This window comes from Phragmites australis, chromosome 4 (genome assembly GCF_958298935.1).
Source record: "Phragmites australis chromosome 4, lpPhrAust1.1, whole genome shotgun sequence".
In the NCBI taxonomy this organism is placed as follows: domain Eukaryota; kingdom Viridiplantae; phylum Streptophyta; class Magnoliopsida; order Poales; family Poaceae; genus Phragmites; species Phragmites australis.
The window spans coordinates 5145975-5218063 of NC_084924.1; the positions used below are offsets into that span (position 1 = coordinate 5145975).

Consider the following 72089-nt stretch of genomic DNA (forward strand, 5'->3'; position numbering starts at 1 on the left):
GTTCAATGTGTTTACTTTATGCAATCCCTATAGTATGTAGTCGTATTAACGACTGTGTTAATTTTGCAATTGAGATTAATTTTCTTGCAAAATTATATATTAATTCACCTTAATTAAATCCTAAGTGCTTAATTCAAGCAGAATTAAAATGCAAAATCAAATTAAGTGATTAACTCAATTTAATATTTGAGAAACATAAGGTAATAAAACTATAGAATCTACTACATATTTGTAGATTATCTATTATTACTGTGAGGTCTACAATTTGTCATCTTGACTTAATGATTATCTTCAATGTGTTCTTTCAAATATTCTACTTAGCATAACACAAGGCAAAATTATATATTAATTCACCTTAATTAAAACCCTAAGTGCTTAATTCAAGTAGAATTAAAATGCAAAATCAAATTAAGTGATTAGCTCAATTTAATATTTGAGAAACATAAGGTAATAAAATTATAGAATCTACTACATATTTGTAGATTATCCATTATTACTGTGAGGTCTACAATTTGTCATTTTGACTTAATGATTATCTTCAATGTGTTCTTTCAAATATTCTACTTAGCATAACACAAGGTAATAGAAATATAGACATCTACTAACAAATATCAGATTATGTCTCCTACTACTATGAGATCTACATCACATTTAGTGAATATCTTCAATATGTTATCTACGTAATTTGAGATCTACAATATGTAATTCAAATCTCCACTTGACTTTACAAAATTTGCATCATTATTACAGTATTACCATAATAATTTTTAATTTAATCATAAGTAAATTAATCAAATCTATGGTCTGATTTCATGTAGGTCGAGATGACCGAAAAAGAATTCGATGAGCTCGCTTTCGATGGTCACAACTACTCCACATGGGCTATGGATGTCAAAGTCAACCTTGCATCTCGTGAAATTATAGCGGGACTTCAATCTCCCCAGGAGGGAGACCCACCGCTACCAGATCAAGTTAAATACGATGCATTATACATAGAAAGGCATCATATCCATCCGGATCCCAAATTCGAGTATCTGATGGAAGAGAATCCAATCACCTTGTGGCTAGCGCTTAAAACAAGATATGAATAGCATAAGACAATCATTTTGTCCAATGCAAGTTATGAATGAACACATCTCTGATTACATTATTTTAAGTCTGTCGGAGATTATAATCATATTGTTCATAAGATATGTTTCAAGTTGCGTTTCTGCGAAAAAGAATCTACTGATACGGAGAAGATAGACAACTTTATCTACTATGCTTCCCACAGATAGGATTTTACACTAATAATATCATTCAAGAGAATATCTAATTTATTATGACTCAATACATGTATTACTTCAGTCCGAGAATCATAATGAACTCCTTCTAAAAAATCATCATTAGCGCCCAATAGGCACTGCTCTTTTACTTGAAATACATGCTAATATCCAAAATAACAAAAAGGTCGATGACTCTTTTAGATGCCAACCAACAAACTTTGAAGGTAAACACAGATGTAACAGAAAGCAGAAGCAATATGCACTGGAGCAGGGGAAAGGCATTTCTAAATCCAAACTTGACAAAGCTAATGTTTGTCGCAAGTGTGGATGCTACAAGCACTTCAATAAGAAATGTCGCACCTTGAAATATTTAATTGATTTATATTTATAACCTATGGGACGTAAACAACTTGTTCAAGGGCAAAGATATGAAGCACACGTTAATCTTCAATTGGTCAATAACAAGAAGTCTAGTTGTTCACAATAAATTTCACAAGAAACAAGTAACAACCAGACTCTCTGGTAGCCAAAAGACACCATAAGCATGGATAACATGATCGTCGAATATGCTTCGAATGACATATTTGGAGACTTTAACTAGTCTCCTAACTCCCTAGATATTAGCTTATATGCATCTATCAATTGTTGTAATACATACGCTATCATCATTATATATTGTATATCACAATATTGTATAAACACTTATGATACTAAATAAAGTTTGTATGTATTCTATATATCTAATAAAGAATTTCATACTAAATTCTTCATTTCTATATATGGATTTTTATGGGAGTCAATTCAATGGAGGAAGAAATGTGCCTAACGGATAATTACACCACAAATTCTATACTTAGGGAAATAAAATATTTTCAAACTCTTACTAAGAGATAAGGAAATGTTTTGACAATTGTTAGACGCGATGCAGTGATTGTTGGCTTCGGTCATGCCATAATTACTCTCCTTATGAGTACACAATTCATAATCGATGATGCTCTATTATATCCCGATTCAACTCATACCATACTAAGTTATGGAGATATCCAATCCATGATGAAAAAAATGAGAAATTTCTCCTCTTAATCAAAAAATGAACATGGCAAGCTTTTCTACATACCGTCTGGATTGTACTACACATACATCAAACCGTACCGCATATTGTGTATAAATTAATTTTTCTATTTTGATCAAATCAAAACTTGGCATGATTGCCTTGGTCATTCTACTTGAGAGATTATGAGAAAACTTATTAATAGTTCTATTGGTGTACATGCATGTGTCATGAAAAAATTTAATTTTAACGCTCTCTTACCTTAAAATTCATAATGTGCCACCTAATTTCTTGAACGCATTCAAGAACATAAATGTGGCTCTATTCATCAATTTTATGTATCATCTAGGTACTCTATAATACTTATTGATGCATCTCCAAAATAGTCTCACATGTGTCCCTTATACATAAGGCACCACACTTATGTTAAACTTATTGTCCTAATTATCAAAATTAGAGCAAATAATCCTGAACACAGGATCCAATCCATTTACATGGAATAGTTTAGTTTTGAACACTACATCATTAAGTATCTTATATCCATACTCATAATTGTATCTTATGTCCATACTCATAATAATTCTCTCATCAAGAGAATCAAATCATTTGTATGATCAACCATAGAATTGTAATTTGCCAATATCTTGTTAGTGATATGCGGCTTTACACACCGTATCATTAAAGTAAATTCATCCAACTGCAACCATACGGTTATGGATGAAACAGATGGGAACGGTCAGGAAAATTTTCTAATCGTTTTTACTTTCACATTTTCTCAACCGGTGGAAATGAGAACAAGAAAGCTGGAAACGAAAACGAACATAGGATTGCTGGTTATACGAAAATGAACTAATCCGAACAAAAATATGTCAGTACCAGACGAAAAATGGTGCTTAAAATAGGAAAGACCGAACCTCAGAACAATAAGTCCATGACTTGAAGCATTGAAATGAATCTATACATGAATATGATAGTGATATACATATGAGTACATGACAGTCCCACATATATACATGCTCACTCAAAAGACAAGTCTAAAACTCAAAGTCCACACAAATAAGTATATGACATACCAACTCCAAGACTCAAAGTCGATTTGAAATATGATACATAGTAGTTTGATTGCCATCCAACATAAACTCTTTGCTTCTCTCTGCATAACATGATTTTACATCAACTTAACATGAAATGACACACATCTTCAGAAGCATAACTGAAATGGATTCAACAGAAGCTTAACATGATTGAGAGGAATCAACTACATTTGTTTCTCTCTACACGCAGACTGCTTCTCTTCCACAGAAATGACACACATCTTCAGAAGGATTTCACTTGGGTAACTCAGGAAAGAAAAGCTTGATGCAGATCAAGCTTTCAGAAATGGAGTAAAGCAGACCATTGTGGAAACCATAAAGTTATTTCTACATATCGCTTGCTATTCACAACCTGAAGTTATTTCACTTGCGGAAGGCAAGCAAATTGTCCTCTGAAAACAATAACTGCCTATACTAAATATTCCTTCACCGATCTTGCTACAACAAATCCATATGATTTAAACCATAAAACCAGCGCAAAAATTCGCATCAGGGCGCATTCCATATGCCAAACAAAATAAAATCTAAGGAAAAACAAGAAGGGGATAAGAAGGAGCGGACCTTGGCGTCGTTGTGGACGAATTGGATGTCGTGGCTGAGGTAAATGGAGGAGTAGTACCATCACTTCTCCAACCTCATCACACCACCTCCTTCCTTGCCATAGCACTACCGGACCAAATTGGCAGCGACGGGAATCTAACGTGCTTGAAGCCGTCGACCAAGAGGAGAGGGAAGCAAACTCGCAGGCCTAATTCGATCGTAGCTGCAAGATCTACACCAAAATATTTCTCAGCATCGTGGGGGCAGCTCATAGATGGGCAAGACGAGCGGTGCTGAGCAACGTCGTGGGGGCAGTCAGGCAGGACGGGCGAATCGATGAGGGCCTGTACAAAGTGTGAATCGGGATAAAAATGTGATTTTCCCGAATAAAAATAGGATTTCGTGGAAATGGACAGGATGAGACCTCAACCGTTTTCGGCCCTTTTCCGGACCTCACCATCATGTTTCCGTCCTGTTCTTGTGTAAGAACCAGAAAAACGAAAACGATCGGAAAAAAATGGGAAACGGTCATGGGATGGGACGGGATATTCCCGTATCGCTTTCATCCCTACATACGGCTCTCTTTGTTGTAGTTAGTACGTAAAAATTTGGTCTTAGTCAGGTATTTTCCATCTGCGAATCATTTATATTCTGCATGTACCGATATCGTCACCCTATAACATACATCAACAAGGAGAGTGTTAGAAAACAATAATAACTAACATCAACAACCGTTGGGTAATAAACCCCTATTCGAAAGAGATATCTCTATAACACGCACATTTTCATCGTATATAGAACATCACATCTATCAATAAAAGTTCGAATCATTGTTCTCTTTTACACGTCTCACTAGTTTACATTGCAATCGTTGTAATAGCGAGAAGGAAAAAACGGCAGATTGAACGACAGAAAGGAAGCCGTTTACAGTGTACGTGATATGTGTGCACCGGAGGCATTGACTCGCTAGACTTGTTTCCCCAAAGCCGCGTGGCACCCGATAGGCTCCCCACAAAAACAACCAACCAACCCCGACTCTCGAGAGAAACTAGAAAGGCCCATATGGCGGGGGCAGGTCGTCGTCGCCCCTCCCACGGATCACCTCCACCCGCGACGCCATTTCCGCCACTACATGATCACTAGGGTTTCGCACCCCCCCTAAGCCCTCCTCCCTCGCGCTTTACCGATGCGCTGGTGGAAGCGCTCCGTCTCCCCCTCCCACTCCGCCTCCGCATCCACGCCCGCGTCCCCCGCGCGCGCCTCCACCTCCCGCATCATCGGCGTTGGCGGCGGCGCCAGCACCCGTCGCGATGGAGGCGGGGGGAGCGAACTGCAGCCTCGGCTGGTCAGGGCGCGGCCGATGCGCTACGTCGTCGGCGACCTCGAGGTCGGTGTCTCCGCGCTCGGGCTGGACGCTCCGGCGGGGAGGGGAGCTTCGGCGAGGTTTGGGCTCGCGACCGCGAGCTCGACGCCGATCTCGAGGTCGCCGAGTAACATGGAGGTGGCGCCGACGAGATCGTCATCTACGCCCGTGCTGCTGCCGCACCCGCTGCCGCTGCCCGGTGAGGGGGACTCGTCGTATCGCAGGCCTGGGAGGCCGCTTCCGTCGCCGAGGCTGGTCGACGGGGACTGGAACGTGTCGGAGGCAGAGCCACCGGGGGTTTCAGAGACTGGGAGTGAAAGGATGCCGCCTTTGCTCTCGCCGAGGTGATTCATTCTTACTTTTTAGTATGTTTTATCATCGCTAATCAAGTTCCTGGAAATTGTTAATTTGTTTGATTGTAAACCGTGAAGAGATTAAAGGGGTTTGCTAGGATGCCACCTTCACAACTTTAGGATTTCAGAATCAGTTGAATTACTAGCAATCTGTGCATCTCAAAGGGATAACACTATCTACTCATGCTGTGGCACCAGTGAGATTTGAACACTTAGGAGGGCAGACTATCTTGCAGTGAATGAGAACAGTTTTAGAGAACCATGAAATGCCCAGGGTTTAGAGACCATGGAAAGTATCCTGGCTGCCGAGTATAGTGGGTTTGACAATATGGATGTCAGAGATTAGGGCTTTCGGATATACATGTCTGTAAGAGTTGTGTTGTAATTTTAGTAACTTCTTTACTTTACAGGAGTGGCGGTATGTTGCTAGCTTATGGTCTACTGGGATATCATGGCATTTTAATGATACTAGGATGATATGCCACAAAGTTATATTTCTTTTAGACTTATTGTGTATTTTGAGTTGTGATGATTTGTACGCGTGATGCTCTAGTTATTGATCTGGACATATAACATTTGCACATGATGATTGTCTAAGCTCCTAGTGAATTTATTAGATCTTGACATGATAGGAAAAAGTTAGGTAGGATGGGGTTTTAAGGTTGTTTCAGTGATATAGTGTGATTTCACTTGGATTAGCTGGACTCCTGTGCAGCTTCTATAATAGATTCAACAAGTTTAGTAATTGTTAAATCAAAGTTACTGTTGAAATATTTTAGTCCAATTGTGCTGTTAAAAATTGTACCGCAAACAATGAAAACATCCAATACTGCATTTATATATTTTAGTTGTTTCTCTTTGAATATGGGAACTCTGCACGACTCATTGTTTAGTTTATTTCCATTTTGCTAAAATGTTCTTTGTTCCCTGGGAGCACTGCAATTCTGCATCACCGGTGATCCTGATGTTCATATGTCTCTGTTAATAGAGTGATAGCCCAAACTGTACAAAAGACTCATGAGCACAGTGACTTATGGTTAAATGGGACTATCTGCGGTCAACGGAGAAAGGTTTTTAAGAAGTTCCAGGATAAGAGCTCTGCTGAAACTTTGAACTTCAGATTGAACATTCCTGCTAAAAGTGCTCCTAGCAGTCCTGTACAAAGTCCTCGAAGATTGAGTAATGTGGACTTCTCATCTACTGCAATCTCCGCACGGTCAGTCTGGTCTTCTGATCTCTTGGGATCTTCACCTCCTTGTGCCTCACCTGAAAATTTTGGGGGTGGTCAGGAGCGTTCTCCTTGCTCTAGTCCACCGAGAAGTCCGATTCTAAGACCAAGAAACCCAAGTGCACCTCCATCACCGATGCATCCAAAGTTGTTCCCGGAGAACCACGTTTCTCGTCCTGAAGGCAATGGGAGTTCCAATTTTCACCCGTTACCTCTCCCTCCTGCTTCTGTAAGCCCAAAGCAAAGAAATGTTAGCCACCAGTTAGTTCCAAAAGTTGAGGTGCCGCCAGTGGCTGGTCAATGGCAAAAAGGAAAACTCCTTGGTAGTGGCACATTTGGATGCGTATATGAGGCCACCAATAGGTACGGCAATGTATTTTATAGACCATTATGATCATTACTTCATTTAAATTCTGAACATTTTTTCCTTTCATCTACATATAGGCACACTGGAGCTCTTTGTGCCATGAAAGAGGTCAATATCATTCCAGATGATGCTAAATCAGCTGAGTCTCTGAAGCAATTGGAACAGGTTTGGTCTTTCTTATTTCATTGTTGTTTACTCTGCACTAATGGTAATTGTAGATTTTTGTTCTATATGATTGCTTCCTATCAAATTTGCTTTCATCCCTTCATGGGAAAATCATACGTTTGCTGATGCTTGTATCTGATGTGCATTCCTTTGGTACCTACAATACTATACGCTTCTCAAGCACAAACCAATTTCGGATAATACTGTAGCATAACATGTTTTTCAGTAATCTACTTGGATAATGTTAATGTAATTGTGGTCCAGTACTATCTTCTGTATAAAGATTATGCACTTGCACTTACTCTTGTTGACTGGTTTTCACATTTGTTTCAGGAAATAAAATTTCTTAGTCAATTTAAGCATGAAAACATAGTGCAGTATTACGGCAGTGAAACTGTAAGTTCTCCTTTGTCATGTTAAGGGTATTTACTGTGCCAGTTATCAGTGCTATCTAATGCTTACTTGGTGGATCCCTTGCAGATTGAAGATAGATTCTACATATACCTGGAATACGTTCATCCTGGTTCAATTCATAAGTATGTTCATCAGCATTGTGGATCACTGACAGAATCAGTCATCCGTAACTTCACACGCCATATTCTCAAGGGTCTTGCTTTCTTACATAGCCAAAAGATTATGCATAGGTGATCTTTCTATTTCCTTGTTTTCAAAATTTTAAACTAATAATAGCTTAACTTTGTCTATTTGTTTAATATGCGAACCTACAGATTACATTAGCTCTTTTTTATTATTTTTATCATTTCCATGGGGATAGTACTTTTCCTGATCTGCCTTTTTGGTTTCAATGTTTGTTCACTTCATTTTAATTTTTTTAAGCTAAGAACTTTATCTAGATCCTTCCGGAAGCTGGTTTAGATCATCCCATCCTTTTTTATTAGCATGTATCCTCTTGTTTTGCACTTTCCGACACCCTGTCTTGCATGATGCTGAAAATGTGCACATGTATGTAAATATAGTTGTGCTTCTGCAGGGATATCAAAGGGGCAAATTTGTTAGTTGATATCAATGGTATAGTCAAATTGGCAGACTTTGGAATGGCTAAGCATGTGAGTTCCAATTGACCTATAATTTTCTGCTCTCACTATTGCACACGATTATCCAGTAGTCAGTACCCCAGGATTTGGTTTGTTGGAAACTGGCCATTAAGCTTATCATTACCTCATTCAATATGACAACAGTATGTCCATCTATCGTGGCAGCTTTGAGAATGGTTAAACATTTATCCAACAAATTGTTTCTCTCTCTAATTATAAATGGTGTCATGAGAAATTGAAAACTGAATGATTGCTGTATATGCGCGATAAGCTATTGAGCATGAACATTTGATATTTGATGGTAGGTGCTTAGGATTGGGATCTTGAATTGAATTGGAGATGTTCCAATAGGATCGATTTGTTGAATATAAGATCATTTCTGATTCTACCAAACATACATTATTCAAAATCTACCATGTATTTGAAAAATGATGCATTCTTTAAATTGTACTTAGATACCTATAATTGAAAAGTGTAGTCCAGATGAGTTATTTATAGTTATTTGTATAAATAATAGTACTATGAATGGTTTACCAAGTGTTAGGAATAGCAACTTGTATTCCTTGGAGGCCATGGGCCGTTATATATATACATGTACAGGTTTGCAATATGCAGAAAGCCCCTTATAAGATGGGGATATTACATAGGCACACTAAAACACAAATATATCTCTAACACCAAGTACTGTACTTGGTAAAATAATTAAGCTATTAACTTCTTTTCAGAAAAATTTCTTGTGTTTCTTGCTGCCCTCTTTGTTTCATAGAGAATTGTTTGATGTGCTATTAATATCATTTGCAATTATATTCCCTTCATCTATTTTTAATCATTATTTGCCGGGGGACAGCTTCTGATCAGTATAGAGTTTATTTTGTCCTGTGGACTTATATATTGTAGGTTATCCTCATTGTTACCTTTGCAATTGATCTTCTTGGCATATTTTTCTTTCCTTTTCAGTTGAGTACTGCAGCTCCCAATCTTTCATTGAAGGGAACACCATACTGGATGGCTCCGGAGGTGCAACCTGGTTTTTCTTCATATTAATTTCACCATTTCCTTTTCTCCTGATTGCGATGAGGCTGATTTTGCTCATGTGCTGCAAACAATTAATCTTTCTGTGTATACATCATTCAGAATGGCAAGTGTAGTAAAACATTGGATATATTAGTCTATTAGTGCTCCAATGTTTCCCTTTTTTGCATCCAAAGTAAAGTACTTTGTGCCTTCCTTTTTGTACCATGCATTTAGTTCACCACTTTGTGGTTCCAGACTAGGGAAACTAAATTATTCAAAGCTTACTCAGTTACTCTTATGATACGAGAATGGGCCATTCTAATTCATTCTATAAATCAGTGAAACGCAATTTTTGCAGCAGAACTTAAGTTGATCTTAAGAGGCCTGTTTCCGTATAAACAATCAGGCTTCTCCAAAGTTTCATCCTTAAATTTTTGCTGATAACAATGTTCTGGAGTGTTTTGGAGTCTCGAGACATCTGCTAGAAAATAAATTAAGTAAACACAGATGTTCCAAATGCTTGAAGGGGATTCCTGTATTTAATGGAACATGTATCTTCATGCTATTTTCTATGAGCTGAAGAGCTAATTTTCTCAAAAACTATCATTCAATCTTCCTAAGGTAGGGTAAAATCATGTGGATATATTTAGTCCATGTGAAGATTTGTGGAGTGGATACTTGTCTCCCTTATTTTTCACCAAGATTAGATACCGTGATGACCTCTTGTAAGAGTATTAGTTTGCAACCTTGCTGGTAGTTATGAAATCATATTGTTCGAAAAGATGATTAAATTTTCTGTACTCTAGAAACCTCCTTTTTAGCATTAAGCATGCCCAAGAAAGTTTGCTTCAGCAAATTATGATTTGTACCTACAAAATCCTCTTTTATTTGCTTATTTCCAAATAGAGGTGTAAGCATTTGTAATGGCGCAGTCATACTTGCACATTTTACATTGCAGGTTGTTCGGGCCACACTTGATAAAAGTGTAGGTTATGATCTTGCTGTTGATATTTGGAGCCTTGGTTGCACAATCATCGAGATGTTTACAGGAAAGCCTCCTTGGAGTGGTCTTGAAGGGGTAAGTTGTTGTGGAGGCTTCCCTGTGTTTTATGAGTTAGATTTATATAATCAGCTCACCTTTCTTTACCTTAGGTTCATCTAATGAATGGTGATAATTTGTCTTACCTAGCACCTTGGCCCAATCAAAATTGTGACTATGGAACAAAATAATGTATTTCAATACGTCACATATATGAGGTGATAATTAAATGTTTCCATTTATGGAGTGTGGTTTGTCATCAGCGGCCCAAAAAATGACTTAGTGTCTTTGGATTCTTAGTCATGAACTCTGTATTTTGTGGTGGCACAGCCTGCTGCAATGTTTAAGGTGTTGCGAACAGACCCGCCGGTTCCGGATAATCTGTCCCCTGAAGGTATGGATTTTCTGAGATGCTGCTTCAAGAGAAACCCTGCTGAGAGACCAACAGCAAGCAAGTTGCTTGAACACCCATTCATCCAAAATTCGAATCACTACAACAAGCATTCTTTTGCAGGAATCAAACCCCCTGTAAGCCTTCCCCATTCTGTTGCTCACACATGCACGTGCATGCACAGTATCCAAAGTTTCAAGCTTTATACATGTGTATAACTTCAGTTGATTGGTGACAGGATAATGGGCACAACAGTGCAAGAGATAAAATGCCCTGGAAGAGTGATTCATGTAGGAGAGGAAAACACGCAAATGGGTGATTACTTCTGTTACCTTTTGCTGCTAAAGTTTGTTGAATCTGTTGATAAAAAGGTCAAGTGTTAACACTGTCATTTTTTATTCTGCTAGTGATACAAGCAGTGCTAGATCTTCTGGATCATTGGCTTATCGTTTGACACCCCTACCCAACTTGGGAACTCATAGCTTGTCCCCTCCCCCGTTGAATTTGGCCTCCAGTTCTGGCTCTGCAGCCCATACACCGAACAGTATGCATTTTCCAATCGCGTACCCTCAGCCTAGTCCTTTGCCAAAGCCTAACGGGAAGGAAGCAATAAATTTGTTTTCACATTGAAGCACAGCATGCAGCCTACGTGTGCAGACACAACATCTGGGCCAAAAGCTACATATAAACAGTCCTGAGGCGATTTGTCAGGCAGTTGGATGCTTTGCCAGTCCCTAACCTCTGACCCTTGTACTGCCAGTGATAATTGACAATTTTCTGGGTCTTGTAAAGTATTTTCCATGTAAAGGACACCACCACGGTATGGTCACAGGGAAATGCTGCTGAATGAGGGAGCTCTGTGGAGTCTGTAATGTTTGTTTTCTGGGGGATATGATTGCATTTACCATGTAACATATTTATTAGGGTTTAGCTGTAGGTAAATCTAATGGTCCTGATTGTGCCGACACATCAGACATTAGGGGGGGTTCTTGTAGCATGTGTTGTCGTTGATGTTGTGTAATGATCATGATCATATTTGATATAACCATTGTCGATGATTTTTTGGGGCCAAGTAATAATACATGCCAATTGGCAAAAGGAAATATGCGCAGATTGGATGCCCTGTACCATTTACGTTTCTTTGTCATCGCACTATACTGACCATTTGGTCGTTATCACAGGGTCCATTTATGAGTATTTCTTGCTGAAACCTTATCTGAGAAATACCACCTCGGAGAGGTAATCCTCATCCAATAGCCGAGAGTGTGACTACAGACTAAACAGATCTGTAATTGCCTATCTTGAACGATTACTACAACATTTGTGCATTGATCGTAATGGTTCAGCGTGCTGGTGCCTTTGATTTTTTATAATTTATTTCTTTGAAAGTTAGGCTAACCGCTGACTTAAGTGTTCTTCGTAAAGAGATGAGGTGAGTAATGGGCGAGTAGTGACAATTCAGTATCCACGTTGAGATCTCTGATAAGAAAATCAACAATCTATCATGCTGCAAAATAGTAACGTTTATTTAAGTTATACAAGCAACATATAACAACTAGCCAAAACGCTTCAGTATGCTTCGAAGAATGTGATATATGTTGTATTACAACTCTTACAACATGTGTCATCTGGTTTTCTTCCTCTCTCCCATTATACAATTTCACCAATCAGGTGAGATAAAACAGCTTCCTCTGCATCTTCCACCGGCGGCAATCCATTCGTCGACGCCAACCCGCTGCCAGCTTCCTTTGCCGCCATTCAATTGGTGAACATACGCGTTCCAATTACTCTTGATCTTCAATAATCCATTTTTTTCCCCAGTGGAACACCTTCGCCGTCATCTTCCGCAAGTTCGGTTTGAAGGACCACATTGACGGTACCGTCGACGCCCGGCTCAAGTTCAACGGTGCTGAATGGACTCAGATCCATGCCTGCATGGTGTCCTGGCTCTACACCACCGTCTCCAAATGTCCTGGCTCTTCCTACAGACAGATTCCGATTCCAAATGTTTCATTCGGAGAATATCCTTTCAAAACAGAACAAGAAAAGGAGCAATTAGAGCCACTGCTTTAAGAGCAACTGGTAGCCTGGACACCATTCAACCAACCAAAGCCTTCACGCTGCTGCTACTACTACTAATCGTGCTTTTAGGTAGCCAGGTAGGCAGGCGCTTTATCAATAACTAGATCACCAGCCACGAGCCAACCGCGCAACCACCACGAGATTCCCGTTCAGATTTGCACCGCAGCGTCGTGGGGCACCCGTCACCCCGTCCCCGTGCCGTGACCTGTGCGAACCAGCGCAACGACACGTCGCTACGCGCGCAACCACCGAGACCGGCGGAACGCACGCGGCTGTAGCTGCCACTGGGCGCTGGCCAGTGTGGCCACTACCCACTGGTGAGTAGTGACTAGCCAGCGCGCAACGATAAACAACCAAGGGACGGCAGGTGTTTAGTCCGCCGGCCCCTCTCTCGCCCGATCTAATCACTAATCAGCTGTACTTGCGTGCGCACTGTGTACGTACGCGCGAGGAACACGTGGGGCAATCGAGTGGAACGGCCGGGCGGGAACGCAGCCGCTCGGGCAGAGACGGGGACGTGTCGCTTGCCTTTCCCCAATCCCCACCGCGCGTGCTAGCTCGACCGGGTCCGCGACTCCGCCCTCGTAGGGAAGCTGACGCCGACGCCGCCGAGCAGTGCACCGAACCGAACCCCGCGCGCGGCTGCCCCTGCGTGACCAGCCTGCCCGCCTTTATGGAAAAAAGGTCCAGGAGCGGACGGAACCAACGGAGGACTCGCTCGGCGCGGCGCGCAGCCAATTCGGGAGGGAACAACATCTAGAGGCGAGCGGCGATGGATCCTGCTAATTGGCGCGCCCCCCTCGCAGCGCGAATCTTGGACAGCAAACCGATAAAAAGCATTCGCGAGTCACCCACCCCCTTAGGTCGCGCACGTCGGTGTCTCACTCGTCTCACCCGCGCGAATCTCATCCGACCCGATCGGCAGCTAGCAAAGTAACGGTGCACGGGTGGCTCAAAAGTTTTGTCTCAAATATTTGGAGAAAATTTTGCTTAAGAGTTTGGTTGAAAAAAGTTTTATCTCAAATATTTTGAGAAAAAGTTTATCTCAAAAGTTTGGCTCAAAAATTTTTTAAAAAATTATCTCAAAAGTTTTACTCAAAAGTGAAAAAAAATTGGCTCAAAAGTTATCAAGAAACATATTAAAAAAGTTATCGAAAAAAGTTTTTTTAAAAAAATTATCAAGAAAAAATTATTAAAAAAATTCAACACAAACTTTTTTTTAACAAAAATATCAGCCAACATCCTCTACTCTTTAGAGCCGAATCAGCAACACGCGTTCTCTTTTTTCCTCTATAGAGTAACGTCATTGCCATATAAGTTTTCGTCACTGGTTTTTCTGCTCTATAGTTTCTACTTCACCTCAAATGGATCCGATCCTTGTTGAGATCGCACGTTTGAAATATGGAAAGATCCCCGCTTGCTCCGGCGATCAATGGGTCCAGCATTTGTATTGCGGTGTTGGCACCTGCTAGCAGATAGCTCCAAAGCTACTATAATTGCAAACTAACTGCTATATGTATCGATGAGTAACTAGACCTGCACGCAGCAAGTTGTACATAGGCATATGAGTATCTCTACCTAGCTAGTATGCATTAACGCAAGTATACATGCATGTACTCTGATCCTTCACAATTTTGTTCAGCATTTACGATAATTTTGTTCCAGTTTTTTACCGTAACGGATGCATTCCAAGTTGTTCGAGCTTATTGTAAATGCTCGTGGACTCTACCCAGAATATTATCTTTATAATTAATATATAAATATTTTAATATTTATGTTTAATGGGGCCTCGTTTTTAGTTTCGCCCCGAGCCACTGAAATCTCAGGACCGATCCTGCTTAGAGGCCACCCTCCCTTCACCACTCTTTTTTCCCCTCACCCGAGCCGGCCCACAGTCGGTCCCCTAATCTAGCGCGAGTCGGTTTGTGAGCTGCTCAGACAGCGTCGTCCGTAATTTGGCCGCTCGCACGCATGTTCGGAATAGTTTTTTCGAGCGGAAATGCGGAGTTACAGACTGCCCCGCCTGCACTCCTAACTAAGGCCCTATTTGTTTCGGATTGTAAAAGCTAGATTGTGATCAAAATTAAAAAGCTGAAATAAACAGCTAGATTGTAAAAGTTGGATTATGATCGTAATTCAAAAGTTAAAATAAACAGCTAGTTGAAAAAGCTGGATTGTTACAATCCAACATTCAGATTGTAACAATCCAACAATCCGCCTTCCATAGATTCTCTAGTGTAACAATCCACAATCTACAAGCTATTTCACAATCTCCAGCTGAAACAAACAGATCCTAATACAATCGTATTATACGTGACACTGACATTACATCGACCGGTACATAGGGATCATGGTCTATGGAGTATAGAGGAAGAACTTTTTATTTAAAGCATGTGCCAACTTGTAGCGTACTAATTCAAATGTGAGCTTTATGATCAGGCAAGGCAAACGACGTGTTAAGTGGGATATTAGGATATATGCAACGTGACATACAGAGCAACAGCAGAGGATAGGTACACCAAATGTCTAGTAACAAACACGTTGTCATGTTTATCCGATAGTGGTACACTAGTAGTAGTCTTCTGGTTAACCACAAGAGGTAGGTTATCAAGGATGATGCCATACCGACTTCGTTATTAGCACGTGTCACGTTTTAAAAGGCATTACTTGAAGAGGATGTAGCCGTAAATTCCACATAAAAATCTCCTTTTATCAATAAACATGTGTCGTCGCTAGGCGACCATGTGCAGTGAACCACCTCTGGTTGGTTGATTCCATTTTACACACACAATTGCACCTCGGTTTGGGAAGCGTGTGTCCATGATCTCGGAGTTCCGAGTTTATCGTCGTCCTCTGCGATTCTGATTAATTTCTGCCGGATGTCGTTGTATGACGCGCGTACATATGATACGTGTGAGCGCACGCGTCAACAGAACACCCGTGAGCCCGTGATCTACATTTGAAACATGGCATGGCAGTCACGGCTTACCTTAACTAGCTGATGCAGAAGATCCACATACATAGCTGATGCCACTTCAGCCGGCGGAAGCTCAGAGGCAACCAGTCCGTTGGCATCTTCCATGCACGCACTTGGGCCCATCGCTTGGTCCGGGTCTGACTTGCTACCGGGTTGGTTAGGTGGGTTCGGGCTTGGAACCGTCTGGCCATAACGGGAGGCGAAGACCATTTCGGCCGGGCTTTGTTTACGCATGTGCTTAAAATGCTTGCAGTCTTCCACTTGCTCCGTTATAGTTGTTGTGGCTCGCTTAACTCGCTATCATTTTACACAGGTCTTGACCTCGAAGAAACGAAGCCACTCGAACCAGTATACCATTTGTCTTTGAATGAAAGGAAACTTCGGGATAACTTTGCCATCTTATCGATGGAATATTACTTGACAAAGAGCATTCAAAAGAAACGCGTAACAAGCACTGCTCACCCTTAACCACTTAGATCGATGATAACTTTAGTAATATCTCGACTGCTCCATCAGCCCGCTCTGGCTCCATCAATCTGTCTTGCCGAGCATCGGTGGACCTAGGATTTCTTGGATGGACATTCGGATATCGAATCAGCATAAAAATATTCAACGGAAAAGGTAAATGTTCTTTTGTAGGAAAAGATAAAGAATTTTTACTAACACAGAATCAATTTAGTGAGACGTTTCTATACATATAGATCTATAAAGCCGTCTGTACAAAGTGTAACATAGACGGTTCTTAACTAAAAAAATAGCAACGAGCAGTTTCAATAAGCGAAACACTACTGTATAAACGGTTACAAACTATAATCATCTGTACTAATAGTATATACGGTTTCAAACTGAAACCGTCTGTATTGTTCTTTTTTATAGAGGATTTAATTTAAAACTTTATGTACTATATGTATTAGTACAGACGATTCTAATTTGAAATCGTTTGTACAAATAGGATAATATAGATAGTTCTAAAATGATAACTGTATGTATTATTAGTACAAACAGTTCTAAATTTAAAACCGTATGTATTAATAGTATCTCACTCATTTTGAGCATATCTCTTTTATATATATATATATATATATATATATATATATATATATATATATATATATATTGTTTTCAAACAATACTCAGCAAGTAACAACAAGTGAGCTTGTAAGGAATGTTCACGCGAGGTTAGAGATTACGGGTTCAACTCCTAAAAAATGCACTTGAGGTATTCTACATAAAAAATAATGTGACTTGTGTGGTGTGGATAGAAAAAATATATATTTTTAGATTTTTTAGCTTAGAAAACTTAATACGAATAGTTTTTAAGCCATCTATATAAATCTGATTTATACGTACTCTTTAGTACAAATAGTTTTAAAAAGTACATCGCATAAGATTTTCTTACCATCTGTACAAAATTATTTCTCCAGTAATGTTTAATAGAAAAGACATAAATAATATAAATTGTTCATACTAGACATAACTCAAATAGTATGCTTGGCTCGCTATGTTGTATACATATACGTATTATACGTGCATAGTATATATTTGATGTTTTGCTTGAAAATTTGGGCATCCAGCATGAACTATAGCTGGGTCCGCCCCTGTGAATGCCAGGTTCAGCGGCGAAGTGAACTCCCCTTACCGGGTTAGGCCGGTCTGCATCGATCCATCCATCCGCAACCGACGACGACGACCACGGCGCAGCTCAGTCGGTCAGTCGTCACTCCTCACACACTCCTCTAGCGCGCGCACTCAAGTCCTACCACACTACTGCCGGTCTACCACCGCGCAACTTTGCGCTCCCCGGCTTCCCCTTCGCCTGCTCTCCTCTCCCCCGTGTCTTCCGCTCCACGTTGATCACGACTTTTTCGTTGCTGCCTTGCCGCCTCTACTCCATCCACCCCCACTCCGTCTACCCAACCCAATCCGGCGGCCATTCTACCGGCTCCCAACCACTGCCGTCGCGTCCCCACAGCCGCCTCTCGCCCCACTTGTCACCCTCTCTCCGGCTCTCCCGCACCGCGCCCGCTTCCCGCACCTACGAGTCTACGACGCAACTTTCCACGCCTCACACCCGCCACCGCTTTAAAACCATCTCACTCCTCACACACCACACCCGCACCACACCACAGACGCCCAAGCAACCACTCTACAGCTTAGCCACCGCGAGCGCGGAGCAAGTCGCAGCCAAGAACAAGTCCGGTCTCCAGCGAAGCTTAGCTTGCTGTGCCAGCCATGCTGTCCATGGAGTTGCTCCACGCCGTGATCCCGGAGCAGCAGGACGAGGAGGAGGTGGCGCTCGCTACGAGCAGCAGCGCCACGAGCTGCGAGGAGGGCGGCCACCTGCCGCAGGGGTGGGCCAAGAGGAAGCGGTCGCGCCGCCAGCGGTCGGAGGAGGAGAACCTCGCGCTCTGCCTCCTCATGCTCTCCCGTGGCGACCACCACCGCGTCCAGGCACCGCCGCCCCTCGCGGTTCCGGCCGCCGCGGAGTTCAAGTGCTCCGTCTGCGGCAAGTCCTTCGGCTCCTACCAGGCGCTCGGAGGCCACAAGACGAGCCACCGGGTCAAACAGCCGACCCATGCTGCTGCTGCTCCGGCAGTACCCCTCGTGGAGGCCCCCACCCCAATCACCGCCATCCCGCCGCCGGCCGACCTCCGTGAGCCGGCCACGTCATCCACCGCCACGTTCTCCGACGGGGCGGCCGCGAACAGAGTCCACAGGTGCTCCATCTGCCACAAGGAGTTCCCGACTGGACAGGCGCTCGGCGGGCACAAGAGGAAGCACTACGACGGGGGCGTGGGCGGCGGCGCCTCCACCGATGTCCTGGCCGCGGCGGCCGCCGAAACATCCGAGGTGGGGAGCTCCGGCAACGGCAGCTCCGCCCCCCGGGCGTTCGACCTGAACCTCCCGGCCGTGCCGGAGTTCGTGTGGCGGTGCGCCAAGGCCGGCAAGATGTGGGAGGAAGACGAGGAGGTCCAGAGCCCCCTCGCCTTTAAGAAGCCTCGCCTTCTCATGACGGCGTGAACAGCCGCGCGGATCTGATCCATCCAAGTTTTTGGTCGAATACTATTCGTTCATTCGTTTGGTGCCAGTACTGTTGTTTAATTTGTTACTGCTCTTGTACAGAGAGACTGTGAGATACATAGCCACATACACAATTACACACAGGCCTTCTTCCTCTTCTTGGTTCCTTGTACCATTGGAAGAGTATATTTGTATCCTTAGCTGCCAGTATACTGTAGTTCATACTCATACAGAGATGATTGATGAACTAGTCCTTTGTAACATAGACATATATAAATGGATTGCAGATTACAGAATCGGATGCTCTCTTGCAGCAATTCTCTCTCTTTTTCATCTGGCTTTAGTGTAGCAACTTATCCTATTAATCGCTGTTCTGTTCTCTTACATTCCTCGCGCAATTCCCTTGCTTACATGGGAAGAAACGGCAGCCTCTGTTTCAGCTCAGAAGAAACGTAGCACCAGCACCTTGTGCAGAGTTTTCGCTTGCTAGGCCACTCATCCTCACGTATTCAGTGACGTGGATCCTGATAACTTAATCCGATTCCGCGAGCTTTGGTTGCGGTGCGGGACGACGACGCCCTACTACCTCCGCAAGTGGGAACAGCAAACCCTGGGGCCGTTGCGGCTTCGGGAACGCCGACGGACGGCGCCCAGCCGCCCACTAGCGGGTGGAACGGCCGCCGACAGCCCGCCGGTGTTGATTAGTCGGTGCCGACTTATTCGCTTGGCACTGCATCCAGATCGCTTTCGACGCAACACCCCCCGCGCGCGCGCGCGGCCGGCCGCATGGTTGGAAGCCAGGAAATGCTCTCCCTTTACGTGCCATGATGTTTCCGCCCAATTACACACCGAACGCCGCGCGCGTCGTGGTGCCGACGTGCGCCGGTGCGCGTTGGCTCGATCGCGTATGGGCGTGGCGTTGAAGAAGCGTCGACGGCAGGCCGGGCGTTCGGCATGTTTCACGTGGCCCTCCTCGCGTCTTGCGGAGTGGTTTCGTTGAAGATTTCGTGGGAGACCCGCCACCGGTCAGCGACGGTGCACACGTCTTTGGAGTTCGGCGGCGCTTCGGTGTGTCGATCTTCTGGATACCGGATAGGTTCGCACCGGTTTCGACGTATCGTCTCGGGCTTTGCTTGTTTAGACATGGGTCCACGCCATAGTGACGCCATATGGGCGAATTAGGCAAGGTTTGCCTTGATGGGATCCGTGGGAGACAAGGAGATGCCACTTGGAGCATGTGCGCTAGCTCCGGCTGTAGCTTCTACAGAAGGGAGAAGTCAAAGCAAGCGGGCCAAACATCTTGTATCCAAAAATAGGAAAGTTCGGATCCACTTTCGTATTGATCTCACGAGATTTTCTAAGCGTGGAAAGGACTAGCTAAATGGCTCTCACAGCCCTACTTGTCACAGTGTTATTTCTTTGAGCTCTAGCTAGTTATTTTTTATATTTTCATATTTTTTAAATTAAAAATTATAAATATATGTATCTATTTTGAAAAATTGCAGTAGACTTTTGTCCCTGCTGGAATTGCGATAGGGACCTAAAAAGTTTTGTTCCAATGCTCTCAAAATTCAAAACAATATAAAAAAGTTATAAAAAATCTAAAACAATATGTTCACAGATGATACTATCATATAGCTTTTAAAAAAAAAAATCAACTGAAACAATTACTTGTACAATAAGAAACAAAAAGAAGACAAGTTTCAGGAAAAAAAGATAAATTTTAGGATCTTTGAAAATTTTATTTTCTTTCTCATTCTACAAATCATATATTTTGTCTAATTTTTTTGAAAAACTAGATGATAGCATTTTCTACACCATATAATGATAATTTTAATAGTATTTTGAATTTTAAGAGTATCAGAACACAATATTTTTTATTTTTAAACCAGTCGTCCTTCCAATAAGTGATAAAAGCCAAGATTTGTAATTTTTCAAAAAGAGCACATATATTTATAATTTTTTATTTTAAAATAAAAAAATAAAAAAAATCTCTATCCAGCTGCATGAGCTGGGCCAAACACGGCATCCGATTAAACCGAACCACAGGCACATTCGTAGCTGCTGATCAGGCCGACAGCCTATGAATCACAGTCTGATCCAATGCATTGCTCTTGCCTGGGTTCCGCCAAGGCCGTCCACGTGCGCTGATAGCGTGGGCCGAGCCTTCACACCGCCCTGCCGAGGCCGCTTTCCTCAATCTGCCACACGGCCTGTGTGGGCACTTGCGATTCGTATTGGACCCCAGCCCGATCGTCACTGCTGGACCGGGACTTTCACCGAGGCCGCCAGCGAGACAGTCCATATCGACCGAGCGAATATATATGTATATAATCGGTGTAAAGAATAATTGAATTCCCCGGCTGGGGACTCACGATCAAATCTCAGTCTTTTCTACACGTTATGATTAGGCAGTAATATGGTCCATCGACGTGTTCAGTCAGCGACCATACGACCAGTCTCTAAGTCTCAGAGGGAAACCCTGCGACCAGTTTTCTCTGGTCGCGAAGCAAGTATGTGTCTAATTAATCTAATTTCACTACATACTTTTTCACTCAAGTGCTTTATCTTACCCATGTCATCCTTTCGGACGGATCTAGACGTGATCGGCTTGTCGTGTCCCGTCTCGTAGCATTAAACACTACAAGACGGCTTGAAAGGAGTGACAATAGGTTTGCAGGAGCGTAGACGGCGTGTGGGGATAAGTCCTAGCAGACCAGGCGATAAGGATGACGCAAACGTGGGAGCAATGGGACGGGCCCTGCAGACCGACAGGGCAAATGGAACGTGGCCACTCGCCGTAACGATATATATAGATTAAAAGGATTAGCTAGACCTCGGTCTAGCTTGGTCCCTATATAAGTCATCTTTCCCTCGGATATATGAAGGGAGGGAGACACGGAGAAGAGGGAAATTGTAACCAGTTCATTCAGATCTATATCAAAAAATACACAAGATATAGGGCTATTATCCCTAGGAAGGTCTGAACCTGGATAACTGGTGTTTTTGAGTTTATCACATGCACGCAGCTAGGACATACAACCCCAGGATGCGGATCACACGCCCGTTATTAGGTATACCCCGGTATCATTGTCAAGGGCAACTCTCGATATTTGGCACGCCAAGTAGGGTGTATTTTTCACATCTTGGTAAATTTTTGTAGCGTGTTTGGACTACCCATGGCTGGATCCACCGCAACCGACGAGCCTGGCTCCAAGGACTCGGGTTTGAAAGTGCATCTAGGCCCCTTGTGAGTTTTGGTTAATTGATGACAAACAATTAAAAGACTAATGGGTTTATCAAGTTTATGAACAGATTTTAGTCATATTAAAAAGGTTAAAATAAGTCAATGTCCCTAAAAAAGAAAGGGGAAGCGGTATGAAGAAACTAATAGAGTTCAATTCTTTTTAATTTTGAATTTGAGTTTAGTAATGCCATACTATAAAGAGGAATGCTTTTTGTAGTCTTGGTAGTGTCTCAGTGCTCAAAGTATTTTGTGAAAACCAATTTTTGAGACACACCATCACCCAACATCGGGAAAATGGGGCAGAGTTGTCTGAGCCCGGAGTCTCCGAGTTGGTCCGAAAACTCCGGATTCTGTTAGGTGCCCTGGAGTCTGTGAGTGAGACTCCGAGAAGAGCTCTCGATTTGGCTTTAATTCTGAGCCCGAAATTTCTGGGATAGCCCGCCCGGATACTCCGGACTATGCAAGTGTTCTGGAGTCTCCGAGTAAGACTCCGAGAGAGAGTCTCGGTTTCGCTTTAAAATCTGAGCCCAGAGTTAGTCCGAATACTCCGAATGCTGTTAGTGTCCTGGAGTCTCTGAGTGAAACTCCGAGAAAGGCTCTCGATTAGCCAAGGGTGTTTTAGCCGGAGTCTCCGAGTTAGTCCGGAGTCTCCGGGTACTGATGCTTCCGGACCTTCCGGGCATCATCCGAACTAGTGTTCTAGTCAGTTTTTCTCAAAGTGTTACCTGGAGTCTTCGGGTGAACCCGGATACGTCGGATTAGTGTAATGGCTACTTCTGACAGGTTAGGTGCATGAGTTTCTGTGCCACCCGGAACTCCGGGTGAACTCGGATACTCTGAGTCTGTCTGAATAGCACAGTAACGGCTAGTTTTTAGGGGAAAGGTATAAATACCTCTTCACCCTCTTTCATTTATGGTTGCTGAATCACCAGTGAACAAACACTCTCTAGAGCATTCAATAGCCCTCCCAAACCCCTCTAGTTCTTGATCTTTGCTAAGATTTGGGAGTTTGGTTTGGAGAGTGAGATTTGGAGCAAGAGAGCAACAGAAAAATCTTTGAGCATTTTGAGTTCTTGCCAAGCTGCGATTTACGTTCTTTTCTCTTGAAGCTTTGTGCTTCTAGACGGCAAGAGGTCACCCGTAAAGCACCCAATCGTTGAGGGCCACGGGAAGTTTGTATTATCCACGAATTGAGTAAGAACTCTAGCTCGATCTTTGTGATCGCTTGGGTGAGGATAGGGTTGAAAAAGACCCAGCTCTTTATGAGCTCCTCAACGGAGACGTAGATACTTCTTTGTGAGGTGGCCAAACTTCGAAAATAAATTATTTTCTCTATTTAATTTCTTGCAAGTTATTTGTTGACATTGTTATTTTTGAATTTGCCTCAATATTGTTGCTTGCGAGTATTTGAGTGCAGGATTATTGTTGAGAAGAACTTATCCATCTTATAGAAACAATGGTAACTCGTAGACTACATTAGACTTACTTAAATTTACTTTGATTTCAAATTCTTGTATAGTCCGGATAATCCGGGTGAACTCAGATACTCCGGGCTCCGGAGTATCCGAATTGAGCCGGAGTCTTCGGACACTGTCTGATCCGTTGCAAAGTTTTAAATTTCAGAAATGACTATTCACCCCCCCTCTAGTCGACATCAAGGACTTTCAGGGTTGCCGTGGGGTGTTCACCATGAAGCAAGATCCAGATGAGCTCGGGGGCTACAGAGACCTTTACGCTGCTGGGTCCTAACGGTAGCCTACATGCCGTGTGCCTTGGGGGAAAACCGCCCCGACAACTACAGGGCTCTCGGAAAGTCCCCCTCCGTGCCGGGATGGTTTGCCAGCCGTCCTATGTGTTCCCCTCTTTGTACGGAATGACCCAGAGCCACTAGCAAGGTAAGAACCCTAATCAGGTAAAAGAGTACCCTGAAGCTAACTAGATATGAGTCCTCTTTGAGTAGGTTCATCCGGAGGAAAAAAAAGGGTCTCCCACTCTTCAATTTTTCTGAATGAAAGAACAATCATTTTTTTTACGGATAGCATGAAAAGAAACAGCTTCTTCAGAACATCAAAAGACCACGGGTTGCGAACACGGTATGGGTTGTCTGGCAAGAAGGGTGTCCGATACCGGGGATGGACGCATAGGACCATAAACGTCGATAGTCGTTCATGATAAGGGGTGCGGGGGCTGGAACGAGCTCAACCCCATCAACTAGCGACCTCCTCAGGTACATAGTTCAGTTATATTTTTTTCCAATTATTGGACGATATTACGAAGTATAAGGGCCTGTTAACTGGAATATGAGCAATACGTGTACAAGGGTTAATACACCAACTAGCGATGAAGGACTCGCTACTGGGTGTAACCCAAGTACATATAGGGTGCCAGTGCTCGGGCCAGCCAACGGCGATGCTCCGAAGTAAGAAAGCTAGAGCGACGCTTCATCGGCTTTGAAGTCTAGCACTGTCCCTCGCAAGGATAACTTCAGGCCATTGGCTGGCCTGTCTGGCCTCTTGTTGCGCACCTATCTTGGTAAGAGTCTTTGAAAAAAAGATTCACACAACTACCAACTGTGATCTCGGACCAATGTGAAAGGGATGCTCTCCTTGGAAACAGACCACCAGAGGCAACACCTTTGGAGGCAACGCCTCCTTCAGTGCCGTCGACCTCGGGTGGCCGTCATATGGTCGCCCTTCTTAATTCGGGTATGGTCTGGATGGATCAAATCTCATAGCACCTTCAGAATCAAGCAACCCCTGACGATGACATGCCAACAGAAAAGGTCATGCGGCAAGCTCGCAAAAATACTCTTTGGCAGAGGGATGCCTTTACCATCGAAGGAGCAATGACTTTTTACTAAAATACGTCACTCACGAAGGGGGAGCGTTGTGTTTCCCAACATCCTTGGAGGCATCATTGACGGTCGCGCTTCATACTGCTCTCAGGTCAGAAAAGCGTTCTGGTAAGGATTCTCTCGACCCACGGCTCGCCAGGATGCTTGCGAGCTGATGAAATGATGCGTGACATGATTGTACAATGGCTGATGTATCAACCAACTAGCCTAAGCACCGAATAACTACGAACCATGAGACTCAATTCGCCATTCGGAGATTGCCTATCAACCACCTTCGATGGCCAACTACTCGGGTACTGACCAGGTGGCGCGGTGAGAGGGTGACACAAACCCGAGCGAAGAGTTTCATGAATGTGCTCTAAATCCGAGCAGCCCAATGTCGACAAAACCCCTGGCATTTCCACGACCACATGGTTCAGAACGGACATTGATCGCGGGCAACCCCGATGCGGTCCATAGTTCCCGACCTGGCATGGTCAAGTTGTCCAAGGAGGTCGGCCACAAATCGCACAGCTCGCAGAACATCAGTTCTATATGTAAGATTGCTAAAAAATGAGCATGTTTTCCTATTTTACAGGGCCTTCTGAATGAGCGTGGAAACTTGACTTGTAAGTCTTTTAAAGTTCTAGAAACCAGGCTCTTTATTTTGCAGGATTTCATGAACAGAAACAATTTGCCACCAAACAATTTGTCGGAGTTTTTGTTCTTTTGACCAGATGGTTAGGGGCTAGAATTATTAGAATCTGTGTTTGGTTCTTGGGCAGCCAAGTTTTTCCCCACCTGATCGCTCACCTCGATGGGGTGAGAACCAGATGTGGCCACCCATACAAAGTCATAGGTATAAACGTTCGTGGGATTATGACCACAATGCCATGGGTCCCAATTTGGGTCGAGCGCTGGTCACCACTGAGGGGCTTGTCGTGCTGAGGGCCACCCTAACGACTACGAGGCCACATGTCCCAACCCGAGTCGAGCGCTGGTCGCCACCGAGGGACTTGTCGGACAAAAAGTCATCATGAGCGCATGAACCTAACTCGCAAGCGACTACGCCATGGAACAAAACCAAGCCACTCGCGTAAAGTCAAAGGTAAGGACGCTCGTAGGATCACGATCACAAGGCCACAAGTCCCAATTTGGGTTGAGTGCTGGTTGCCACCGAGGAACTTGTCATGCTGAGGGCCACCCTAACGACCACAAGGCCACGGATCCCAAATAGGGTCGGGCATTGGTCGCCGCCAAATGACTTATCATGCTAAGTCATCGTGAGCCCTTGGAACCTAACTCGCGAGTAGTGCAACATGATCCCACCATGCATAGCAAGCACTCCAAAATCTACTCGCAACCCGAGCACAGGAAAAACTTGCTTAAATGGCAGATCCTCTCATTACAAAGCAACCCCCCAAGCAACACCAGGAGGCTGACGCTAACTTTTTGATCAGTACATACGGGACCCAAAAACATGTGGCAGGGTATCAAACCGAACAGTCAAAAAAAGAGAACGAACGGCAAGAAGATATAGTTCAGCCTAACCTCGAAGCTCCTCCGTGGTCCTCGTAGTATCGGCAAAGCCTTCAGAGACTCCTAGGATAAGATCAATGTCTGAGAAATGCTCAAGGGCCCAGACCAAGGCAAGACAGGTGCCGGTGGCTCCAACATCCAGCAAGTGATCTCCCACCGTCACGCGAAGCCTGTCCACGAGATCACGTGTCTCCTCGGATGCTGCCAAAAACCAGTCAATATGACCGATCACGGTGTTCCCGAGTGTCGGGCGAACGTAAATGCTGGCGGACTAGAGCAACGAGTCAAAAGGGGTAAAAGCCTTGCAAAGGCGATCGTATAACTTTTCGCGCTGCTCGTCGTTCTCCTTAACCATCTGCTCCTAGTCCCTTCATGCCATGAGGAGTTCATCTCGAAAGCGGCTAAGGCGATCATATAACTATTCTTGCTGCTGGTCGTTCTCCTTGGTCATTTGCGCCAAGTCCCACTGTACCGTAAGCAGCTCCTCCCGACGAGCTGGTTAACAAACAGGACAAGAGCCATACAGGAGTCAGCTGGTCAAAATTTTACTTGTCTAGCCTAAGACTGCATGTAGCTTGGACGATCGAACCAACGTACCTTGGAGATCGCCCTGCAGACTCGCTCGCTCGACCGCAAAACCCCGCTCACACTCAGCCACCGCCTTTCGAGTACGGTGGTCGTCGAAGTCGACGGTAAGCATGGTCATAGGCACACTATGAGCAGAGGGGCCGATCGGCTCTAGCCGCGCTTCGGTTATGGGCATGGTCAGGGGCTTGGAGTGAGCATCAGGTTCAGACATGTCGGGGATTCTACGACCACAGAGGCGACACAAGCTTAGCGGAAAATAAAAGACATCATGCAGAATATTACAAAACTAGAGTTATTGACCAGTTCTTACTCCTCGGCAGCCTCCACCCTAAAAATGTACTCTACAAAATCTACAGCCCCTTGCACTCCTGCTGCAGCTTCTCCTCATCTTCAGGTCCGATGGCCGCGACTCCCTCCCAAACAACATCCGGATCAAAGTTGGGGTCACGACTATGGTAGCACTGGAGGACATACCCCGTAGTCTCCCACACTGCCTCTGCCACATCCTTCGCGGTTCTTGCCACCAGGATACTCGGGAGCTCGGAAAACCTCTCCGTGAGAACCTTGGTGGCACGGGCCTAGGACAGGGCTGTGGGTCGTGACTGTGGCTCTATGATGTCCAGCCCGAGGTTCCCCAAGTGATCCGCCAACACCTTAAAGGAATCCAGGAGAAGGCCGTGGGTGGTATGCTCGTCCGCCTTGAGCTGGAGGTTCTCGGTGGTGAGTGCAGCTTGCTAGTGCTAGAGCTCGTCGTACTTTTGCTGAAGCACGAGCCCCACCTCCTTCTCCTGCGCCAGCTGCTTCTCCAGCTCGGCGCACCTACTCATCGCCGCCTCCTTGTCGGCAACCAGCTTGCGGATTGAGGCCAAGAAATGGGAGACCATGGAGAGCAGGTCGGATTCTAGAACGGGCTCCATGACTGGCTCCGTCGGCATAGGAGTCACAATTAGAGCTCTTAGGGCCAAGACTGACGCTGGAGGAGGGACCAGAACGCCCTGCTGTGACATCGGAGGGGGAGTCACGATCAGGGCCATAGGATGGTCGAGGGCCTGCAACAACAATGGAACAATAGAATCAAAAAGAGAATACAAACTCAGTGTATCCTACACCAACCACAGAACTCACCGCGGACGCGAAGATGTGAGCACAAGCCTAGTCCTCGTAAAGCCGCTGGACCGGCTGTTCGAGGAGGACAGGCATGCGAACGACACACGGACACGGTTGGACGCTTCCAGGATAGAAGAGTCCCCTGTCGGTCTTTTCACCCGAAGCACAGACGCTTAGCCAGTAGTGACCTGATCGCTCCCGGTCTGGGCAGAAGGGGTCTGGTCGGTGGGCACCTGGTCGGGGTTGAACTGGTCGGGGTGAGGCTGGTCGGAAAGATGTCGGTCAGGCTCCTGCTGGCTGACGCCACTCTCAAGACCACCACCCACAGCCTCCGTCTGGCTCTAAGCAGTCTGGCCACCTCCGCGACCAGCTGTGTTGACTTCTGTGGCCATGGCCTCGGTAGTCATCAGATGCAATACGTCGAACAGTAGAAGATCTTGATGTAACACGAAATATGAAATCTCAACCCATGGGAAGATCAGGGATCAAAAAGTCTAAGAAAAAGCCAAGCATGCGGCGGGCCCTCTCCGAAGGCGATAGATCACACAGTGGAAAAGCGTCTCGTGGAGGTGAAAGTGCCTAGAGGGGGGGGGGGGGTGAATAGGCTTTTCTGAAAATTAAAACTAAAAACAGCGGATTAAACTGCCGGATATTCCGGTGAAGTCCGGATACTCCGGTATGGTCCGGAGTATCCGGTCTAGTCCGGAGTCTCCGGCCTGACAGGAAATTTCAGAATAAATGTGAACTAAAGACAACAGCTAGAGTCTAAGAAATACACTAGGTCAACTAGATATCACAAGGCTAGAATAACACTTAATACTCGCAAGATTGTCACTATAGCAATTTAAATGACAAATTACCAAATTCACACGATAAAGTAAATTTTGCAAATAAGAACACGTGAATATATCCCGGAGTTCGGCCACCTCACAAAGAAGTGCCCACGTCTCCGTTGAGGAGCTCACAAAGAGCCGGGTGTTCTCCAACCCTATCCTCTTCTAGCGACCACCAAGATCAAGCTAGAAATTCTTACTCAATATGAAGATACTTACAAACTTCCCGAGGCACACCACAAGTTTTGGGTGCTCTTCGGGCGACTCCTTTCCTTCTAGAAGCCCAAAGCTTCAAGAGAGATGATCGCAGTAGATGCTCGATGAAATAACTCAATGCTCAAGTGGCTTGAACCCTCTCCAAACACACACTCTCAAATTTGTGCAAACTTTGCTCTAGAGATGATCGGAGGGGCTTTGAATGCTCTTAAAGTGCTCAAGAGGTCTCAAGAATACCAGCCACAGCAAGCTCTAAATGCTATGGAGAGAGGGGGCATTTATAGCACTCTCTCACAGACTAGCCGATACTGTTTTTGTCAGAGCTTACCGGAGTATCCGGTGTACACCGGAGTCTCCGGTCCTAATTCCACAAACGGCGTCAGAACGGTCACGAACATGTCAGAACTAGCCGTTACAGTTCTGTTTAATTACCGGAGTCTCCGGTCCTGACAGATTTTCCAAAAAGACTAAGTCCGGAGACTAGCCGGATCCTCCGGCATCTCCAGGTACCGGAGTATCCGGTGAACACCGGAGACTCCGGTCTTTATTTTCTTTTATCAAAAAGATTAAATGCTAACCGAAAGCCTATGCCGAAGTCTACCTCGGAGACTCCGGCTGCACACTAAACATTTTACCGGAGTATCCGGTGAACACCGGAGACTCCGGTCTTTTTCTTAAAAGGAATAAACCGTAACCGAGACTCTCTGCCAGAGGCTATCTCGGAGACTCCGGCTGAACACTGAGTACCGGAGTATCCGGTGAACACCGGAGACTCCGGACTCTGAAGATTTTTCAGAAAGAGTTTCGTGTCCGTGAGTGAATGTGTCTCTCAACTGGGTGGTTCTAAAGGATCTCTTGAGCATTGAGACACTAATCAAGCAATCAAATCCATCCATCTAAAAAATGTCTATCCTAGACTCAATTTCAAAAGTAAAATGAATGTAAACCCTATCTTGTACCCTTCGTTGATTCTTCATTTGTTTCGGCGGGCGTCAAACGTCATTTACCTTCACAACTAATGTTTATACCTGTTCAATACTCGAAAAGCATGTTAGTTCTTTAATCGTTTTGTCATCAATAAGACAAAACCCACTTAGGGGGCCTAGATGCACTTTCAGGAGGTCCATTCTTCCTCGCAGCAGCCGCCATTAGGAGTTTGACCTGCTGGTCAATGACATCATCAGCCAACTCTGAGGTAAGGGAGTACGTAAGATACAATATGATCAACAAGCAGACACCATGAAAAGGGATGCGACATTACCTGTGGAGCTTTCTCGAAGGACATCATCACTCCAGATGTACAAATAGGCCTAGTGCTCTCTCCTCCGCAAAGGGCACAACCGACGCTTGATGAAGTCACGGACGACGTCGTTCCCATCAACCTGACTTTCATGAGTTTCTTGACCCAAGTCGCGAGGACCAACAACTCTGTGGCGGACGTGGGGGTGGTTCCCTAATCCTCGTTGTACTGAACTAATCCACTCAGCACGCAGATATTATCCATGGCGTCCTTGGTCTTGAGGTAGAACCATTCCTCCCTCCAGCCCGACCACAAGGACTTAAGGCCCATCTCGAGGCATGAGCCGGCGAGGCCATCGCAGAGACGAAACCCGCAGCACCTAGTGGCCAACTTGGCCATTAGCCTGGCCGTGTAGAAGTACCTTAAGAGATCGAGGCACGGCTAGTTCTCGCACATGTGAGCAGAAATGCTCAACAGGACAATAGAGTTAGGGTTGAGGTGGACGTGATGGACGTCATAGAAGGAAACGATGGTAGTGAATAACTCAGAGAAGGATGGCACGAGACCGGCCAGAAAGAAGGAGGTAAACATCATGATCTCCCCCTCGTGGGGAGCAGGCGTGTCCTCCCTAGCACGGTCCTAGCACGGTACCCAAAAGAAAGGCGGCAAGGAAGCAGACGGCTCTCATACATCAGCTTCAGCCTTGCCTCGGTGCACTTTGACTTGGAAAAGTCTGGCTCATTGCCAGTGCGCGACGCCATGGGATTTCTGGGGGGGGGGGGGGCTATAAGGAAAGCTCTGATGGAGAAGAAGGCGATGAGCGTTGGGCTCTAGGGCTTGGTGAGTGGGGAGATGGCGAAAAGTTTCATAGGGAGCCTTTGACTATCCATCTTATAGGACCAGCCTGATATCCCAACCGCCGCGAGCCAAGCGGTTTTGGAATTTGAGAGGCCACATGGGGAACCAAAATCCTCTCGGGTCTAGCGGCAATTAAAGTTTCTCTTTCCCACGATCCTCTCCCACGCACATGCCTCCCTTTTTTCTCTCTCCCAGGATTCTCTCTCACTCTGGACGTTTAATCTCCCCTCGGGATGTGGATTTCTGAGCCAACCATGAAAGTGGACCATGTCTCCAACCCCTCCCTGGGCAAAATGATATTCACCCGGGGCCCAAATGGTACGACTGGGTCCTACCACGACCACATGACAAACAACTCAGTCTATCATATCCGCGAGGGAGCTTGGAGGCTACTGTCAGTGTAAAGAATAATGGGTTCCCTCGTAGGGGGACCCACAACGGTCAAATATCAGTCTTTTCTACACGTCCCCCGATGCGTCCAACCAGCGATCACGTGACCAGTTTCTCCAACCAGTCCCTAGGTCTCATAGGGAAACCCTGCGACCAGTTTTCTCTGGTCACGGAGTAGGTATATGCCTAATTAGTATAATTTCATTACATACTTTTTCACTCAAGTGCTTTCTCTTATAATATTCCTTCTTACTTGACTTGACAAGATAAAATTATCGTTGAAGCAATATCACTCATTGAGTCACTACATCCTTCATGACCTGACTAGTCAGATACCTAGCAACCTCGGTCACATCATTCTGCATATACTCCCAAGGTACCTGATTCCTTTCGTTCACTACAAGGTTGTTAAAGTTGAGATTGTTCTAGTCCACTTAAGCATGAGCGTTATCCTTATCATCTAGCATGCCATACTCACGAGATTCGTCAGTCTCAAGATTATCCCTCTCCATCTGTTCAATTAGAGAAGGGATTTGTTCCCCTTCATCTGCCTCACCGGTCGGTTCAGTCGAATAATCCGATAAATGTGGATCATTCGGATCGACATCCTCATCATACTCTTCCTCATCACCCTCCTCCTCTGCGTACCCTCTACCATGTATCTCTCCAACTAACTCCTTATTCTTCCATTACACAAGCAACATATGAGACTAATATCTGTACACAACGTCCTGCAGATACCGCCTCCAGACTTGAACTTCACTAAGCTGGTACACCTTCCGGTACACACCATCTTTCAAACGGTTGCTCACAGTGCTAATGATCATCTCTTGAACTTTAGGGTCTATTTTCAAACCTCATACCAACCAGATGTATAAGTGTCTGGCACTTTTTTACAAAAGCCTAGAGATACACTTGTTCATTGTCTGAAATACAAACAATACTACCCCTTCCAAACCATATAATATTTCTCTATCACCATAAAAAAATCATAAACTATCATTGATCTGACATACCTGGTAACCATCGACACCACCATAATATTATTGTGACACATCATAAATAATTACATAAAACTATATCTATAATAATGCAAAAACTTATTACAAACATGGTCTAACATGTAGTCTATGCTACAACAAAAAATACCCCGGTCACTCCATGAAACATCTCTAAATACTACAGCTACTACATCAGTTATGCATATACTATATCTAAGTCCTACATCTAATATCTATCATATACCTAAATACTACATCTAATTGCTAAAATATACAAACAAATAGGATCTTGTTGCTAAACTATATCTAACCCTAATTCAAAATCTAGATCTACATCCTAACATACATCTAGTAGCTGTACTACCGGGTTTGTAAAAAAACAGAAAAAAATACATGTTTTCCTTCGGTAGGGCTTCGCCGTAAAATTTCTCCTCCCTCTCGGCTCAGCTGAGTGAAAATAACAATGCTAACGTCGATCGGGACGGCACACCACATTTTATAGCCAAAAGTTCTCGCCTGAACAGTGAGCGACCCTTTTTGGATGGGCTAGCCTAGCATTAACGACGAAGTTCTCGCTTGTTCATCGTAAGCGAGCGAGATCTTAGCGAAATTAATTTAATATGCTCTGACCACCGGGATCCATAGGTGAGACATTACTCTCGCCCGATGAATAAGCAACGGTAGCCTATTCTTACAAATTTTATAAACAACCATATAATTTTGCATATATATATATATATATATATATATATATATATATATATATATATATATATATATATATATATAGGAAAAAATGTAAAACCCCCCAAAAGTCACTTGGATTTTGATTTTCCTCCCCAAAAGTTGTTTTGTTGCAAAAAAAACCCCAAAGGTTTGGTTTTGTTCCAAAAATACCCCCAAAAATTCAAAAAAAATCACAAAATAGTCTAAAAAAAACTAGAGACAATTCTAAGACCTTTTGTGAAAAAAATTTCAAAAATAATATCATTTGCATCATATTTCATGGAGAGGAAGTTTGAAAAAAAAAGAAAAATGTGCATCTCATTTATTAATTCAAGTTAAATGCATAGTTAATTATTTACGAATCCAAAAATCATGAAACCAATTTTTTTAGTCTTCTTACATTATCCTCTATCTTCTAAAAATACATGAAATCTTGAAATAGTTATTGTAATGTGCAGGATTGAGTAAATGTGTTGCAGATAGATTAATTCATAACTAATTCATAACATCACCAAAATTAGTGAAACCACTTTTATTAGTTTACTTAAACAATTATTTGTGTAGGAAAAATAATGGTAGACATGACAAAGTTAAAATAACATGAGTTAATAAATGAGTTGTACATTTTTCTTTTTTTCCAAACTTCCACTCCATGAAATATGATGCAAAGAATATTATTTTTGAAAAAAAATCACAGAAGGTCTTAGAATTGTCTCTAGTTTTTTTAGAATTTTTTGTGATTTTTTTTTAAATTTTTGGGGGGTTTTTTGCAACAAAGTCAAATTTTTAGGGGTTTTTTTTGGCAACAAAACAACTTTTAGGGAGAAAATCAAAATTCAAGTGACTTTTGGAGAGATTTTTGCATTTTTCCCATATATATATATATATATATATATATATATATATATATATATATATATATATATATATATATATATATATATATATATATATAGGACACCTATTCTATACCCCTAGGAGTATGTACTCCCACATGCAATATACCACCTAAACAAACACTTTATACTCTTTTATCATTTTTAGTATACTCTAATACTAATTCTAAGATACTCCAATATGAGTTGTATGAAAAAAAATTCAATGTTAGCCTTTCATTTTTGCTATATACTCTTTTTTATACATAAAAGAAGTATATACGCAAATTATGATAAAAATCATGGAATTTCATAAAAAATTTCGTGGGATTTGTATTGTAGTATCTTATAATTACTAATGAAGTATATTTAAAGTGATAAAGAAGTATAACACACGTGTAAAAGTGGTATATGAGAGATGGGAGTACATACACCCAGGAGTACATACTAGTTTTCCTATATATATATATATATATATATATATATATATACTGTATGTTCATGTTACACCTAGCCACTCAGCGAGCCCATTTCTCCTCGTGCGCCCCCGGTCAAGCCAACCTCCCTCCCGCGCGCTCTCCGACCGAGCCTTCCTTCCTCCCTCCCGCCCGCTCCCGACCGAGCCAGGAGTTACGTCCATGTAAGTCACCAGTTGCGCTTTGTGCTATACTGTAGTTACTGGTAATTGGTACATTGCGTTTGTAGTAACCGGTATACTGTGTTGATAGTAGCTGATATACTGTGTTTGTAGTAACTGGTACACTGTGTCGATAGCAACTGATATACTGTATTTGTAGTAACTGGTATCATGTGTTGGTCGTAACTACATTGCCTTGCATGTTGCAACTGCCCTGTCTTTTGATGTTGCAACTGCCCTGCCTAAATGTGTTCAAAATCCCGAATGTTTTGATCGTAACCGGTGTATTATCCCGGTAGTAACTGGTATATTGTGTTGATAGTAACTACACTGTCTTGCATGTTGCAACAGCTCTGCCTTTGATGTTGCAATTGCCCCGCCTTTTGATCGTAACCGGTGTACTATCCCGGTAGTAACTGGTATGCTGTGTTGGTAGTAACTACACTGTCTTGCATGTTGCAACTGCCCTGCCTTTGATGTTACAACTGTCCTGCCTTTTGATCGTAATCGGTGTATTATCCCGGTAGTAACTGGTCTCACGATCCTAAAATTTCGTCACAATATAGCCTTCATGGATCTTATTTTGTTAAGCGTATTTTTCCCAACAATATACTTTAAACGGATTGAAAATCGGATATGTGGTTCTAGAAATATTACATTTTAACTATTCGAATCAACAAAAAATCTCCCGCATGCATGCTCTGGTGGGTGGGATGGACATGTATGTGGTTGTAACTGATCTGCTTAGCGGGTTGTAACTGACAGTTTTTGGAGTTGCAACTGAGGCTGTGCGGGAAGAAGCTGGCTCGGTGGCCGTAGTGGCGCAACGCAAGTCTGTTCTGCGTTTAGACGCAGAATAGAGTTGTCGTGTGTGTATATATATTGTATGTATATTCTGTAGGTATACTCATTGTAATTCATGTCTGCGCATACCCCACAAGTTGTAACTCACAGTGTTTCGAGTTGTAACTGGGGGATGTGCGCAGTGCGAATAACATGTTGTAACTTACAGTGTTAGCTTCTCATGTTTCAATTATGTATTTATGGATGCGAAATTGTAATTGATCTACCTACCAAGTTGTAACTCACAGTGTTTCGAGTTGTAACTGGGGGATATGCGCAGTGCGAATAACAAGTTGTAACTCACAGTATTAGCTTCTCGTGTTGCAATTATGCATTTCTGGACGTGAAGTTATAACTGGTCTACCTAACAAGTTGTAACTCACAGTGTTTCTAGTTGTAACTGAGGGATGTGCGCAGTGCGAATAACAAGTTGTAACTCACAGTGTTAGCTTCTCGTGTTGCAATTATGCATTTCTGGACGTGAAGTTGTAACTGACCTACCTAACAAGTTGTAACTCATAATATTTCAGGTTGTAACTGGGGGATGTGCGCAGTGCGAATAGTAACTGCGCATAGGCGCAGAATAGCCTCGCCGTGTATATATATATATATATATATATATATATATATATATATATATATATATATATATATATATATCTTCAGAGCCTTTTTTATGTATGTTATATATATATATATATATAAATGCTTTGAAGATATTAACTAAAATAAAATATTAACTAAAATAAAAATAATACAATGGATTCAGGAATCACGGCGATGATTGCACAAGCGCTTTCTTTTCTTTCTTGTGAATGCTATCAACTTCTTGCATTTTGACGTGTTTTCTCCTCACCTTCTGCATTTCCATCCATTTTAGTAGCCTCTATGGTTGAACGGTCCTCAGAATTTTCATGTGAAAGAATCTTCAATTTACTCCGTTTAGATCTCTCATTTGGATATAGATTGCCATGGTCCTCATCGCTAGTGGGTTCCTCCCTTAGAATTGTATCGGTTGCTTCTCCAGTGAATGAATTAACACTTCTCTGAGTTCTCTCTCCAACAATAGAGATAAGCAAATCTTCAGCAGGCATAGCAACAGGTTTTTTTCACAACTTCAGGGTTCAAACTGCTATTTTCAATTGGGTCCTCGACACTCTCTCGAAAGATAGGATTTTGCACAGCATTGACTCCGTCCTGACCAACACTGCACCCTCAGGCTGTGTCTGAACAGCACCTTGCAGTTCATTGCACCCTGGCACCGCAGCAGCAGGTTCTTCTTGTTCAGAGCCAGAGGGAGGTTCAACATCACCTTGCATTGAACTTAACTTGTTCATAGACGTATTCAAAGTCTCTCCAAGTCCAATGACATTGAAGGGTTGACCCATCGTTCCCTGACCTGTACTAGGTAACAATTCCTTGCATCAGTAGGATCCGAATTCTCTGTATCTTGCTGCTTAACAACAGAGGAGAGCCTGTTCTCCCATTGCATAATGTACTTATCATTGAAAAGAGAGAGCAATGATTTACAGATGGATCTTGCGCACCAAATAGCGTCGAGTCCGGCTTTCAATATATAGGCAGCTGTGTGCCATATCGCGTACAAAAGCTTCACGGCAACAGAGAGATCTATTGCTAATACAACTTGTACAGCAAGTCAATGGTTTAAACTAATCCATCTATACATATCTATACATGCATATCGATCAGTATTTCAACACCCTCTTGCAATCACAATGTCTTGAGGTTGAGATTGTTCTTGAAAAATTGTAACTGCTTCACCGTGAGTGCTTTTGTGAAGCCGTCATCAACTTGATGTTGTGATGGAATAAATCTTATGTGAAGCATCTTTCGAGCTACTCGTTCTCGAAGAAAATGATAGTTCACCTCGATGTGTTTCGTCCGAGCATGAAACACTGGATTAGCTGAAAGGTACGTGACGCCAATATTGTCACACTATAGACAAGATATTCTAGGCTGCTCAATATTAAGTTCCTTCAATAGTGATTGAACCCATACAACTTATGTTGTTGCATGGCAAGAGTTTTATACTTAGATTCGGTGCTCGATCTTGATATAGTATATTGTTATCTTGCACTCCATGGTATGAGATTGGGTCCAAAGAAAACAACAAATCCTCCTGTTAATCTTTGGTCATCAGGACACCCAGCCTAGTCAGCATATGAGAATGCACTAATTAATGTTGATAGCGACTTTCGGATCACTAGACCATCTATCAAGGTATACTTTAGATAATGAAGTATCCTTTTTACTGCTGTCCAATGATCTTCTGTTGGAGCACTCAAGAACTGACAAACTTTATTCACTGAAAAGGCTATATCAGGACATGTCAAAGTGATATACTGCAAAGCTCCAACAATGCTTCTGTATTTGGTTGCTTCTACAGGATCAAGCATCTTCCCTCCTGTAGCTGAGAGTTTCTCTAAAGTTGTCATAGGACTAGTGACTGGTTTACAATGAGTCATGCCTGGCCTTCTCAATACATCATTGATGTATTTAGTTTGTGACAAACTGATGCCGCCATCACTCTTCTTCACTTCTATCCCCAAGAAATAACTTAAGTCACCAAGGTCCTTCAGTGCAAAGTTTGACTGTAGTTCAGCAAGAAGACAAACAATGGTGATTTGATGAGCTTGTGACTATGATATCATCAATATAAATAAGCATGTAAACCACAACCTTGCCACAGTTAAAGATGAATAATGATGTGTTAGCACGAGAAGGCACAAAAACAATCTTCTGAAGCTTAGCACTTAACCTCGAGTACCATGCTCTAGGCGCTTGTTTTAAACCATATAAGGCTTTATCAAGATGGCACACATGCTGAGGCAATTTCTTACTTTCATACCCAGGAGGTTGTCTCATATACACCCCTTCTTCCAGAATGCCATGCAAGAACGCATTCTGTACATCCAACTGTCGAAGACTCTAGCCCCTTGACATTGCTAGTGACAAAATAAGTCTAATAGTAGCTGGTTTCACGACATGACTGAATGTATTCTCATAATGAACTCCATCCTATGTTTAAAGCCCTTCACAACCAGTCTAGCTTTATATCTATCAATGCTACCATCATCCTTTCTCTTTATTTTGTTAACCCACTTGCAATCAATGATGTTCTAACATTGGTCTTGAGGAACAAGCCGCCAGGTTTGGTTATGCATGAGAGCTTTATACTCCTCATTCATTGCCTACTTCCAATGCACATCACCTAGAGCGGCTTCCAATGAATCAGGCTCCTCATCACGGGAGCATGAGAGTGCATGAGGACGCCCTAAAATATCTGTACAAATAGTTCCATCAGTATATACCTTGGGACATGTAATCTTGTTTTGGAGCTGTGTTACAGCACGTCGTGGAGGATCAGCTGCATGCACACAAACGTGAATAGGCACATGCACAACAATAGCTAGACTCTGACTTGGGATCCTTCCATCAGATTGCATTCCAGCATCATGTCCCTCTATCAGGTCCAGCCCATATGAGACTGTGCACTATCTGATCGAAGATGGGACTGGGCCTCAAGCTTGGGTGGCGCTGGATCAGAAGCCGCCATAGCAGGTTGCCCGGGAGTAGGCAGACGCGCGCACGATGATGGCATGCATGGATTGTCTGTTCCTGTACACAAGATCGACGTAGAGCTTGGCGATGCATCTGCATGCTGATTAGAAGACTGCAACGAAGAAACAAGCTCAACAGAGGTATTAGGGTTAGGCAATACATTAGTATGTTGGTCATCATTCCCATTGATCAAAGATTCTTCAGAACAAAGCGGATGGCCGGCCATTGGACCTAGAGCCACAAAAGGAAAAACATCTTCGTCAAAGGTTACATCACGCGTAACATAGACTCGGCCTGTTGACATGTCCAGAGACTTACAACCTTTGTGAAGAAGACTATAGCCGAGAAACACACATCGTTCGGAACAGAATTTGAGTTTACGCTGCTTATATGGTCGAAGATTTGGCCAACAAGCATAGCCAAAGTTTTTAAGAAAGGAACAATATGTTTTTTCGCTGAACAATTTTTCAAGAGGTGTTGAGAAATTAATTGTTCTAGTGGGTAAACAATTAATGAGAAACGTTGCTGACAAAAAAGCTTCATCCCAAAATTTTAAAGGCATTGAGGAATGCACAAGTAAAGCTAAGCCAACCTCAATAATGTGATGATGTTTTTGTTGGCGGAACCATTTTGTTGATGTGTGTGTGGGCAAGAAACTCTGTGGGTAATGTCAATACTCTGAAAGAAGGGGTATGGTTTTTTATATTCACCACCCCAACCTATTTAGACACAAATGATTTTTTGTCCAACTAGGCGTTCAACAGGTGTTTGGAACTGGAGAAAAATATGTAGCACATAAGCTTTACTCTTAAGCAGGTAGATCCATGTATACTTGTTGAAATCATCAATAAAACTAATATAGTACTTATTGTTTCCAGTAGATTGAGAGGCAGGTCCTCATACATCAGAGAAAATAAGTTCCAAAGGAAAAGATGAAACTTTATTAAACACTGAATATGGTAATTGATGACTCTTAGCAGGCATCACACACTGACTCACTACTTGATGTGCTAACAAAAGGCAAATTATTTAACCTAAGAACTTGTTGAACGATATTGAACGATGGATGACCTCGACGACTGTGCCACCTCTCCTTGGTAGGTTTGGCGATAGAGAGAACACTTCGGTGTGTGGTTGCCGAACTAGACTTGATATGGTAAAGACCACCTTTGCACGGGCCGTGAAGAAGGGTTTGCTTTGTGTCCTGATCCTTAACAAGAAAGTGATCTGGGTGAAATTCAAGAAAGGCATTATTATCAGAAGTAAGGCGATGGATTGACAGAAGATGTTTTGCAGCTCTAGGTACATGTAAAACGTTTTTAAGATACAAATCACGATCTAGGGTTTTGATCTTAGTATTACCAACATAACTAATGCACATACCTGACCCATTCGCAGTTTGAACTTGTTCGTGACTGTGATACTTGTCACGGGTCGTAAGCCTATCGAAGTCGCTGGTGATGTGGTCGGTTGCTCCAGTATCTGTGTACCAGTTCGTGTCAAGATCATATGTCGTAGTCGTAGCCGAATTCACCACTTGGCTATTTTGATCTTCATCAAATCTGCACCAGCACCGGCATCGTGACCGCTCTTGTCATAGATTTGATAGATCGGTCGATTCTTGTTGGCTGGCGACATATCTATACGTGCATATCGATCAGTATTTCAACAATCATGATAGGTAGACCAATCTTGATCGGCTTTACCCTGCATTGTAACACGTTCGACTGCCTCAACTGGGTCTGGGATGTGCTGCAACATTCCAAACTGTAGTAAGACACGATCAGGCACATGCATTTCCACTATTTGGAAGCATATTAATGGAGTCCATGATCGCCAAACTACAGATCCAAATGTGCATATTGCAGGGAGCTCAGCTATCAGGTTTGGTGCGTATGGGTCCCATGTGATCTATAAAACATCCAAAAGACACATTGATATCATTTTGCAACCTGTAATGAGCATCCAATACCACAAATACACTTCCTGAAGTCATGAAACTCATACCTGACAATCTGATATGGTATCAAGCTCATGCCTGTAAAACTCATGGCCCATGGACCGGACATATATATTCACGCTTCTTGAAGGAGACATTCCACCTAGTTATCAGATGTTTTTCATATCATGGAGCATAAATTGAAGTAAAGGAAAGTGATAATCAAAACAATATGAGCTCAAAAAGACCTGCATCCAAGGGGGCGGTCATTGGGTAGAGCCTTATTCTCTAGTCGTTCAGGACAGCCTATTTGGATATGCTCCATGCCCATATCTGCAGTGTTTATTGCACTGGACATTAGTTCTAGTATTAATTTAGAGTGAAATTTCTGCAAAATTTAGAAGACATACTACCTGAAGAAGAGTGAGAAACGCACAGCAGTTTGCTTTGCCCTTCATGCTGGCTTTTCCAAGCTCTCTATAGAGGTGGGCTAGAACAGCAGTCCCCCAGGCCATCTCTCCTGAGGCATCAAAATCGTGGAGAAGGGCCAAATATCACAAGTGCACTCTAGTCCCACTCAGATCAGGAAATAATCTGCAGCCAATTTGGTACAGGTGTAGGCTCGTGCAGCATACTCTATATCTGACTGTTTAGCACCTTCTGGTAAGATTTTGAATGTGTCATGCAGCCATGCAATGTTGATAGAACCACCTTTGATCTGTGGAGGTTCTTGGCCTAGAAGCTGTAAGCACAATTGCTCCCGATTACAGTCCGTCGGTCCAGTGACAGGAGCACCATGTACACGAAGCCCAGTAAGAATTGCCACATCCTGCAAGAGCACTGTCATCTCTCCAAACCGCAAGTGAAACGTCTGCATTTCACGTCGCCACCTTTCAACTAATGCATTTGACAATGCATGGTCCAACTGAACCCTCTTCAAGAAAGACAGTTGGTAAAATCCAGACCGCTGCAATAACGTAAGCATTCCCTCATGTCTCATTTCCCACTGGTTAAGCCTGGTGCCATGTTCGATAATCTAACAGGTTTGCAGATCTGCATATTCGATCGGGAGAAGTTCAATAAACGAGAACATTTTTGAAAGACCCAACAACTGAGAACTGATTACGTTAACGGAAAATAAGCAGGTAAAATGGAAAATTTGAGGACAAGTTCTAAACGGTTACCTTCCCAACAAATATAGCTTCTGATTTGTGAAGCACCTGCTCCACGAGGACGGATTTATCAACAGGGCCAGGGTCTAGGTCCTGCTCCATGCACAGTGAGTAGAGAATAGTTAGCTGTGATTATATATATATATATATATATATATATATATATATATATATATATATATATATATATATATATATATATGTCCAACCAAAATGACTGCAATGACCAACAGAGGATAACTTCTCAGTTCATATTTGCAGTATTATAATTCTCGATGAGAAATATTGCTGCTGACAGATAGCTACAGGAAAGAAATTAAAACAACAGGGATTACACGCACATGAAATGGAAGAATAGAATACATATTACTAATTACAAGAATACATATTACTAATTCTAATAGCTTAAAAAAAGCACACAAAATATGTCTATTTTTGTGTATGCTTATAATTCATAAGCAACCTATTTTTAACTAGATTCATCTAAAAATCTTGTATATGATTCAAACTAAAATTCTCCAAATGATGCTACATTTGTAATTTCTATCAATTTTTAAGGTCTCACAAAAATTCCAAAAATTCTAGAAAAATTCACTAATATTACTCTAATGTGATATACTTATTTCTAAAATTATCCCTCACCCTAAATTATAAGGTGAAAAAATGAGTTTATTTGTAATACCTATTTATTAACTCTATAATTATAAGTAACTCACTTTTTCATCTATAACCTAGTGCGGGAGATAATTTTAGAAATTAGTACATTATATTAGAAATATTAGTGGTTTTTTATATTTTTTGGAATTTCTATGAGATCTTAAAAATTGCTAAAGTTGCAAAAGTTTGAGAAGTTTTAGGTTGAGTTCTACATAAGATTTTTAGTGAATTCAATTAAAATGGTTTGCTTAAAGAGCATGTAAAAATTCGACACATTTCTAGTGCTTGTTTTAGCTCTTAGGTATGGTTTATAGTGGATACTGTTCATTCACGCAGCTGAATATTGACCCGGTTGACAAATGGTAGAGTAAACGTGGTAAGTGGTATTTTGGAGTGGGCCATTAAATTCGCCCGTTTTGAGGAGGGGTGGAAGATGGCGGCGTGTAGCGGGTGGGAGGCGAAAGCGGCGTCCCATTGCTCCCGAGCTCCGAGTAGGGGGAAATGGCCCCGCTTGGACCGCCCGCCCGCTTCGCCTCGTTCGTGGGCTAGTGGCCAACATGCCAGCCCGGTCCAATCACCGGATCCCGAACGCACAAAGCGGCACACGCGACTACGCCCCACCGCACCGGCACACGGGCGCACGGTGCGAGATTTTTACGTGCGCAAAGCCGCAAACCCATCCACGGCCCCGGGCCACGCCCGAGCCGGCCGGCCGGCCGGCCTTGCGTGCGTGCGTGCGGCGGCGCCAGCTCGGACCGCGGAGGCGTCCGTGCTTTTGCTCGCAGTCGTATTCGCACGCCGCAGCGAGCCAGCGACCGACACACCAATCCCCCGCACCCCGCGCCGTAGCTACATGGCCTGGTGCGCCCTGCGCAGCCGCGTCCTCCCGCTCCCCACCGCCGCCGCCGCGCCCCACCACCTGCTCCTGCGCTTCCTCCTCTCGACCGCGGCCCCGCGCCACGCGCACCACCGCCGCCGCCTCGCCCCCACCGTCTACGCCGCCGCCGCCGCCGCCGCCGAGGCGCCGCTCCCCATGTCAACGCGCTTCGGCCGGGCCACGCGGCATCCCGGGAGCGCCGAGTCCGTGGCACGCGTCTACGCCGACGTCAACGCCCAGCAGCCCAAGGAGTACTGGGACTACGAGTCTCTCGACATTCAGTGGGGGTAGGGAGCAGGGACGGAGCTGGAGCTCAGCTCACCACGTGGTCTCCAGATTTGGGGGTGTAGGGTTTTCGTTCTGATGTGCCTGTGCGCGCAGAGTGCAGGATGGGTACGAGGTGCTGCGGAAGCTGGGGAAGGGGAAGTACAGCGAGGTGTTCGAAGGCTTCCGGGCTGGGAGCGACGAGAGGTGCGTCATTAAGATCCTCAAGCCCGTGAAGAAGAAGAAGGTGAGACTTTGCGTTCGTAATGCTTAGTTGCTGTGGTTGTTGCGTTTCTATTCATTGTAATCTGCCATTGTTGGAATCTTAAATTAGAAAAGGCACTGGGTGTCATGTAGTAGAACCTGAAGGATATGAATGGCTACTAGTCTCAACTGTCTCTGAGTTAGAATCAAGGATCGTAGAGTTGCTAGTTCCTTCTACTGTGGATACATCTAAGATGCCAGAGAGCATGAAGCAATGTGGTTTGTGTTAATCCGTGAGTACTTTTCTTATTGTGAGACATTGTGGCTCCACAGTCTGTTGTTTTATCTTGCATGTTCAACAAATTCACAAGGAAAAGTTCACTTGTAAGTTCTCTTAAAAAGCTCAGATTGAATTTTGTCCTTGCAAAAAATCTTCATTTGCAGTGCCATTTACTCGTGGTCTTTTGATCCTTTTTAGGCTTACTGGCTAAACTTTACAGTTAATCGAGGCACATTGATTTATAGGTGTTAATTTATCTATTTACTTAGATTTACGTGACTTCATAGCGATTCATGAGGATTTCTTTTATGATGATACAGATAAAGAGGGAAATAAAGATACTTCAAAACTTATATGGCGGGCCAAATATTGTAAAGCTACTTGATGTTGTCAGAGATGATGAATCCAAGACGCCTAGTCTGATCTTTGAATATGTCAACAACACTGACTTCAAAGTGCTTTACCCTGCACTATCTGATTATGATATCAGATATTATATTTTCGAATTATTGAAGGCAAGAATCTGAATCTCAAAATCCTCGTATGTGTTGTTTCTGTCACCTTGTTAAAAAGAAAACTCGAAGACGGAGAGAAGATGTCCCCCCTGATTTTGTTTTAAGAGGGGGGAATACCGAACCCTTTAGGGAGGTACTCACATGACCTGTGAGCACCCGGGTTCGAGCCCGGGTGGGTGCCTCTCAACTGCAGGCTCTACCAACCGAGCGATATCTCATTTCTGTGACCTTGTTCATGGTGCAGCTATTTCATTCTTAATTTTTTCATGATGGGTCTGTTTGATTCTTAGAACGTTTTCTTACCTTTTGCAATCAAAGTAAAATTAAATGCTCACAATTTTTCTTGCACATCACATTGACCTTATAAGTTTTCAGAGTTGTGTTGAGCTGATAAGTCTGCTCTGATTTATATTCTTTAGCTGACAATTTATTAATTTATGATTTGTTAGCTGCTATGATCTGATGGTTTACTTATTATGGCTTGTTAGCTACTGTGATCTGATGGCGAGAAAAAAAAATCACTAGTTTGTTGGGATAGGTCCCTACCTTTGTTTTCGAAAATACTGTGACTTATAGGCTGGTGCCAATCCATCATTCTATATTGATTAGTGAATATTAGGATCTGATAGTCCATTTACATATGGCTAGCTTCTTTTCATTTTTTTATTGTTTTCCATTTACATAGTTTTATGGGTTGGTAGAGTTGAATTATGTTAAGATATCACCTCCCATAGGTGTTCCTGTTTGACCAAGAAAGGATGATCGCTTCCTGCTATGAAATCAGTACACCTGTTTGGAACTTTAGACAATCAAGTCTTATATTCTATCTGTGTCACTCATGGAGTCATGGTACAGTCTGAATAACATGTCTAACAGAGCCATGACTTGTAAATTGTAATGGATTTGTATAAATGAAATCGACTCTAAAGTTTGAACTGCAGAAAATCAGACAAATATGTAGCGTATGTGTGACCTACAATAGCACTATACTTTGTTTTCTGAAAAATCTCATTCCATAATGTCTAATTAGATTTTGGGTGTACCCATTAATATGCCTGTATAGAGTCTTACAGTTGATATGATAATAGGTTGGCGTTATGGGTAGGAGATTAAATGATAAAATGGTACATTTTATTTGATTCTAATGGGTTAGCTGCCATAATAGTATATGTAGTGCGCCTGTGGCAGACTTCTCCCAAAAAAATCTTTTGGTTGAAGTCTGCAATCTTTAACTTAATTGACAGACAATATGGGAGCAACAATACTCTGAACACTTGAACAGACATCTACACTAGTTGCAAAATTTCTGCCATGCTATGTGGTATTCCAGCGATAAGATGTTACGAAATGCACTCAAGGCTCTGTTTAGGGATACAGTGGATTTTAAAGACACCAATTTCAGTATTTTAACTTATTGGCAACACCTGACCCTGGCACTCCCATCCCCACTGCCACCGCACCTCATTCTGAATTACAACATCAAACTTTTACTATCTTACCACCTGATTTCACAGAGCAGTGCACCATCCCAAACAAGAGCTCCAAATCTAATTAAAATTTGTAAATATGAATTAAACCTTAGACAAAATATCAGACATGTTGACGACATATGCAATATGTTGTCATATAATCCAACAATCACTACTCATTTATCGTTTTTACAATGTGTAAGGGACATAAATTTCATTCAGAAGGCAGTAGCAGTTTTTTCTCATTGAATTGAAGAAAAGAGAAGAAGGGGCACTATTTTGTGTGCTTCCGCACACTGTTATGCGTGAAGGGAAAATAGTAATAGCAGAATATGAGGGAGTCTAGATTCTAGAAGTTGGTGGCTGTACATAGGTGAATTCTTTTTTATCTACTTCATTGCCACATGGTGCAATGGACATTATTTATCATTCGATAATCAAAATCCATATGAAGAGGCAAAAATTCATAGTGCCCTTAGTATGTGATTTAGAACCACCATTTATATGTTTGCACAAAAAAATGAAACTAATTCCTTGATGTATTTGGGCGAGGCATCATAAAGGCCAAAAGAAAGGCAGGATGATGTATGAAGGATGATCTTTTCATGAATAGTTTGTCTTGTGGCTAATAGCTCTCTTTTCATGATATACCTGTTTATTATGCAATTAACAACTTAAACGTTCTAGCCCTCCTATTTCCTTTAGACTGCATTCAACTTGGTGGTCTTAACTTTCCCAATTATTTGTGTAGGCACTAGACTATTGTCATTCACGAGGTATCATGCACCGAGACGTCAAACCTCACAATATCATGATTGATCATGAGAAACGCCTGCTTCGTCTTATTGACTGGGGCCTTGCGGAGTTCTATCATCCCAAGATGGAATATAATGCTAGAGTTGCTTCAAGGTGAATTGCCCTGGCTTTGAAAATTGGGTGTTCTTGGACCTTTTCTGCTTATTAATAAGGATATTTTTATTTGCCCACCTATGCATGGTAGCACTTATCATCTATCATGAAAATTTTGTTGATTTGTTGACATCACCCTTTATATATTCCTTTAGTAGACTTGTGAAATATAATAGAATTTTAACGCACTTTTATATTGGTTATGGTTCATATCTTTTGTTTATTTATTAAAATAGTAATGCATAGAAATAGTAAATTGATGTTAACATTGTTTCTTAACAATCTAAGTAGGATCCGTTTAGGTAGTTGGAACGTGGGGTCTCTAATAGGCAAGTTGATAGAGTTAGTTGATACAACGGTTAACTAAATGGAAGGGATAGAAGGTGAATGAGGTGGAGAATACCAGCTTCAAGCTATGGTACACAGAGACCGCGAGTAGAAATGGAGTTGGCATCTTGATTGACAAGAGCCTGAAGAACGAAGTGGTGGACGTTAAGAGGCATAGAGATAGGATTATCCTTGTTAAGCACTTAAGCTGGTTGTTGGGGATTTGGTTTTGAACGTTATTAGTGCGTATGCCCCTCAAGTAGTTCACATGAGAGCATCAAGAGGCAATTCTAGGAAAACCTTTATGACATGGTTAGTATTGTGTTAGGCTCTGTTTGTTTCGGATTGTAAAAGCTGGATTGTGGTCATGATCTACAAGTTAAAACAAACAGTTGAATTGTGATCGCAATCTGCAAGCTGAAACAAACAGTTGAATTGTAAAAGCTGGATTGTGATCACAATCTGCAAGCTGGAACAAACAGCTGGATTGTAAAAGCTGGTGGAAGACGAATTGCTAGATTGTTACAATTTGGAGGTTGGATTTTTTTGCTTTTACAATCCACAATCCAACTTTTACAATCCAGCTTCTTACAATCGACAAGCTGTTTTTCACAATCTCCAGCTGAAACAAATATGCATAAGAATGATGAGCATTACTAAAAACTAATTTGGTTTCATGCCTAGGAGGTCGATTATGGAAGTGATTTTCTTGATAAGGCAACTTATGAGGAGATATAGGGAACAAAAGAACCTACACATGGTATTCATTGACTTGGAGAAGGTTTATGACAAGATACCGAGAAATGTCATACAGTGGGTCTTGGAGAAACACAAAGTCCCAACAAAATATATTACCCTTATCAAGGATATGTACAATAACGTTGTGGCCAGTGTCCAAACTAGTGAAGGTGACGATGACTTTCCGCTTAAAATAGGACTACATCAAGGATTAACTTTGAGCCCTTATTTATTTACTTTGGTGATGGATGAGGTCACCAAAGCAATTAAATAAGGGCTCAAAACCGAGTAGACTTTAGAATCAAAAGGTTTTAGACTTATTAGGACCAAAATCGAGTATATAAAGTGTGATTTCGGTGCTACTAGGCATGAGGGGAAAGATGTTAGTCTTGGTGGAGAGGTGGTTCTCAGGAGGGATACCTTTCGATATTTGGGATCGATGCTACAGAAGAATGGTGATATCGATGAAGATGTCAGTCATATAATCAAAGCTGGATGGATAAAATGGCGTCAAGCTTCTGGCATCCTCTGTGACAAGGTGCTACAAAAGCTGAAAGGTATTCTATAAGACAGTGATTCGACCTGTGATGTATGATGCCGAATGTTGGTCAGCTAAAAGGCGACATGTTCAATAGTTAGTGTAGCAGATATGTGTATGTTACGATGGATTTGTCGTCGTACAAGGATCGGATACAAAATAATGATATACTTCTTCCGTCCCAGCATATAGGACGCCTAAATATTTTCGTCAAGACCAAGGAGAGGGCGCGCGGCACAATTTATTCCTGATATACCCCTAAGTGTGCATGCTCGCATCGTTTCGTTGGGCGGACGCTGCATGCAAGCTCACATCAATTTCTTCCTGATTGCTACATGCATGCTCGCGTCGTTTCGTTGGGCGGACGCGCCGCTTTGCGCCTCGACCCGGGCAGCTAGCGTTGCTAGCTCTCCATGCACTCCAAGCATTGCCAGCTCTCCTAGTCATTTCGCGTCGCTAGCTCTCCCAGCAGCTTGCATCCTGTTTTTAAAACGAGTCATGCATGCATGCATACGGGGTACTCTTCAGAGAAATCAACATAAATTGAGGCGCCTTGTATACTGGGGCATCGGCAAAAATTTAAGGCGCCCTATATACTGTGACGAAGGGAGTACGTGATAGGATTGGGGTAACTCCAATTGAAAAAAAGCTTATCCAACATCAGTTGAGATGGTTTGGACATTCAACAGAGGTCTCCAGAGTCACTTGTGCATAACGGGATACTGAGCCGTGCTGATAATATGAAGAGGGATAGTGGTCGACTAAACCTAACATGAGAGAAGTCTGTAAAAATAGACTTGAAGGGATGAAATATCCACAAAGAACTGTCCACAGATAGAAGCGTGTGAAAGTTAGCAATCTACATACTAGAACCATAACTTATGCATCCGTCTTCTTATACTGTTATTAATTTTATTTTGTCACTATTACTAGTACCTTTATTATTTATTACTGTCTTCACATCATCTTTTTAGTTGGATCTTGTGGGTTTCATCTCTAGCCTACCCAACTTGCTTGGGACAAAGGTTGCTGCTGCTGTTGGTGGTGGTGGTGATGGATGAGGTCATAAGGGACATTCAGGGAGATATCCCTCGATGTATGCTCTTTGCTGATGATGTGGTGCTAATTGATGAGAGTAGGATAGGGGTTAATAGGAAATTGAAGTTGTGGAGATATACTTTAGAATCGAAAGGTTTTAGACTCAGTAGGAGCAAAACCGAGTATATGAAATGCGATTTCGGTGCTACTAGGCATGAAGGAGAAGATGTTAGTCTCAGTGGAGAGGTGGTTCCCTAGGATACTTTTCGATATTTGGGATCGATGCTATAAAAGGATGGTGATATCGATAAAAATGTTAGTTATAGAATCAAAACTGGATGGATGAAGTTGCGATAAGCTTTTGGCATCCTTTGTGACAAAAGGGTGTCACAAAAGCTAAAAGGTAAGTTCTATAGGATGATGATTCGACCCGTGATGTTGCATGACGCTGAATGTTAGCCAACTAAAAGGTGACATGTCTAACAGTTAATGGTAGCAGAGATACATATGTTACGATGGATTTGTGGCCATACAAGAAAGGATCAGATCCAAAATAATGATATACGTGATATAGTAGAGGTAGCGCCAATTGTAGAAATGCCTGTCTAACATCGGTTGAGATGGTTTGGACATATCCAACGAAGGCCTCTAGAGTCACCTGTGCATAACGGGATATTGAGGCGCGTTAATAATGTGAAGAGAGATAGGGGTCGACCAAATCTAACATGGGAGGAGTTTGTAAAGAGAGACTTGAAAGAATGGAATATTCGTAAAGAACTATCCACAGATGGAAGCGCCTGTAAGTTAGCAATTCACGTGCCAAAACTATAACTAGCATCAATCTCCTTGTACTATTGTTACTTTTAATTTTTTTACTATTACTAGTATATCTATTATCATTATTGTTTTCTCATCATCTTTTTAGCTGGATCTTGTGGGTTTCATCTCTAGCCTGTCCCAATTTGCTTGGGACAAAAAGTGGTTGTTGTTGTTATTGTAGTAGTAGTAGTATTACTCCCTAGCTATTTATTACTCCCTAGCTGCCCCGTTGCCTTTCTTCCATCCTTTGCTTATTGTGCCCTTTGCTATTTACAGATGCTACAAGGGCCCTGAACTTCTTGTGGATTTATTAGATTATGATTACTCATTGGATTTGTGGAGCCTCGGTTGCATGTTTGCAGCAATGGTAAGTGGCAAGGCTACGATCAATTAATTATCTTTGTTAACAGACCTTTGTTGATATGCATTTTGATATTCTTAACAGATATTCCGAGTGGACCCTTTCTTTAGTGGCCAGGATAATTATGACCAATTAGTGAAAATAACTGAGGTAAGTTCGAAGCTTCTCAGTGTGGAAACTTCCTGTCAACATATTTCTGACTGCCATTTAATCTAGCGCTTTAATGGAACGATACCATGAATTGCGAGCCCTGTGAGTTGTGAAATTAATTTAATTTGTTAACATTGCATAAATTTAATTTAGTATGTTAAGATTGCACAATTTAACTGCTTTATGTGAAATTATTTTTTTATATGCTGTGTATATGAATTGTCTTCTAGTACCATTGTAGTAAAATATCTCTGTTTTAGAGTCACCTAGAGCTGTTAATGACGAGCTATTACTTTATGTCTACATCTTTACTTGGACCTTAATAGCAGATCATCATAGCCTTGCTTGTACAGAATTTCTTACTGCAGGTAAACAATACTACAATAACTTATTGCATCTTGTTGATTTTTTGGGTACCAATATACCAGCGTTATACGTTGCCCTATACATTATAGTGATTATAACAATAACCTTTAGTGTATTCTACCAGTTCAAATGTCAGGGATCCAGTGTTGAAGTGTTTTGTTGCTTATGCGTGTCCTTATGTTACTCAGAGTATAAAATTTTCTGTTGCAGTATCTCTTTTTTATTGCATTTGAGTTCATTGTGATTATTGCATCATCCCCTTGTATTGCCTCTGAGTTCATTGTGATTGCTACCACATCTTATATATATATAATTATATGGTGCACCACAGTTGTAGTTATGATATTGACTATTTGAAATGTTATGCAGCCATTTTGGTTGTACAATCTCCTCTGATCCCCTACTCTTGTGTTTCCGAAAGAAATGGTTGTTTGAAAGCATTATATCTGATTTGTTTGAACACTGTTTATTGTGAGTAATGTATGCGATACATGCTGCTGTCTTGCAGGTTCTTGGTACAGAAGATTTCTATAACTACCTTGAAAAATATGGCCTCCAACTTGACCCACAACTGGAAAGACTTGTTGGAAGGTCATGTATTGCTTTGGATAATTTTGCAGACTATCATGCTCTTTATTTAGGATGATCTGATCTAACTTAGCTGTCATGGCTACAGACATACTAGGAAACCATGGTCGAAGTTTGTTAACGCTAGGAACAGACACCTAGCTAACCCTGAGGTGATTCATGTTGCCTTTCGGTCAATGTAGCCTTTTATTCCTCGTTTCTTGTGTTTTTGACAAGTTTCTACCTTTTATAGGCTATTGATTTGGTAGATAGGCTCCTCCGGTATGATCACCAGGAAAGGCCTACAGCTAAGGAAACCATGGTACCTCTCTCTTGCCAGCATTCTTGAAGCAAGTTGTTGTATCAATACGGCATGTATAATTTCAAAACTAGCTTGTGCTAAATGCATCTGTTTGATGTGTGCAGGCTCATCCATATTTCAGTCCAGTAAGAAGCTCCGAAAGCAGCAGGACAAAATCACAATAGCTACAGGATGTGCAAAGGTGCATTTTCTTTTTTCAAGTGGTTTGATACTGTCATGCGAGGCATGTCATATTTGACAATTTTTTGAACTGGTGTCAAATGTGTAGAGAAAATACTCGATTTTTAAGGCAGGTACATGATTTATCCAGCATAAGGTCATAGTCGGCATGTATGTGTCACACATTTTGTGTGCAGGAGTTAATTCTTTTTCTCTGCTGATTGTTCTATTTCGAATAATTTATTTCACCAGTGGGCTTGAATACTGCATCACTTGGAGAGAAATTTCCGGTATTTTCCCCAATCTCAAATGTCATTTCGCTATTATCAGACTCTTATATTTGTGCTTGTTTGTACCCCGGTGTCGGTGAAAGTGGTGTTTAGGTTGTGGCTTTTCAGTGAAGCTGATTTTCTCCCGCGACAATGTTTGCGTCTTGTTATGGGCTGTCAGTGCAAGTGGTGTTTAGATTTCCTTTCAGTGATGCTGATTGTCTCCCGCAGCAACGTGCGTGCATCTTGTTATGGGTCGTTGTAGTCCACGCTTTGCTCTACTTGGCTTTGCAAGCTCCATTATAAGCTGTCATAAAAAATTTCTGAGTAAATTACCTTCTGTTCGTCGTCCAGGATGAGAAAAATAATACTGCTTAGTCAAAAGTAGACTCATCGAGTTACCGACCGATTTGAAATCATTCTCCTGCTTGAGTTTGACATCACCTAACAATTCGACACGAATCTGCCCGTGCCGTGCTTACCACAAGCGTACCGTCGCCACAACGAGGGGTCAACAGCATCCTTTCTGCCCTTGGCGCTCATCACCAAGATGGCACTCGCCGTTTACCCTAAATATCCAATCGGGATTCCAGTAATACCGTAGAAGAGTGTAAAGGTGGTCGTCTGACATCCAATCGGGATTCGAAGTGATACCGTCGAAGATTGTAAAGGTGGTCGTCCGGGTGGTGGTTGCTAACGAGGAAACGCACCTAATTTTCCTTGTATAGAAACAGTAAGGCAGCTTCCAACAATGGACACAACCACTAGAAATTGTGCTCAATCTAGTTACACAAAAAAAAACATCCAAGTAGCTCAGCATTGGCCTATATAAAATAATGGAAACTGGGCATCAACAACCTGCAAAATAACATACTAGGCTAACAGTTTTCAGAATGCAGGAAAAAGAAAGGATAGAAGATGGAGTAAGCAGTAATTCCCATGAATCAGAAACATTAGTAAGATCATTATCGCAAATAAATAAGAACATGCATTCAGTTCAAGACAAGTAAATTCATCCAAAATCATTTGGGTCACTATAAGACATGAGAAGATAGAAAAAGACCAATAGATGATGGCCACGGCTGTACTTGGGCAGAACTTAAGCTACCATACTGGCCAACACATGCAGAACCTGCTACACGTTTCCCACTGTAAATTAGCCTGCAACCTAAACTGACTATAAGCTCTCCAATTACAACGATTACAGCCGGTAGCAGTACTGTGACTTGCAGGAAGATTCAGCTATACCCATAACACGGCTCCCACAGCTACGGTGATTAAAACCCGAAGAAACCAAGCTCGGTCGCCCTTTCCTTCTCAAATGTCTCAAAGTACTGATATATGATGGTAACAGCAAGCAGTATACCAGTTCCTGAACCAATTGCACCCATGAAATCAGCTAGAACAGTCAGTGCGCCAATGCATACTCCACCAAATGCAGCAGCAGTGGGGATGTATCTGTTCAATTCCTTCTGCAGGTTCGATTCACGGTGGCCTGGCATCACCATTTGTTGTTCCTGTTGAATTGCCAAGGTAAGGGTTTACAAGTCGCTCTTTCAAGAAAATTTTGCATGTGTAAATCAAATTATGCCATCACACTACTAAGATTTCCAGCCCTTACCCCCATATTTAACTAATCAGTTATGGGTTAACAGATGGCTCTTGCACAGTAATTTTGCATGACTAAACCAAATTAGACAATCAACCCATTTAACATTTCCAGTCCATATCCCATTTAACTAACCACAGTGCATGCAGACATTGCTGTCTAACACCTTACATAGTCGGTGTACATCTTTACGCCCCAACACTAGGCTGGAGTTTCTTAGGGTCCAATAAAATCTCCAGTGACCCTAACCAGAATTATGGCTTTCTGTAGGTCATAATAAAAGCAATATGGGTACAAACAGCAAATGAACAGCATGTACCTCAGTGATACTAATGCTGCATTAAAATCAACCTTGTCCATGAAATGTTAGACTTATGAAACATAATATAGGCCAGGCACAGTAACTGGGAATAAAAAATTGATTACAAGTGTGCATTGCTTTTACCTTCAGCTGCTTAGCAACATCCTTCGCTGATGAACCAGAAACTTCAATCCATGTCTTTGAGAAGAGAGCACAGGCTGATAGCATAAAGACCACATAAAACAATGCATGGAATGGATTCGCAAGAACATCAGCCAAGCTGCACATTTTCCAAATATTCAACGTAAGTATAATTAATGGTACATTTATTATTAACAATCAAAAACAGAATCATAAATTAAAGGCAGTAACGTCCTAGAGAATAATTATTTACCTCGATGGTGCAGTTACATAGTAAGCAAGACCACCAACGGGAACAGAATGGCCAGAGTACTCAGATTCCTTCCATTTCCCAATAAGGTTGACAAAGAAATTTCCACTGTATTTCCTGTAGAGAAGCTGCGCTAAAAACATGTCAATGCTTGCACATTCATGGCAAGATCATCGGTAGTACAGCACTAGAATTGAAGTCTGTACCTGGGATATGAAATAGAGGTTGGTAATCAGCGCAGAGTGCAGAATGATTGGCATGTTAGAAGTGTAGAACAGCTTGATTGGATATGAGCCTTGTTGACCACGGGCATTCTTTGATCTCACTGGAAGCACAACGCGGAAGCCTTGGAAATAGATAACTATGAGGAAGACCAAGACAGTAGCAAGTAAATTGGTCACATTTGGGAGATTCTGACGGTAGAAAGCCTCGCGTAGGGCACGAACTTTATCAGTTCGAGTAATCAACAGATGGAACAATGCAATGACAGCCCCTTCAAATTCAGCACCACGCCCACTGTTGATGGTTGTGGGGCTAAACGCCTTCCAGATGATATTCTCACTACACGAGAGCAAGTTTATCATAAGCCAGTGTTGATGGTTGTAACAGAATAGCAAATCAATGAGAGATGAAATTTAACATGCTTACCAGATATTGGTAGCAATGAAAAGAGAGATACCGGAACCCAAACCATAGCCTTTCTGTAGGAGTTCATCTAGACAGATGACAATGATGCCAGCAAAGAAAAGCTGAAGTATAATGAGAATAGCATTCCCAGTTCCAAGTTGGCTCACACTACCATACATTCCAGACAGAACATACGCCGCAGCTTCTCCAATAGCAATCAGGATACCAAGCAACTTCTGTGCACCATTTCTGAGTAAAAAAGTACACTATGCATCACAAAACATCACCAGATATAAGAAACAAGAATCAAGCTTACAGTTATCAATGGCATTCAATTGATAAAATGATATGCAACAATACATTGTACTATGTCAATATAAGCAAAGTATCCACCAATACATACAAAAGTAAATTGGAGATTGCACTATCCATCGATACTTACAGCAGAGCACGATCCTCCCTCACACTGTTGTCAACTTCAATAATCTTCGATCCCACTAAAAGTTGCATAACCATCCCAGATGTCACAATTGGAGTAATACCCAGCTCCATAACAGTACCACGGTTTGATGCAAGAATAACTCGCATCCAGTAGAAAGGGTCAGCTCCAGTAGTTGAATGAATGCCATAGAGCGGGAGCTGGCTGCAGACAAGGAAAATGAAGAGAGAAATGACAGTATAGATCACTTTTTCTCTAAATGGTATTTTCCTATCAGCACTCTGCACTTCTGGCAAGAAAGCCAGAAAGGGCCTGACAAGATGCAGGACTCGAAACCCGCCAGCCATCTCTCTGTAGTCAAGAAAAAAAAATAGATCAGCATTCTGTCATGTAACCTAGTAATAAACTTTACGAAATCCCCAGCCTAATGCATTGTGCAGTCATAATTCTGATTAAGTAGATGCATCCATTTGAGTAAAACATAAGTGAACCTACCAAAATATGTACATGCAGTCAAAGCAAGAGCTGAATTTCAAATAAAAAGTAAACCTAAGTTAACATGAATCATCACACACTTAACGGAAAATATGAGCAGAGAAGAAATTTCCCTTAGATTAATTTGCAATTTAACATTATGATGCTCATTTTACATCATAACTTAAAGAGTGAAATAAAATGCTTGTTTCCTTGTTTAGATTTGATAGATAAAATTCAGTCAAGAGGAATGGCGAAGGGCTAGCTGTACTCAAGGTCCTAAGATGCACATAAGGAAGCAGAGGATTTTGTGGTACCTATTGGTTTTGCCAGCCCATCTTGCATGACATTAAAATTATTTTGTTAGTAATCTTCGTTGGTAAATTAGCTTGAATCGCGAATCAATTTAGTTAGTCAACAAACTAAGCTCCATATACACTCCGCATAATCAAACCCCTATTCCAGGATTCCTGCTTGACCCCTGAATTAACCAAAGGGAACTCTTCAACGCTTAAATCAAGCACAACCCACCACCCGAAACGTCGCCTCCATCAATCACACACAATTCAAAAAACAGGCACGAATCAAAATCCTAACGAACATACCGACCAAACAACCGTCTTAGCACCCTAGATTCGCATGGATCTGGACGACTCACCTACCAGCTCAACCGCATCACGCACCTTGAATCGTTCGAATCGCATCCCCCAGACCACCATCAAACGCCTCTAAACCTCACAGATCTCGGAGCTAAGAGACCGAAAAATCAAACCAATGCACGCATCCCCTCCATGGACCCAGGAAGCAAGTCCCGGGACGAGGAGCACGGGAGCGACGCAGATCAACGCGCAAGGATACAAATCTAAGCATACAACGCAGATCTGCGCCCACGACACACGAATCAGGGACTACGACTCGCCAAGCCACTCGGGTCGCCTCGGGATCCGGACCGGAGGGAGAGAGCCGCTTTACCTTGCCCACGACGCCGCCGCCCGCCCTGCACCGAGGTGGGTGTAGGCCTCACCGCCGCTGACGAGGGCGTGAAACCCTAGGCGAGCGGAGGATGGGGAGGAAGAGTGAGATCTCCCAACACGAGAGGAGTACGCGGAGGAGCAGTGCGAGGAGGGCAAGTTAAAAGCGGGCGGTGGTTAGATGGGGTAGATGGATGCCGAGCGGAGCACAACACACGCTGCGCGTGGGCCCGCGCAAGTGCGGGCCGGGGAGGCACAGGAAAAATCGCTTGGTCATCGGAGGCTCCGATCCGTCTGATCGGGAAGGAGTGCTGGAGATGGGCCCTCATCACGTGGAATCGAGGACACGAAGCAAGTGATGAAGTGACCGCGTCGACCACGAGGCAGGATAGACCCTTGTCTTTTTGATCCGTGGGGACTATACGGCCGTTTGGTTCACGGCTAATTTTGGTATAAATTGTTATAAGGTTAGTTTTGTTACATTTTTTAGTTAAAAAATTGACTAATTAATTTTAAGCAAACTTAAGCAAACTTAAGCAAAATATAGTATCTAGAACAAGTAGGCCAATAAGCTAAGAAGTTAGGCAATATGAAATAATGTCAGCAACTAAACACCGGCTAATAAAATTGGGACTGCATAAGAATAGGCATGACAATCCTAGGTTGCAATTCAAACAGGCTATGTGCCCATGCCTGAACTGAGCTCTAGCTCGGAACTTTCATCAACAGCTTTACATTTTTGGCTCTGAAGCTCGGGTTCAAGAGAAGCTAGCTCTAAAAGAAGGTTGAGCCTAAAAAATTGAGGTGTCTTGTCCAATATTGTTTAATGTATGTTTCAGCTCATAATTATCTAGGATACACGATGCCAATGTTCTCTTATCTATTCACATTTCACATGGCCCTAAATCAGAATCAGAGTTGATCCTCCTCCTCTGCCAAACCCAATTATTCTCAATTAGCCAACAATAACTCCAACGCAACCCCTCTCTCTTTCACACATTCAATAGCCTTAGCTCCACTTTCTAGGAAAAAAAGGGCTCTCCTTGTAGAAAAGATGCTGGATGAGTAGGCTAGTAGGCAAGATATTAGAAAGCTTAAGGTACACAGTGGCCAAGATTGTGCTAATGAGGAAACAACTCACTTATGATCCAAACACCACTAAGTTTGATGCCCCGTCTATAACCCCAACTATAGATTATATGTGGCAATGGAGCATGGATTCTCCGTCAGCCATAGTGAGGGGCAACTTAGGAATTTGATCACCTTAGAGCTAGGAGAGGCCATATATGTCGACCAACCAAGCACAGACGACACCTCAGTCAGCCTAGATCTAGTTCCCTAAGGTCATCTTCTTTGTCTTTGGTATGCATCTGTCCTCCTCCTCCACTGCCCCTCCTTCCACCTTCATCCGCCCTCATCATTCACCTCACCCTCACCCCACTCTACCCTACTCCATCATCTTTGGAAGCTCCCGCCACCAGATCTGCCACCTTCCCTTTAAAGGCCACGAGGAGAGGAGAACTCCCTATCCCCGATCCTCAAACCTTAATGGCCACACGCTAGGGAGTGAGGAGGAGGACAACGACGAATAAAAAGGAGAAGTAATAATTGTGGCTATCTATTGTTTTTTTTGCACGAATATCAAAACCAACCAAAGTGATGTTTTTGCTCAATCAGCGGATGTATACCAATTTTCTAGAGCTATAGAGGGCCACTGGAGTTAGGTCTGGTTACTTCTTGAGCTCTTGTAGAGTTGGGCCTAGTCGAAATAGACATTTGAATCAAGATGTTTGGTTAATCCTTATTTTTTTCTTTGACCAAGAAGCATGACTCTAAATCTAGACCAAATAGCACCTCAACCTTTTCCGATTGACAGGGAAAATAAATTAATTTTCTTGCAAGGATCTAAGAGAGATAGATATATATGGATCATTTTCATGAAGTGAAAAAACATCATCTTAAGAACTAAAACCAAATCGAAGACAAGCAAGAAGTCTTGAGATCATAGTTGAGCGGACACATCAAAATTAAATGCCCCAATGAGGCACAAAAAATCGGTCTTGATGCCAATTTAAGATATGTGTTGAGAAACAAACACACAACCAGACAAGCGACAGACTTGTCTTTGTAGCTATGTAAGAAGTGAAGTTGAGGAGCAAACAAACAACATAACATATATTCTTCGTTATATGAAGGTTATTTTCCCCATTAAAAAATTTAAAACCTTAACCTTATGCCATAAGTTTAGCATATGACATAATTTACTCACAGGGTCATGTTCCCATCTATACTCCTATATAATTCACCAATTGTGGTAGATCCAGATATTCTCCACCGTCCACCCGTATTGATCAAACGGTCACCATATAAAGTTGGACCCCATTTTCCTTTCAAAAATACTATCAATCACCCATCATTTGTATTTCATACTAAATGTCTCCTTCCATCTGGTAATTCATCTCATTCCACTTCAATCGATGTATAGTTCTCTCACGACAAAGTCTGTTACCGTTTCCCCTCCCGGCCCTAAGCGCATCACGCCGCATGGCCACTCCCCATCGTCGCTCGGGTCGACCACGATGCCGAGCGTTGCTCCTCTTGGACTCCGCCACCACCGTTGTCATCCTCATCGCCTTCTCGCGAAGCCGTTCACGCCCAAATCACCAACCACTTCGCCTTAATCCAACTCTGACTGGAGAACGACGCTTGATTCTTCACACGGAGTGTCACCATCGTAAAGAAGGACACCGATGTCTTCTAAAAAACTCTCATCCTCTCCCACGTCGTGGCCTCCCTACATTACTTCTCACAGCATTACCTCTCCAACCTCAATGCAATCTCCTCCTCCAGTGACACCTTCCCTCACGCACCTCACCACCACCTACGCCGCCTCCTCGTAACCGCGCTACTACCAACCTTCCCGCTATTGTGGGTTCTGAGGGGCTACTGAAGACAATGAACATTTGCTAGGCACCCAGCGAACTCATGCATGGCTCTGCGGCGCGTGGTGAACTTCTGTTGAGCGCCATGCAGACCCGCTGCCACGACTCGTACCACGCCACAGTCACGCCTCCACAATTGTCCCTGTCCTGAGGGCCACGATTGTCTGTCGATGGTGACCTTCACTCCAATTAAACAATGTATGTAACCTACTCATCATGCACACCAATTATTTGTTTGAATGTCGTCCTGGTTGCTCTCTCATTGTAGTTATGATTCACGCAGTCTTCTATGGTTAATAATAACAAGTCAATATTGGGGTAGAGTATAATTGGTTTGTGATTGAGAATTGCAATCGTTTGGGTGATCTTGGAACATGGCGTTATGCTGATTGGCAATGGACACTGATCTGGAGGTAAAATCAGTATTTTGTTATGCATATTCTATAAATAGTGTGTGGAGATTGAATTTCTCTATTTTTTGTTACACCCATGTAATATATCAACCACGAATTGAAACGGCTCAATCTTGCAGCTGCTGCGTGGTTAAGAAACATCTAATTTTAGTACATCTAATATTGCATGACTCCTTGTGCATATAGATAATATAAATTGCTTCAAGCAGAACTATGGAGTTCGAATTGGAATACTTGTGAGAAATAAAAGAATTGAGGTAACATAATAATTTAAAAGTATTGATTCAATCATTGTTCAAGAACAATTTTAACAACTTTTTCAACAAGGAATCAACAATTATTGAATTGAATCAAGTATTTCAACAAGACAAATTATTGGTTCAATATTTTAGACTTGGATCAACTATTTAATGTGTTGATTCAATAATTGTTGAATCAATAATTTCAATATATTTTCGTTGATTCAATATTTTAGACTTGGCTCGACAATTTGAAGTGTTGGTACAACATTCTTTGAATAAAGTATTTCAAGTTGTGTTTGTTGATTCAAAATATTAGATTTGGCTCAACAATTTATACAATATAAATTTTTCATTCAAGAAATTTTATTTGCAAGGTCTTGATTTACAACGAATGTTGAATTAGGCTTCATAAATTGTTGAACTTGATTCAACAATTTACAAAACTTAATTCGATAATATGCAATAAGTTCAACAATTTAGAGCAAATAAGGTTTAAAAAGAAATAATTGAAAGACATGAAAAAACAAAGTAAAAGTCAATGTGGTACAGAGAAAAAACGTTCAAATAACTATAGTACTCTAGCATACCGCCTTATGCAATCTGGTACATCTTCTTTACATGCACGCAATGTGATCGACGATAGTACTCTGCAGAATCATGTTTTTTTCACATGGTGTTCCCATGATCTTTCTTTGAGTATCTTTGCTTCAGAATATTATCACGGATGGCCTTCACAACTGTATGTTCCCTTTTTCCTGTCAAAGCTTTTATCTCTCCATTTTTTTGGTGTTCATGTAGCCTCTATGATTTTGGAGCTTGTAGCCGACTGATCAAGATCAGTATGCCAAGATGTGGTCGTACTTTGTAGATGAATGTATTTTTGATACTTGAGTAATCTACAGCTTTTTCTTTTCTTTTCCACTAATTTAGTAATGTCTGAATATTTTCCTTTTAATATCTATTTAGTGAACAGTAGTAGAATGCAGCAAAAAAAAAAGTGACATCCTCAATTGTTAGAAGCAGGCATGTTTTAGGTTTGCCAAAATCTTCATCGCATCATGCAGGTATCATCGTACCACACCCTATCATTGAGATGATGCAGCGTAGTGATGTGAAGTATTTTTAGTAGAAGAGTAAACCTACAACCTTGGCATGCTTCAATTCTGATTCAATGAATGATAAAGTAGGTTATGATCACTTGAGTTTCTGGGTGGTTCATTAGGTAGCAGCCTAGCAGCAATCAATTTGCATGCAAAAGACCTCTTCACGACAAAGTTTGTAAACATATATCTTCATGGGGAGAGGTTATAGTAATGGAAGTACTATAATTTATTCCTTTCAAGCAATTGTAGGGAAAAAAATCCTTGGGGCCAATTAAAAATTGAATAAGACATCAAAAGTAATGTCATGTATTATTATAAAATACCAATTTGTTTCCAGCACATGCATAGCACCATTTAATTTGTTAAACGCATTAGATAGTGCATGATTCGGAACGAGATATTAGTCGTGCTATTATTTTGCTCATGATTATTGCCCTATTTATTATTCTCCTTTATATCTTTTAAAACCATCTAAGCATATATTAGCTCACCAAAAAATACATAATCATATCAGTTATTTTACTTCGGTTATGTACAATTGTAATAGGTGACCGTAAAATTTCACACCATAGTTTGCTTAAATAATATAATAGGTGACCGAATTTCTACATCGTAGTTTGCTTAAAATTTTGACTCCCATTGCAATATTATTATTTCAAGTGTATGCTCTTATTATAACATTATTAATTATACATATGTTACACGTGCACGCTTAGTAGTTAAAATAAATTAATGAGTTTATTCATGAAAATAACCGCGCAAATGCTGAGACCGTGGCTCCATTCCAAGCCCTTGGGAGGCTCATCAAAGTAGGCTTGGGGCCCAGAGTGAAGTTCTTGTCGAAAAGTTTATACCTTTATTTATGTATGTATTTTTTTATGCACATCTCACCAATTCAGTGGGCGAGATATAAAAATCTTGCTCACTGAATGGGTGAGATATATAAAAATTGCCCACTTAGAGGGCGAGAAATAAATATCACGCTCTGAAAGGGATCCATTTCCTCTCCTAATCAAATGGCAAGAAAAGTCCATGGTGGCATGCCACCCCACCATGGCCTACTTGGGCACCACCTAGGTAAAAAAAAAATCTCTCGCCCACTAGGCTGACGATCCATTAAAAATCTCCCATCCGACAGTGATCCATTTTTGCGGGAAATGGATTGCTCGTTGGACGAGCGATATTTGTGCAACGTCTATAAAAAGACTGAAAATCTGCCTAAATCCTCAATTTATTCCCAAAAGAAGAGAAGAGAGGGTTGAGAGGAGAGGAAGAGGAGAGTGGTGAAACCCTCATGGATTCGATCTTCATTGCCGGTATCTAATCTTGTTACTACTTTTTGCAACCATGCTAGGTTAGGCATCAGGCCTAGTTTTAGATCTTAGGAGCATGTTATTTAGGGTTAATTGTATTGTTATTTTTCAATGTAGTATTTTGTAGGAATTAGTGTTAGGTTTTAGAGCAAGGTGTAGAGTAACAGTAAGATCTAGGATTTTATAGTTAGGATTTGATCTTTGAGGTATTTAGGGCTATAATATTTGTAGTATGTTTTATAGGTATTGTTATTGTAGATTTAATTCTTAGGGTTAGTATTCATTCCCGAATTTAGTTGTTGTAGGCCGAAATATTGGTATTTTTTTGGTGTGGGTAGATATATCATACAAGTTGTATTTCAAGGTTTTCTTTATAGAATGGGAGATTGCTTATGGTCTGAATGTGGTAGATTTGTCGAGATTTCACTTGGTGGATGGAGTTATAGCTAGTGCAAGGGAAAGGACTTTTAGAGGAGTGTACAACTAGTCAATGTGGGGTTTCAACCTAGATTCCGAGCAACAAGATGTGATGATTAGCGCTGTAGTGAGTTGTGCAAGTGAAGGTTTTTTAGGGAGTTGTTCGCATAAAATCAAACAACCAATTGGAGAAGGTACCTAGAGCTAGCAATTGAGCATGGTTGATCACTTGTGTTGCTTGCTCAAGCTAGGTACAAGCAAGGAGTTGGGGAATTGCATGCTGAACAGGAATGTGAACCAAATACAGTTACGGAGGATGAAAAAACAGTGATAGCTGAGGTGCTATAACAGGATACTGAGCATACCTTGGCTCCACCGATGCAACCAAAGGGTGTGGCTGATGAAGAGGAACTCATCCCTGATATAGTTGAATGGATGGAGTGGGAGAATTGGGAGCCTTCGTGAGCCTGGGCACCATGCACGAGGTGCTTGGGTTGTCCTAGTTAGGCGTCACACTTCCCGCACCGAAGCAGTAGTAGTAGGATGAGTACGCGGCACCTACTCTCAGTGGCCGACCTAAGTAGACAATGGCCCCATTGGACCCTTTCACGTACTCAGGACACCACGTGAGAGCATGGGGACGCAAGGCACCTAAGCCTAGGACAGTAAGGAGGACCTGTGAAAGGATCGAATGGCCCAAGAGAGGGTGAATGCTAAGCAAGAAACAAGCAAGATACAACAAGAAGTGAATTACGAAATATAAGCTTGCAAGAAAGTAAATGCTCAAAGTAAATATAGGAAAGTAAAGAGATGGATAAGAAGACACTGATTTTTTCGAGGTATCGAAGTGTTAGCACTTTCCCTTAATTCTCGTTAGAGCATCCACTAAGGATATTGCTCCTCCTTGAATCACCAAGTCTTAAGTGCTCTCTAATGATAGCCACTTCTCTATCTCTGGATTTACGAGCTTCAAACCAAGCACAATTTTTTCTCTTGAGGCTCCCACAAGAACTCCAAGAATTCATCAAGACACCTCCAATCACCAGGATCGTCTAGGTATTGCCAACCACTAAGAGTAATAAGCCAATAACGTTACTTGACCCAAATCAAACTTAGGCTATAGTTAGATGCACACTTGCTACTCTCCTTGCACTAATGATGTCTTTAATCTTAAATTAAGAATTTTGCAAATCACTATAGTGCACTCTCTTGCCTCTTGATCACATACTAAGTGTTTCAGCTCTTCTGGATCGCAAGAGATAACACTGAGATGAAATGAGGGGACTATTTATAAAATAGAGGTCTAAAACTAGCCGTTGCTCAACCATCCATATTTTTCGTGAACGCCGGATGATTCGACGTGCACAGGCTCCAAACACTGGACCATCCGGTGTAAACCATCCCCAAAACTAGTTGTTACTAGCCGTTGCAAGCATTGAATCCTCTGGTGAAGCCTCCGATACATACGTCAGAGCATCCAACGTGTACGAGTCCAACTTCCATTCAACTAAAAGAAATTCTTCTAAAGTTTATTCTGGGGACGCCTCTGATACATGCATCGGACCATCGGGCGTGTATAAATATATTTTACACTTAACAAAAAAACATTATGTACTTTACTCTGATTGAGCATCCGGTGTATACGCTGAACCATCTGGCGTATACAAACTTAAATTCCATCTTTAAAAAATACTCCGACGTAGCCAACCTAACCTTGTCAGATCATCTGTCGTGTACAAGCATTGATGCCCACTTATGAACAAATACTTCGATATGTACAAGCTCTTTAGTACCGGACCATCCAACGTATATATGTTTTTCAGAACCTGTCCAATTCAAACTTTTTTAAGTTCTATCTTCTTTTTAACTCATCAATAGGCTTCTCTGAGCTACCTAGTGCTAGAATTTCACGAGTGTGCATCCAATCAAATCTAGACTCAACTAGATCAAACTACTACTTTTAGCCTTTCTTTATAGTACGATCAAAAAACAAAAAAGAGCATATACTACTCTAAGTGTCATTCATCTCCTTGTGACACTTAGAACTAGAAGAAGGTTTTTAATCTTAACATTCACATCATTTGATCGCTCATCCAATCAATTAAGGGAACAAGATCGCCCAACAACATTATGAACTAATCTTTTAATTGACTTTGAAAATTAACTTATTAATTACAATGATATGATTGTCATTAATTATTAAAACACTTACCACTTATCTAGAGGTCTAGATGCTACAACTTGTTTGTATTATATTTTTTAACAGTTAGTCTGCTTTCTTTATATCATACACCCAATTCCTTTTTCCAACTTTAGTCTTTTGTCAGCATTGTGACAAAGGACTCCAAGCGAACATCATATCCAAATAGTCATTAGAAATAATTTAACAATTACCAAGGTGGGTTTGAGTGAAAGATGTCGTGGCCACATCAGACAAGAGGGGGAAGAGGAGTCTCGGCAGAGCTGGAAGACGGAGATGACTTCCGGGCCTCATACGACAGGGAGAGCGTGAGGGAGAGAAGAGAGCATGCAGTCAGGTGCAATGGGTTGTTTTATTTATATTTTATGATGACCTTAAATTAATTCTAAGTCTCATTTAACTAGTATTGTATTATTGCTTCATTAATATTTTTATTAATTAATTCATGTAATATTAATTAAAGAATAATAAATTTGGTTTTTACGTCTTACCAGATGTAAGACCCTAAACTCGAGATCCCCTATGCCTCCTGTATTAGTCTCTAGATCAAGTAGCTGATACGTATAGTATAACAATCGTGACATTACAGTCAAACTTCATACATAAGGTATTAAAATTCAGAGTACAAAAGGTTTAAAAACCATACGGTATATTACAAACTTGGCCTAACGGCCAATAAAAGCACAGCAGAAAAATAACAACCCAAAGTCATAAGCAGCTAGGGTGCTGTCGGTGTATTCAGAACCAGGGATCCCTAAGTCCCGAGGCCAGGCCGGCCATCCACCACATGTCACCACCCTGCAAGGTAAGAAGAAGCTAAGTCCCGGGAGAAGGTGCTCGGGGCCGCCGCCTCTGGTTCCCGAGCACCCTAGTTCCCCGATGATCCGCAGAGCCCAAATACCAAGAAGGAAGTGCTCGGGAGAGAGTGCTCGGGGCTGCACGTGGCAGCCCCCGAGGACTCGGTGCCCCGAAGGTCCCACCGAAGTGCTCGGGAGAGAGTGCTCGGGGCTGCACGTGGCAGCCCCCGAGGACTCGGTTCCCCGAATGTCTCACTCAAGTACTCGGGAGAGAGTGCTCGGGGCTGCACGTGGCAGCCCCCGAGGACTCGGTTCCCCGAAGGTCTCACTCAAGTACTCGGGGGAGAGTGCTCGGGGCTGCACATGGCAGCCCCCGAGGACTCGGTTCCCCGAAGGTTCGCGCAAGATCATTCGACGACTCGAAGGGTCCCGTCGTCAGGGTGTCATCCAGTCAAAGGCCCAATGCCGCATTTAATAGGCACGCGCGGTCTGACATCCTGACATCCTGACATTCTCAGCTGCCCACGCCCCAGTGTCAGACCCTGCCATGCACTGGCAGGGGGGCGTGGGTCCATTAAATGCACGGGTCCCGTCCCGTTTCATCCAGGTGCCTCGGGATAACGTTGCCAGAATCGAAGCGCTCCGCCTGCCACCCTGCCCTGGCAGAAGAACAAGACAGGGTGGGCGCACCGGGCACCTCTGAGGCTGCCCGGTGGGCCCCCTTTATGGCGCCCGAGGGCTTCCACAGTGGCGGGTGGTCGGATGCGCGCCGCATTTCTCCACCGCTCCTGTCACTTCGCCAAGACGAAATGATTGCGCCTTTCTCCGTGGCACCTTGGCATTCGCATCCCCTCTTTCCCATTCAGGATATGTTGAGGTCGGCGTGCCTATAAAAGGAAAGGATGGAGAACACGTAAGAGAGGACCCCCCGACGAACAAGACCGAAGGAACCGAAAGTGTGTGAAGAAGAGGACGCAGACGCTCGAACCAGCTCAAGCCAAGCTAGAACACGAGAGCCTCAATATCTTTGTAAACGGCTCTCCCCTTAGAACCAGAGACATCCTTGAAGAATTCCCTTCAAGGATAAATATAGCGCTCACACAGGAGTAGGGTGTTACGCCTCCGTGCGGCCCGAACCTGTCTAAACCCCGGTGCACCCATCTTTTCCTCGCATTAGGGCAATCATCTCCCGCCAGCCATCGCATTTGTTTCCGTTCCCGCTTATTTCCCAAACAAGCTTTTCCAAGATCATCCCCCCGGCCGAATCTCTAAAAAGGGGTCTCTCGGGATCCCTGCGACAGGAGTTCACCCTCCGACAGGTGCGAACGCGACTTCTAAGTCTACTCTTCGTCCTCGTCTTCTCCTCCAGCAAAATCGGCTTCAGTTTCTCCTCTAGTGAAGTTGGCTTCAGTTTCCTCATCTGAATGACAGAAAGAGTGAGTACGGAACATACTTAGCAAGCTCTATACTATTTCAAATATTTGATAGATGCATAAAGGGTAATTTAAGGATAAAGCTTTACGGCTTAGTTTTAAGCGCAAAGTAGTTTATTCTGGGATTAAGTTGTATTCTCTACTGTTAACTTCATAACAATTTAAAATAGTTTGAATCCAGGTAACAAGCATTTAAAATGAACTATGCTATGAATATTAACATTTAAGTCAAACAAGCATGCTCATTTTTTTAAGATCCAAAATGATACAATTTGGACAAAATGACATATACTCAATAAAGATACCAAATAAAATACGAATGTTAAAAGATTTTCCAAATTACATCTAAGATAAAAGATTAACAAAAAATCACTCACAAAGTCCAACAAATGAACTAAGAAATATTTGAGCATATAGAGACATAAATAAGATCAAAACATGCTTAAAAACTTATCTCAAGCAAGTATATTGAACAAGATATAAGCATTGAGATAGCAAGCGTCCAAAATCTCAAAAAAATAAAGTTTTCTTAAAGAAATTAATATTCCTAACAAAGGAGTGAAATGAGGACTTTCACAAAGAAAGAAATCACTTGGAAGCAAAAAAAATAAAAATAAAAATGATCAATAAGAATTACCACTTATATTACTACCAATTGTAAGTGAACAATGGTATATAGATAATTCACAAGTCGGTAATTGCAATGAGGCATAGATATTTTATTTCAAGAAGCATGAGAAGAAAGATTCTAGAAATTAAGCTTCATGCTTCAGAGACATTCTTCACAAAGTCAACTATTACAAATAAGCACACAAAAATGTTGATTTGATCCGAATACGGGAAAGATTCAAATTAAAATCTTGAGATTAAAAGGATCACTAAAGAAGTATCGAGAATCTCAAGTTTCAATTTAAAACCAAATATAAATCAACTAATGGATTCTTACGAAATCGAACTTTATATGAGCTTGACATACCATATAAATACTAGATAAGCAATAATATTAATTCTAAATAGTATTACTCAAATATTCACACTTTATGGGTTTTTAAAATGCATAAAGAATAATACTTCCCCAAAATATGATAGTCCATTAATATCTCTAAAAGAGTCGAATAGAATTCAACAAGACGAATAAAATCAAATAAGGCTCAAAATCACACAATCAACAAATGAAAGTACAAAATATCCTACATATATTAGTTATATGATTTACACATACTAGTAGGCAGGATAAGCTAGATACGCTAGAAATAAATTCATAGCACACTTAGCAAGCAATCAAGACATGTATGGATAAGAAATATAGGTATGACAAGATTACAATAAAGTCAACATATATTAGGATAAGCATAAACTCTAAAACAAGTATAGATGTGAAACCTATACATGCAACGAGCTGGGAATCTCCAAAATATGTGTAGAATAACAAATCTATCACAAAGATATAGACTATGAATTTAAAGATATTGTAATAGAAAGTTACCTTCGTAGAAAGATATTGGATAGATAATAAATATAATTCTACACTACTTGGCTCTTCGATCAATTAGATAAATCTTCAAATAATTTAGCCAAGTCTCCAATGCCCTCTATTTCACCAAGAGACTAAACACAAATTTCACTTAAAGAAATATTAGTCTCAAAACAAAAAAAAAATATGATGAGCTCCCCATATATATGTATATCCAAGTACTTGAATTACTTGTAACATGCACTTAGTTCATTCAAGAATATAGAGGAGTTTTTCCTATATTTTGAGTTAAAGAAAAAAAATTACAAAGGAAATACTTGTAAAAAAATGAACTTACAACCTTGAGATAATATAGATTACGACAAGATATGAATTATGGCTTATCAATCTACATGTTTTTCCACTTTTTTGGCAATGTATGGACCTTCCGCAAATTTCTGCGAATTCTAGCAGATTTGTCCAGAGTCTCCGCATAATCTTGTGAAATCTTTGCATTTTGCTGTAACTGAAGGAATTTCACCAGTTTCTTCAACCTCCTTTTGATTTTGAGCTTGTTTGGGCCTTATTTCACCAATGGATAGCTTCTTGATTGCTTCACATGGTAGATTAGGTTCATCTTCCATAGCCATCACCAAGTCCAAATCCTCTAGTGTTTCTTTTACCTTATATAGCTCACAAAGATAAAAAAAAAGAGGATAAAATTCACAAGAAATTATAACTAGAGTTTTTAGCAATTACCATCCCTTTTTTTAAATGTCTCCTTAAACATCATGGATGTAATGATCTTTTGGACAATTGATGAGCTCTTGAGGTAAGCACATGTGGTGGAGGTCCAATTTTAACTTCTTACTTCATCTCAATATGCCTTCAACCTTCTGCAGATTTCGGAACTTTCTAATTAAGTCTGGAAAGTTCAGTTTACAAAGACTGGAACTTCCGGATTCAATCCGGAATATCCAAAAAAGCTAAGATACTTAGAGTTTTCATAAGTCTTGATCTTTTCTTGATATCTTTCTTGATGACCACCACCAAGCATTTAGTGCCTACATTACTCACAAGACTTTGCTCTAGTAGAACACAATTAAATGCACCACTTTATAATAATGTAGAACTTCAAGCAAAAACTACCTAGCCAACTTCAAGTGTTCACAATCATGAAAAGATTATGAATGACTGACACCTACACAAGGTTAAAGATGCTAGATATTTTAAGATGGTTACTTTTACCGAGATGTCATTAGTTCTTGATATTGGATCAATAATATTCATACTTGGCACACTTTCAACAAATGATAAGAAATATAACTTGAAAGAAAACTTAATGTGAGATTTGCAATAAAAGTCTTCTCAAGTAGACCAAATCTTCAAGCATCTTTAAGTACCTATTTAACAAATTAAGTATTTTGTGGTATCCAAACCATCTTGGGTCCTTTAAGCTTAGTCACGAGAGACTTAGTCACCTAAATGGCTCTTGCATTAACAT

The 72089-nt window shown here is 42.0% G+C and overlaps 4 protein-coding genes across 6 annotated transcripts; 3 read left to right on the forward strand and 1 right to left on the reverse strand.

The window, feature by feature from the left end:
* Positions 1 to 4982: 4982 nt before the first annotated feature.
* Positions 4983 to 12028, forward strand: LOC133915370 (mitogen-activated protein kinase kinase kinase 5-like). 2 transcript variants are annotated; one of them, XM_062358508.1, is made up of 11 exons: positions 4986 to 5657; positions 6655 to 7257; positions 7339 to 7426; positions 7760 to 7822; positions 7907 to 8070; positions 8418 to 8493; positions 9439 to 9498; positions 10454 to 10573; positions 10865 to 11062; positions 11164 to 11240; positions 11333 to 12028. In XM_062358508.1, exons 1-11 carry the CDS (start codon positions 5137 to 5139, stop codon positions 11553 to 11555), a joined length of 2193 nt encoding a protein of 730 aa, XP_062214492.1. In that variant the 5' UTR covers positions 4986 to 5136; the 3' UTR covers positions 11556 to 12028. The 2 variants fall into 2 exon arrangements, with proteins under 2 accessions (XP_062214493.1, XP_062214492.1); XM_062358509.1 differs by lacking the exons at positions 11164 to 11240; positions 11333 to 12028 and adding an exon at positions 10648 to 10752 and having other exon boundaries at positions 4983 to 5657; positions 10865 to 11002.
* A 5990-nt stretch (positions 12029 to 18018) lies between these two features.
* LOC133915371 (zinc finger protein 1-like) lies at positions 18019 to 19301 on the forward strand. The gene has a single exon (XM_062358511.1). The coding sequence runs from the start codon at positions 18217 to 18219 to the stop codon at positions 19003 to 19005; it is 789 nt and encodes a 262-aa protein (XP_062214495.1). The 5' UTR covers positions 18019 to 18216; the 3' UTR covers positions 19006 to 19301.
* Positions 19302 to 43913: 24612 nt separating this feature from the next.
* LOC133915372 (casein kinase II subunit alpha-2-like) lies at positions 43914 to 53517 on the forward strand. 2 transcript variants are annotated; one of them, XM_062358513.1, is made up of 11 exons: positions 43914 to 44452; positions 44547 to 44676; positions 45234 to 45428; positions 47649 to 47806; positions 51543 to 51633; positions 51712 to 51777; positions 52652 to 52734; positions 52820 to 52883; positions 52964 to 53032; positions 53137 to 53213; positions 53444 to 53517. In XM_062358513.1, exons 1-10 carry the CDS (start codon positions 44142 to 44144, stop codon positions 53194 to 53196), a joined length of 1227 nt encoding a protein of 408 aa, XP_062214497.1. In that variant the 5' UTR covers positions 43914 to 44141; the 3' UTR covers positions 53197 to 53213; positions 53444 to 53517. The 2 variants fall into 2 exon arrangements, with proteins under 2 accessions (XP_062214497.1, XP_062214496.1); XM_062358512.1 differs by having other exon boundaries at positions 53137 to 53460.
* A 908-nt stretch (positions 53518 to 54425) lies between these two features.
* Positions 54426 to 58437, reverse strand: LOC133915373 (uncharacterized). Its single transcript, XM_062358514.1, has 7 exons — positions 58274 to 58437; positions 56831 to 57178; positions 56410 to 56637; positions 55968 to 56322; positions 55765 to 55889; positions 55515 to 55650; positions 54426 to 54977 (listed from the first exon to the last, which is right to left on the reverse strand). Exons 2-7 carry the CDS (start codon positions 57172 to 57174, stop codon positions 54738 to 54740), a joined length of 1428 nt encoding a protein of 475 aa, XP_062214498.1. The 5' UTR covers positions 57175 to 57178; positions 58274 to 58437; the 3' UTR covers positions 54426 to 54737.
* Positions 58438 to 72089: the final 13652 nt, after the last annotated feature.

What these genes read in the sequence shown, in the direction of transcription:
- LOC133915370 (XM_062358508.1), top strand. Translation starts at nt 5,137, where the DNA reads ATGCGCTGGTGGAAGCGCTCCGTCTCCCCCTCCCACTCCGCCTCCGCA. An exon ending in ACTTTGGAATGGCTAAGCAT is followed by an intron (nt 8,494 to 9,438) that starts GTGAGTTCCAAT and finishes TTTCCTTTTCAG; the next exon opens with TTGAGTACTGCAGCTCCCAA. An exon ending in TTGCAGGAATCAAACCCCCT is followed by an intron (nt 11,063 to 11,163) that starts GTAAGCCTTCCC and finishes GATTGGTGACAG; the next exon opens with GATAATGGGCACAACAGTGC.
- LOC133915371 (XM_062358511.1), top strand. Translation starts at nt 18,217, where the DNA reads ATGCTGTCCATGGAGTTGCTCCACGCCGTGATCCCGGAGCAGCAGGAC.
- LOC133915372 (XM_062358513.1), top strand. Translation starts at nt 44,142, where the DNA reads ATGGCCTGGTGCGCCCTGCGCAGCCGCGTCCTCCCGCTCCCCACCGCC. An exon ending in AATGCTAGAGTTGCTTCAAG is followed by an intron (nt 47,807 to 51,542) that starts GTGAATTGCCCT and finishes TGCTATTTACAG; the next exon opens with ATGCTACAAGGGCCCTGAAC. An exon ending in GTTGCATGTTTGCAGCAATG is followed by an intron (nt 51,634 to 51,711) that starts GTAAGTGGCAAG and finishes TATTCTTAACAG; the next exon opens with ATATTCCGAGTGGACCCTTT.
- LOC133915373 (XM_062358514.1), bottom strand. Translation starts at nt 57,174, where the DNA reads ATGGCTGGCGGGTTTCGAGTCCTGCATCTTGTCAGGCCCTTTCTGGCT. An exon ending in AGGGAGGATCGTGCTCTGCT is followed by an intron (nt 56,638 to 56,830) that starts GTAAGTATCGAT and finishes TTTTTTACTCAG; the next exon opens with AAATGGTGCACAGAAGTTGC. An exon ending in TTCATTGCTACCAATATCTG is followed by an intron (nt 56,323 to 56,409) that starts GTAAGCATGTTA and finishes GCTCTCGTGTAG; the next exon opens with TGAGAATATCATCTGGAAGG.